This window comes from Bubalus bubalis, chromosome 24, assembly GCF_019923935.1.
Source record: "Bubalus bubalis isolate 160015118507 breed Murrah chromosome 24, NDDB_SH_1, whole genome shotgun sequence".
In the NCBI taxonomy this organism is placed as follows: Eukaryota; Metazoa; Chordata; class Mammalia; order Artiodactyla; family Bovidae; genus Bubalus; species Bubalus bubalis.
Genome location: NC_059180.1, coordinates 14,979,879 through 15,047,003, shown reverse-complemented (window position 1 = coordinate 15,047,003; position 67,125 = coordinate 14,979,879). Strand labels below are relative to the sequence as shown.

Sequence of the window (67,125 nt, the reverse complement as noted above, 5' to 3'; positions counted from 1 at the left end):
GCTTCCCTGTCCTCCATTATCTCCCAGAGTTTGCTCAGATTCATGTCCATTGAGTTGGTGATACTCTCTAACCTCACTGCCTAGCCAACCTTAACTTCAAGATCTGAGGCTCCTCCCCACCCCCATTCCTTACCCAGATCTTCAGGTTCTTCTTGAGTAGGACTGAGAGCTGGAAGTCAGAGGGGTAAAGAGAGGAAAATACTGGTGACCTCCAGCTCTTGACAATGCCCAGCTCTCACCTTCCTGTTCTCTTCTTCCCCAATTCCTTGCTCTCTCAGCCGCCCTGCCAGCACCCAGGCTACCTGTCCCATCTTTTCTGCCTCTGCCGGTGATGTTCCCCCAGTCGCACTGCCTTACCTGAGTCCTGGAAGGCTCCCGGGATGGGGCTGATGGCTGGAAAGATGGAGGCAGGAAGAGGCTGGAGACCTACAGTTAGGACGATGTGCCCTCCATGGCCCCCTCCCCCAAAACTTTGCAAGTACTCCATCTCCCCATGGCACCCAGACCTCCATGCCCCTTCTTCTCATAGGCTATTCCTCTTGCCCCTCCCGATACCTCACTCTCATCTTCTTCTGGTGTCCTCCTCTGACACCCTATTCCCCAGGTGGACCCCTGGAGTCCTGCTTTCCAGCTCCCCAGAGGCTAGGACCCAGGCCATTTGCAGCCATGCCCTGTCCCCTGAGCTTACCAAGGATCACAAGTGGGAGAAGCAGGTGCTGGGACATGGTCCGTTTGAGTCAGCTGGAGGCGCGGCGATGGGTGAAGATCCACTCCCTGCCACACAGTTCTGTCTCTGCCTTGGCACCCCGTGACTCCTGAGGGTCCAGAAAGAACTCCGCCCTCCCTGGCTGGAGCCCATCTCTGGGAATCTGAGTGGATCTGGGGCTGGAAGGAGGAAGTAGGGAGCCTGAAGGCCCCACCCAGAGCCCCATGCGCATCTCACATCTCTAGAGGCCCGGGGTGGGGGTGGGAGGCAGAGGTCCTAGCTCCTGGACACCTACTGGGTAGGGGATGGAGGAGCAGAGAACCCCCAAGGGGGGAAGGGGAGGACGGCCAGAGGCTGGGAGGCCAAAGTCCTGGGTCCCTGGTGAGGCAGGGCTGCAGGTCAGCAGTGGCCCTTGGGACAGGGAAGGTGGCCCCTCAGTGGCGTGACTCACCTGAGACTTCATCTCTCTTTGGGGTGCGGCTACCCCAATGGCTTGGCCTTTTCTTCTCACACAGCTCTGGTTACTGGAGTTGCTGGCCAGGTCTGGGACAGGAGCCCTAGGGAATTCAATCCCATCCCAACAAAAGGATCACAGATTCCGGCAGCTTGGGGCAGGGCAGAGGATTCTGGGAGGGGGCTGGGCAGGCTGGTAGGGCCTGAAAAAGGCTCTACCCTTCTTTGTGTTAGCGTAAGTACTCTCTGCTGTTGTGCCACTTACTTCGTATGACCTTAGGAAAGTCACTCAACCCAGGTACAGTAGGAGTCGACTTAAGAAATACGATGCTTCAAAGAGGAATCGAGGACAGTTTAAGGAAGGAACTATTTATAGATGCGTAGGCAGGGAACTGGGCAACCATCAGGGATGGTGAAGCACCTGGGGGCTAGAAGTATTGGAGAGCCCCTTCTGAAGAGGCAGAGAGAGGGAGCAGATATTAGAGCTGGGAAAGAGAGAGCTGGGCTGTAGGAGAGGACCAGCCAATAGGAGTATTTCAGGGGAGAAACAAAAACCTTTATCAACCAGTGGCTCAGCAGGGAGGGAGCTGAGGAAGGAAAATCCCCATCTTACTCTTCTACACTTTGGTCACCTGCCGGCTCCTCCCATTACTTGAAACCTACCAGAAGTCAGAGTGCAAGACAGCCCATGATGTGGCTCAGAAAGGTCACCCTTTGGGGGGACAGATCAGGATGGAGAAGTATGGGGAGTGGAAATGGAAGGTCAAACTAACAGTATCCACACACATACATCTATTTTCTTATCAATAATATAAACTAATAACACTACTAACTATACTCCATTTGTCCAGGGACTTCCCTGGTGGTCCAGTGGCTAAGACTCTGCACTCCCAAAGTTCAACCAGGTTTGAACCCTGGTCAGGGAACTAGATCCCACATAACCCCAACTCTGAGTGTGGGTGCTGCAAATAAGAGTTCTTATGATGCAGCTAAAAGATGCTGTGTGCCGCAACTAAGACCCAGTGCAGTCAAATAAATAGATTTTTAAAAAATACTCAATTTGTCCAATTTTCCTAAAAAAACAGCAGTCTTCAGTTCAGTTCAGTATCTTAGTTGTGTCCAACTCTTTGTGACCCCATGAACCACAGCACACCAGGCCTCCCTGTCCATCACCAACTCCCAGAGGTCACCCAAACTCATGTCCATTGAGTCGGTGATGCCATCTAACCATCTCATCCTCTGTCATCCATCACCTTCTCCTCCTGCCCTCAATCTTTCCCAGCATCAGGGTCTTTTCAAATGAGTCAGCTCTTTGAATCAGGTGGCCAAAGTATTGGAGTTTCAGCTTCAATATCAGTCCTTCCAATGAACACCCAGGACTGATCTTTAGGATGGACTGGTTGGATCTCCTTGCAGTCCAAGAGACTCTCAAGAGTCTTCTCCAACACCACAGTTCAAAAGCATCAATTCTTCTGTGCTCAGCTTTCTTTATAGTCCAACTCTAACATCCATACATGACTACTGGAAAAACCATAGCCTTGACTAGACAGACCTTTGTTGGCAAAGTAATGTCTCTGCTTTTGAATATGCTATCTAGGTTGGTCATAACTTTCCTTCCAAGGAGTAAGCGTCTTTTAATTTCATGGCTGCAATTACCATCTGCAGCGGTTTTGGAGCCCAGAAAAATAAAGTCAGCCACTGTTTCCATTGTTTCCCCATCTATTTGCCATGAAGTGATGGGACTGGATGCCATGATCTTAGTTTTCTGAATGTTGAGCTTTAAGCCAACTTTTTCACTCTCCTCTTTCACTTTCATCAAGAGGCTCTTTAGTTCTTCTTCACTTTCTGCCATAAGGTGGTGTCATCTGCATATCTGAGGTTATTGATATTTCTCCTGGCAATCTTGATTCCAGCTTGTGCTTCTTCCAGCCCAGCGTTTCTCATGATGTACTCTGCATATAAGTTAAATAAACAGGGTGATAATATACAGCCTCGATGTACTCCTTTTCCTATTTGGAACCAGTCTGTTGTTCCATGTCCAGTTCTAACTGTTGCTTCCTGACCTGCATACAGATTTCTCAAGAGGCAGGTCAGGTGGTCTGGTATTCCCATCTCTTTCAGAATTTTCCACAGTTTATTGTGATCCACACAGTCAAAGGCTTTGGCATAATCAATAAAGCAGAAATAGATGTTTTTCTGGAACTCTCTTGCTTTTTCAATGATCCAGCAGATGTTGGCAATTTGATCTCTGGTTCCCTTGCCTTTTCTAAAACCAGCTTGAACATCTGGAAGTTCACGGTTCACATATTGCTGAAGCCTGGCTTGGAGAATTTTGAACATTACTTTACTGGCATGTGAGATGACTGCAATTGTGCGGTAGTTTGAGCATTCTTTGGCATTGCCTTTCTTTGGGAGGTCTAGGCAAAGCCTAAGTACTTTTCCTTTTTTGGGAGGTACAATCCCAGGGTGGCAAGAGTTAGGGAAAATGAGAAGTGATCAGGGAGAGGAAATGCAAATACAGAGACCCAACAATTGACTGGATTCAACTGATAATCTTGCTGCTGCTACTGCTGCTGCTAAGTTGCTTCATTCGTGTCTGACTCTGTGCGACCGCATAGACGGCAGCCCACCAGGCTCCCCCGTTCCTGGGATTCTCCAGGCAAGAACACTGGAGTGGGTTGCCATTTCCTTCTCCAATGCATGAAAGTGAAAAGTCAAAGTCAAGTCGCTCAATCGTGTCCGACTCTTAGTGACCCCATGGACTGCAGCCCACCAGGCACCTCCGTCCATGGGATTTTCCAGGCAAGAGTACTGGAGTGGGGTGCCATTGCCTTCTCTGGATAATCTTGCTAAATTTAGCTAATCCATGGTTGGCAATGAAGGTAAATGAGGTGGTATGAAAATTAATAAAGGGAAACCTCACTGAAATGGAGTTGGGAGGCCAGAAGGGAGAGCTCTCACGCACATACTTTGTTATTGTTTTTCAGTCACTAAGCCATGTCTAACTCTTTTGCTCTTTTGCCACCCCAAGGGCTGTAGCCTGCCAGGCTCCTCTGTCCATGGGATTTTCCAGGCAAGAATACTGGAGTGACTTGCCATTTCCTTCTCCAGGTGATCTCCCCGACCCAAGGATTGAACTCGGGTCTCCTGAATTGCAGGCAGATTCTTTATGATCTGAGCCACCAGGGAAGCCCCATGTACACACTCCTTGATGTCTGTACAGGTCACAGCCAGAAGAGACACTAGAGTATTTTGCATCTCCAGCAGAAAGTGACACTACTTTTCTACCCCCCAGCAAGAGGAAGAACGATTTTCTCCCTGCCTGGCAACAGCTCAGCCACTGAGAGCTGATTTTAATAAGAGTGTCACGCTGGGCAGTTTGTGAGATTTTAGTTGGCTGACCAGGGATGGAACCCGGCTGTCAACAGTGAGAGTGCAGACTCCTAACCACTGGACTGTGTGGAATTCCCTTTAGTGTCTCCTTTAGCTGTATTAATAGAATACAGCTGGATTTCCATATCTGCTTCTGCATCCAGTCTCTTGGGTTATCATTGTCAAGAATCCTTTGGAAACCTACACTGTATACTTAATGTCATGAAAATAGTTTTGCTCTTGGACACCCCTTGAAAGGGTCTTGGGGTCTCTCCAGGGGTTACCAAGAATACTTGAGAAAGGCTGCTTAAAGACAATAATTCTTAAAAAAAAAAAAAAAAAAAAAAAAAGACTAATTCTTGGACTTCCCTGGCAGTCCAGTGTTTAAGACTCCACACTTCCAATGCAGGGGGTGTGGGTTCGATCCCTGGGTGGGGAACTAAAATTCCCTGACACAGGATGTACCCCCTCCAAAAGACAATAATTCTTACCCTTTCCCCAACCCCAAAGGCCTGAGGAATAGAACTTACCTCTCTAAATGGGACAGGAACTGACCAAAGCAATGTATTCTGTGGGAAGTAGAAGGAACATTTTTCTCTAGGGAGACAGATTAGAATTTCCGGGAGTCCAAGTGCAGTTTGCAAAAGCTACCCTGGTGATTCTGATAGTTCCTCCACCCCGACATGCACTAGCTTGAGAACCGCTGCTCTAAGTTTCCCAATAGCCAATACAAAGAGGGAAACCCAAGCAACTAGGGCAGAATATAAATTTCTCCTGTAGGTCCTCATGGAGAGGACACTTTGGCGTAAGGAAATCTCCCTCAACAGTATCATTCTGGCAAAAGCAGCAAGAATTTTCATAAGGTTGACTTTTATAGTACAGCAGAATGTCAGTGAATAACACCGAGATCAAATATCATCAATAAAATGATTATACGGGGATGCCTCTGGTGAGAGAGGCCGCGCATGGACACACGGTTCACTGCGGACGTGTTTGGTGGGCGGGGAATGTATAGATCAGCTATTGTGTTAGTTTTCTACTACTGACGTAGCACAATACCATACATTTAGTTGCTTAAAACAACACAAATTTGCTACCTTACAGTTTTGAGGGTTAGAAGTCTGACAGGGCTCTCTCTGGGCTAAAATCACCAGGTCATCAGGACTGAGTTCCTTCCCGGAGGCTCTAAGGGAAAACCCACTTCCTTGCCTTTTCCAGCTTCCAGAGGCTGTATTCACAGCTCATGGGTCCCCTCCTCCATCTTCAGAATCAGCACTGTAGCATCTCTCTGACCCTTATTCTGTCTTCACATCTTTCTCTCTGACCAAAACCAGGAAAGGTTCTCTGAGCTTAAAGATTTATGTGATTTGGGAGGATGTAAAGAAAGGGGAACCCGAACACTTGTGCCCTGTTGGTGGGAATTCAAATTGTTGCAGCCAGTATAGAAAACAGTATGGAGATTCCTCAAAGAATTAAAAATAGAACAGCTGAGCTACCAGGGCAGCCCAGAACTGCCATATGATCCGTCAGTTCTCCTCCTGGGTATTTATCCAATAAAGTGAAAACACTAATTAGACTAGGTATATGCAGACTTCCCTGGTGGTCCAGTGGACAGGACATGGGTTCAACCTCGGGCCTGGAAAGATTCCACATGTCTCGGGGCAACAAAGCCCCTGCGCTGCAACTATTGAGTCCATGCTGTAGAGCCTGTGCTCTGCAACAAGAGAAGCCACCATAATGAGAATCCCAAATACCGCAACTAAAGAAAGCCTGAATGCAGCAGCAAAGACCCAGGGCAGTCAAAATAAATAAATAAATAAGTTAAAAAGAAAAGATATACGCACTTCTATGTTCACTGCAGCATTACTTACAATAGCCAAGGTATGCAAGCAACCCAAGTGCCCATCAGTAGATAAACAGATAAAGAAAATGTATATATATAATATATATATACACAATGGAATATTACTGAGCTATAAAAATTAATGAAAACTTGCCATTTACAACATGGATGGACCTAGAAGACACTAAGCTTAGTAAAATAAGCCATACAGAGAAAGACAAGTACCTTATGACTTCATGTAGGCTGCCTCTGAAATGTGTCAGTCACTTAAGTCATATCTGAGTCTTTGTGACCCCATGGACTGTAGCCTGCCAGGCTCCTCTGTCCATGCAATTCTCCAGGTGAGACTACTGGAGTGGGTAGTCATTCTCATCTCCAGGGGCTCTTCCTGACCCAGGGATTGAGCCCAGGTTTCCTGCATCTCAGGAAGATCCTTTATCATCTAAACCACCAGGGAAGTCCAGCTATACTGTGTACTAAGAAATAAAATAGTGTTGTAGTCAATTATACTTCAAAAACAAAGCTTTTCATAGAAGAAGAGATCATGTTTGCGGTGACCAGAGATTGGGTGGAGGTGGGGAGAGTTGGATGAAGGTAGTCAAAAGGTATAAACTTCCACTAAGAAGATAAATAAGTACAAGGGATGTAATGTACAACAAGATAAATATAATTAACACTCCCCTGTGTTACATATGAAATTTAAAAGAGTAAATCCTGAGTTCCTATCACAAGGAAAAGTATTTTTTCTATTTCTTCAATTTTGTGTCTATATGAGATGATGGGTATGTTCACTAAGCTTATTGTGAAAATCGTTTCATGTGTACATTATGCTGTACACCTTTAATTTATACAGTGCTATATGTCAATTATATCTCAATAAAACCAGAAGAAAAAAAGATTCATGTGATTACACTGGCTCCACCTGCACTATCCACTATTTCCCTGTCTCAAAGGTCATACTGTCTCTTTTTTTTGGCCGCACCATATTGCATGTGGAATTTCCCCAACCAGGAATCGAAACTGTGCCCCCAGCAGTGGAAGTGTGGAGTCTTAACCACTGAACCACAAGGGCAGTCCTCAAAGTCTCACTCTTAATCATATCTATAAAGCCTCTCTTGCCATGTAATGTAAAATATTTAGCTTCTGGGGTATTAGAATGTGAACCTCACCTCTTTGGGTTCCATTATCCTGACTACCACAACCAGAGAAGTGGTGACCACTATGTCACTTGTCTTGCCAATGTATTCTAAGATCAAATATTAGGAAGTCCCAGATATTCAATGGGGAAATTGGGATTCACATGACACCAATATTAGCCTAATTCTGCACTTCTTGATCATGCAGGCTATGAAAACATACTGACTCATTCCAGGCATTTCGGAGGTTAGGAGGATGGCTTATGAAACAGCTAATGCACACATGTGGATTAAAAAACTGTATTATCTTTTAATTTTTTTACTGCACCAGGGCTTTAGTTGTAGCACGTGAACTCTTAGTTGTAACATGTGGGATCTAGTTCCCTGATGAAGGATTGAACCTGGGCCCCTTGTCTTAGCCATTGGACCACCAGGAAGGTCCCAAGGGCATTGATTTTTATGATATGACTGTGTGTCTTATTTGCAGTGGAAAAACTCTTGTTTTAAAGAATCCTTAAGGATCATTAAGGAAAAAAACAAAACAATGCAATTTTTAAAAAGGGCAAAATATTTTCAGTTATCTGTTGCTGTGTAATAAACAATCCCCAAACCTAGTAACTTAAAACAGAACCCATTGAAAAATGATATGAATGAACTTATATACAAAACAGTAATAGACTCACAGACATAGAAAACAAACTTATGGTTACCAAAGAGGGGGAAGGATAAATTAGAGGAGTTTGGGATTAACATACACACACTGCTGCTGCTGCTGCTAAGTCGCTTCAGTCGTGTTCGACTCTGTGCGACCCCATAGACGGAAGCCCACCAGGCTTCCCTGTCCCTGGGATTCTCCAGGCAAGAACACTGGAGTGGGTTGCCATTTCCTTCTCCGATGCATGAAAGTGAAAAGTGAAAGTGAAGTCGCTCAGTCCTGTCTGACTCTTAGCGACCCCATGGACCACAGCATACCAGGCTCCTCCGTCCATGGGATTTTCTAGGCAAAAGTACTAGAGTGGGGTGCCATTGCCTTCTCTGATACACACACTACTATGTGTAAAACAGATAAACAACAAGGACACATTGTATAGCACAGGGAACTATACTCCATATATTATTATATATTATATTATTATATAATAGCACAATTATATTATATTATTAGATCAGATCAGATCAGATCAGTCACTCAGTCGTGTTCGACTCTTTTCGACCCCATGAATTACAGCACGCCAGGCCTCCCTGTCCATCACCAACTCCCGGAGTTCACTCAGACTCACGTCCATCGAGTCAGTGATGCCATCCAGCCATCTCATCCTCTGTTGTCCCCTTCTCCTCCTGCCCCCAATCCCTCCCAGCATCAGAGTCTTTTCCAATGAGTCAAATCTTCGCATGAGGTGGCCAAAGTACTGGAGTTTCAGCTTAAGCATCATTCCTTCCAAAGAAATCCCAGGGCTGATCTCCTTCAGAATGGACTGGTTGGATCTCCTTGCAGTCCAAGGGACTCTCAAGAGTCTTCTCCAACACCACAGTTCAAAAGCATCAATTCTTTGGCGCTCAGCCTTCTTCACAGTCCAACTCTCACATCCATACATGACCACAGGAAAAACCATAGCCTTGACTAGACGGACCTTTGTTGGCAAAGTAATGTCTCTGCTTTTGAATATGCTATCTAGGTTGGTCATAACTTTCCTTCCAAGGAGTAAGCGTCTTTTAATTTCATGGCTGCAGTCACCATCTGTAGTGATTTTGGAGCCCAGAAAAATAAAGTCTGACACTGTTTCCACTGTTTCCCCATCTATTTCCCATGAAGTGGTGGGACCGGATGCCATGATCTTTGTTTTCTGAAAGTTGAGCTTTAAGCCAACTTTTTCACTCTCCACTTTCACTTTCATCAAGAGGCTTTTGAGTTCCTCTTCACTTTCTGCCATAAGGGTGGTATCATCTGCATATTTGAGGTTATTGATATTTCTCCCGGCTTGTGTTTCTTCCAGTCCAGCATTTCTCATGATGTACTCTGCATATAAGTTAAATAAAGAGGGTGACAATATACAGCCTTGACGAACTCCTTTTCCTATTTGGAACCAGTCTGTTGTTCCATGTCCAGTTCTAACTGTTGCTTCCTGACCTTCATACAGGTTTCTCAAGAGGCAGGTCAGGTGGTCTGGTATTCCTATCTCTTTCAGAATTTTCCACAGTTTATTGTGATCCACACAGTCAAAGGCTTTGGCATAGTCAATAAAGCAGAAATAGATGTTTTTCTGGAACTCTCTTGCTTTTTCTATGATCCAGCGGATGTTGGCAATTTGATCTCTGGTTCCTCTGCCTTTTCTAAAACCAGCTTGAACATCAGGAAGTTCACGGTTCACATATTGCTGAAGCCTGGCTTGGAGAATTTTGAGCATTACTTTACTCGCGTGTGAGATGAGTGCAATTGTGTGGTAGTTTGAGCATTCTTTGGCATTGCCTTTCTTTGGGATTGGAATGAAAACTGACCTTTTCCAGTCCTGTGGCCACTGCTGAGTTTTCCAAATTTGCTGGCATATTGAGTGCAGCACTTTCACAGCATCATCTTTCAGGATTTGGAATAGCTCAACTGGAATTCCATCACCGCCACTAGCTTTGTTCGTAGTGATGCTTTCTAAGACCCACTTGACTTCACATTCCAGGATGTCTGGCTCTAGGTCAGTGATCACGCCATCGTGATTATCTGGGTCGTGAAGATCTTTTTTGTACAGTTCTTCTGTGTATTCTTGCCATCTCTTCTTAATATCTTCTGCTTCTGTTAGGTCCATACCATTTCTGTCCTTTATCGAGCCCATCTTTGCATGAAATGTTCCTTTGGTATCTCTGATTTTCTTGAAGAGATCCCTAGTCTTTCCCATTCTGTTGTTTTCCTCTATTTCTTTGCATTGATTGCTGAAGAAGGCTTTCTTCTCTCTTCTTGCTATTCTTTGGAACTCTGCATTCAGATGTTTATATCTTTCTTTTTCTCCTTTGCTTTTCACTTCTCTTCTTTTCACAGCTATTTGTAAGGCCTCCCCTTTATATATTATTATATATTATAATTATATAATTATATCATAATTATAATTGTATTATAATTATAATGTAATTATATTATACAATAATATATTATATATTATAGTAATTATATATATTACAATATTATATAATATATTGTTATATAATATAATAATATGTATAATCTATTTAAGTATATATTATATACATTATATAATATATTATATATTACATTATGTATACTATATATAATTATATATGATAATATATCATAATATAGTTATAATGATAATAATATAATATCTAATTATATAATTATATTATAATATAATATCTATTATATATAATATATTATGTTATATATGTTATATATATAACATATTATATATATATATTTTATATGTAACATCTATAAGTGAGTCACTTTGCTGTACACCTGGACCTAACACCACACTGTAAAGCAGATATGTGCTCTCATGCTCATGTGCTCAGTTGTGTCTGACTCTTTGGGACCCCCTGGACTGTAGCCCGCCAGGTTCCTCTGTCCATGGAATTTTCTGGGTAAGAATACTGGAGTAGGTTGCTATTTCCAACTCCAGGGGATCTTGTCCACTCAGGGATTGAACCCTGAAACAATCTTGCATCTCCTGCGTTGGCAGGCAGATTCTTTACCGCTATGCCACCCGGGAGGCAAAATACTTCAATTAAATACATAGGGACTTTCCTGGTGGTCCAGTGACTAAGACTCCACTCTCCCAATGCAGGGGGCCCTGGTTCAATCCCTGGTCAGGTAACTAGATCCCACATGCTGCAAGTAAGAGTTAGCATGCCACAGCTAAAGATCCCCCATGCCCCAAGGAAGACTGGAGATCCTATGTTCCACAGCTAAGACGGGTGCAGCCAAATAAATTGAAAAAAAGCGATGCAGACCAAATGTAATCCTCATACATTGCTGTGGGGTGGGGAGGGTGGGTAGAAAATTGTTTGGTAGTATTCAGTAAAGCTGAACGTATACCTCTATCACGACCCAATAACAATACTCTTATAATTAGATGTAAGAGATGAGTGCACCAAGAGACGAGAGCATAGCAGGGTGTCTGTAGACGCTGTATTCATAAGAGCAAAACCTGAGAACCAAAATAAACACCCAGTGACAGGAAAACTGGTAAATCAACTGTGATATTGTCATACAATGGAATGCTATGCAGCAATAAAAAGGATGAATTACTGATTCATGTGCCCATATGAATGGATCTCTCAGAAACTATGTTCAGTGAATATCGGTATCATACTGTATGAATCCAATTATATGCAATTTCAGAATAAACACAACTTATCAATGATTATAGAAGTCAGAATAGTGGTGACCTCTGGCGGAAGTATTGACCAGGAAGAGCACAAAAGTACTTGCTGGAGTGCAGGAAAGTTCTATATCCTGATCTAGGTGGTGGTTACTCAGATGTATACAAATGTAGAATTTCATCGAGATTTAAACTTAGCGCACTTTGTGCAATTTTACTGTATGGTCATTTAGCCTGAATAAACAATGACAAAACACATTTTACAATTAAGTGGATTCCAGGGTCAGTTAAGGAAAAACAACTGAGCCAGCTCCAAAAATTCTTGCCTAGACCATGGACTTTGGTAAAAGGTGGCACATTCCATCAGATACACCAGAGCTGGCATACCATGTAGTTTCTGAAAGTTTAACCAAAAGAATGAAGCCCTGTAGTGATTGGAGAAACAATAAAAGCACACTAAAACAAAGTCGTTGATATTCCATTCCTGATAAAGAAGATAGCTTCTTTTTAAAAATTTGGTAACAAGTTACTGTTTTTCTGAATCAGTGTTCTCACTAAAAAACTTGATAATCACTGACCTAGAAAAAAAAAGACATTCTTCAGATAATCTTAGTATTGTTTCTCTCAGCCAAGCTTTTGAAAGGTGCTGAGAAGAAAGCTGAGTGCCCAAGAATTGATGCTTTTGAACTGTGGTGTTGGAGAAGACTCTTGAGAGTCCTTTGGACTGCAAGGAGATCCAACCAGTCCATTCTAAAGGAAATCAGTCCTGAATATTCATTGGAAGGACTGATGCTGAAGCTGAAACTTCAATACTCTGGCCATCTGATGCGAAGAACTGGAAAAAATACTGATGCTTGGAAAGACTGAAGGCAGGAGGAGAAAGGGATGACAGAGGATGAAATGATTGGATGGCATCACCGACTCGATGGACCTGAGTTTGAGTAAGCTCTGGGAGTTGGTGATGGACAGGGAAGCCTGGCGTGCTGCAGTCCTTGGGCTCGCAGAGTTGGACCCTACTGAGCGACTAAACTGAACTGAGCAGAAGGAGCAGGAGGTTGTTTCAACAGGTTAAGGATAGGGCCACATACACTATGTGACTAAGCCACATAGTGCTACATCATCTTGTGAAAAGAGGATGTGCAAAAATTGGAAAAGAATCTGGGCTGTCTGCTCTAATGCACACCAGAAGGGTGCCATCACAAAGCAAGGCTGCAAACATTTTGTAGTTTGGAAAACTGTTAAAAGTAGATGTAACCCCTGGTGAGATTGTTAGATAAAATAGAGGATGCTCAGTTAAATGTGAATTTCAGATAATCAATGAGTAATTTCTTGTATAACTATGTCCCATAAAAATTGGGAAATTCTTATTTGTGTTTACCTGAAATTCAGGTTTAATTAGGCATCCTGCATTTTTATTTGCTAAATTTGGCAACCCTATTCCCTTGGCTATAACATTGTCTTGCTAAGTTATTGTGTTATTGCCTCTCTACTAGGGAGAATGAGACTTTCTGGAGTGTGCTCCAAAATAACTTGAGGTGGGTTCTAAAATGCATATACCATGTTACTGGCTGGAGTGTTCCTCTGATTGAGCGTATTTGAAAGATCATTAATCAAGTCTGACAGGTTTGACTTCCATCTGTACCAGAAGCCAAGTTAACAGTATGGTCAAGAAGTATCCTGAAGCTCCCCCTTGTGGCAGGAAAGCATAACCCCTTTGCTTTCCGTTTCACTCTACCAGACACCTCCCCCCCCCACCTCTGCCTCTATCACCTGGTCTCCGGGGACCACGCTGGCACAAAGTCACCACCACGGTCTCCCATCCTTGCCTCCAATATAGCCCCCAAGCAGCTGAGGAGTCCTGGAGACAGAAATTGTCCCAGGACTCAGCACTTTGGTCTCAAACGAGCAGTCCTAATTCAAGAGTACGCGTTTTAGTGAGATGTGCTATATGCCACATGTAGGGTGGTTTTTGAGAGAGAGGAAAGGATCTGGGTTGGGGTCTGGGAGAGAGATCCTCTGCCACTGAGGAGAGCAGCTGTGGGGCTCTCCAAACCGGATGGGTGTGGCTGAACGGGGTTTAGCCCTTGAGGATAGAAAGAAGGCCAGGAGATGATGGGGGAGGCACCGAGGGCAAGATTTTTGAGAAGCAACCATGGCAACAAGGCCTTGACTTGGAGGTCTGAGTTTGAAAGCTCACTGGACCCTTCTGTAAAGATGAGGGATGAAGCAAGGTGGGACCTTGGGTAATCATACCGGAGCAGATGTTTCTCCTGTATATTCTTTGGGTTTTCTGAATTCTAAACATACAAAATGAGAGTGTGTATGAGGGGAGAAGCTGTAGGGAACAGAAACCCATTCAGACTATATTAATAAAGAACAAGCACATTATTTCAGGTTTTAAAAAAATAAACAGAAACCTCAATTAAATAGAGTTGGGAGACCAGAGGAGTCTGCAACAGGAAAGAAGAAAGACTCCTCTTCTTTTCTGGCAAAGACTTAGTCAATGAAAAGCCATGGATTCTTTGATTACTACAGCCCTCCCAACTTCCTTTTCCCCTCTAGAAAAAGAGTTCTCCTTCTCCTGCTGTACAGGGACTTGTATGTGGCTCCCAGTGGTTGCCGACCCTGAACTGCAATTGGCCATTCAGTTCAGTTCAGTTCAGTTCAGTCGCTCAGCTGTGTCCGACTCTTTGCAACCCCATGAACTGCAGCACGCCAGGCCTCCCTGTCCATCACCAACTCCCAGAGTTCACTCAGACTCACGTCCATCGAGTCAGTGATGCCATCTAGCCATCTCATCCTCTGTCGTCCCCTTCCCCTCCTGCCCCCAATCTCTCCCAGCATTAGAGTCTTTTCCAATGAGTCAACTCTTCGCATGAGATGGCCAAAGTACTGGAGTTTCAGCTTTAGCATCATTCCTTCCAAAGAACACCCAGGGCTGATCTCCTTCAGAATGGACTGGTTGGATCTCCTTGCAGTCCAAAGGACTCTCAAGAGTCTTCTCCAACACTACAGTTCAAAAGCATCAATTCTTCGGCGCTCAGCTTTCTTCACAGTCCAACTCTCACATACATACATGACTACTGGAAAAACCATGGCCTTAACTAGATGGACCCTTGTTGGCAAAGTAATGTCTCTGCTTTTCAATATGCTATCTAGGTTGGTCATAACCTTCCTTCCAAGGAGTAAGCGTCATTAAATTGCATGGCTGCAATTACCATCTGCAGTGATTTTGGAGCCCCCAAAAATAAAGTCTGACAGTGTTTCCACTGTTTCCCCATCTATTTCCCATGAAGTGATGGGACCAGATGCCATGATCTTCGTTGTCTGAAAGTTGAGCTTTAAGCCAACTTTTTCACTCTCCAGTTTCACTTTCATCAAGAGGCTTTTTAGTTCCTCTTCACTTTCTGCCATAAGGGTGGTATCATCTGCATATTTGAGGTTATTGATATTTCTCCTGGCATTCTTGATTCCAGCTTGTGCTTCCTCCAGCCCAGCGTTTCTCATGATGTACTCTGCATATAAGTTAAATAAGCAGGGTGATAATATACAGCCTTGACGTACTCCTTTTCCTATTTGGAACCAGTCTGTTGTTCCATGTCCAGTTCTAACTGTTGCTTCCTGACCTGCATACAGGTTTCTCAAGAGGCAGGTCAGGTGGTCTGGTATTCCTATCTCTTGAAGAATTTTCCACAGTTTATTGTGATCCACACAGTGAAAGGCTTTGGCATAGTCAATAAAGCAGAAATAGATGTTTTTCTGGAACTCTGTTGCTTTTTTTCGATGATCCAGCGGATGTTGGCAATTTGATCTCTGGTTCCTCTGCCTTTTCTAAAACCAGCTGAACATCTGGAAGTTCACGGTTCACGTATTGCTGAAGCCTGGCTTTGAGAATTTTGAACATTACTTTACTAGCATGTGAGATAAGTGCAGCCATTGATCCTAAATAAACCCATCTTTGCTGGAAAAATATCGGGCAGTGGGTTTATTTTAGGTCAACATTTTGGTGGCCCATACAGAGACCAGAGAAGACCTCTGAAGGCTCTGCAGGTCTTTGTTGCAGTTGGTGTCTCTTGGTTATGGTGAGCGGGGGCTGCTCTGTAGTTTGCAGCACATGGGCTTCTCATTGTGGTGGCTTCTCTTGTTGTGGGGCATGGGTTCTAGGGTGGGTGGGCTCCAGCAGCTGTGGGCCACGGGCTTAGCTGCTCTGAGGCATGACATGTGGACTTTAGATTAAAAGCATCTGAGAGTTCTCCCTCCTTCCTCTTCTTGTCACCCAAATGTGACCTCAACAGGTTTCCAATCTGCGTACTCTCTGACAACAGATACTACACCCAGGAAAGGTCCTTCCTGGTGTTTTATGACAAAAACTGCTGAAACTAGAAAACCTGACTCTTGACCAGCAATGCATTCAGAGAAACAACTTCATCAAAAGGAGAAACTGTTAAAAAAAAAAAAAAAGCAACAGAAGCCTCAATTAAATACAGTTGGGTGACCATGCTTGTATCTCCAATTTTACATACCACGGTGGTTAGGTTTCTGGGTGATGCAATGATGTGTTTCTTCTACTGCAGAGAAGAAATACAGCTCCACTGAAAAACTGCTAAAGCCAAATTTACCCACAGAGGGACTTCCCTGGTGGTCTAGTGGTTAAGAATCCACCTTGCAATGCAGGGGGCGCTGGTTCCATCTCATCAGGGAACTAAGATCCCACATACCACGGGGCAACTAAGCTGTACAACTAGAGAGCCCATGCACCACAATGAAGACCCAGTGTAGCCAAAAAACAAAATGTAAAGTACAAAAATTTAAAAAAAAAATTTACCCATAGAAATGTCTTATTTCAGTAGGGATCAGCAGGTAAGAAAACCCTTTAGGGACTTCCCTGTGGTCCACTGGTTAAGAACCTGCCTCCCAATGCAAGGGATGCCAGCTCGATCCCTGGTCAAGGAACTAAGATCCCATGTGCTGGTGTGGGGGATGGAGGTGGGGACTGAGCCTGCACGCCACAACTACTGAGCCCAAGCGCCCCAACGAAGAGATTGCCTACTTATTGCACCTAAGACCTGATGCAGCCAAAAATAAACAGATAATGTTAAAAACTTATATGCAGAGTACATCATGAGAAACACTGGGCTGGAGGAAGCACAAGCTGGAATCAAGATTGCCGGGAGAAATATCAATAACCTCAGATATGCAGATGATACCACCCTTATGGCAGAAAGTGAAGAGGAACTAAAGAGCCTCTTGATGAAAGTGAAACTGGAGAGTGAAAAAGTTGGCTTAAAGCTCAACTTTCAGACAACGAAGATCATGGCATCTGGTCCCATCACTTCATGGGAAATAGATGGGGAAACAGTGGAAACACTGTCAGACTTTATTTTTGGGGGCTCCAAAATCACTGCAGATGGTGACTGCAGCCATGAAATTAAAAGATGCTTACTCCTTGGAAGGAAGGTTATGACCAACCTAGACAGCATATTCAAAAGCAGAGACATTACTTTGCCAACAAAGGTCCATCTAGTCAAGGCTATGGTTTTTCCAGTGGTCATGTATGTATGTGAGAGTTGGACTGTGAAGAAAGCTGAGCGCCAAAGAATTGATGCTTTTGCACTGTGGTGTTGGAGAAGACTCTTGAGAGTCCCTTGGACTGCAAGGAGATCCAGCCAGACCATTCTGAAGGACATCGGCCCTGGGTGTTCTTTGGAAGGAATGATGCTAAAGCTGAAAGTCCAGTACTTTGGCCACCTCATGTGAAGAGTTGACTCATTGGAAAAGACTCTGATGCTGGGAGGGATTGAGGGCAGGAGGAGAAGGGGACGACAGAGGATGAGATGGCTGGATGGCATCACTGACTCGATGGACGTGAGTCTGAGTGAACTCCGGGATTTGGTGATGGACAGGGAGGCCTGGCGGGCTGCAATTCATGGGGTCACAAAGAGTCGGACACGACTGAGCAACTGAACTGAACTGAATGTTAAAAACGGAAACCCCCTGAAATGAGAAGCAAATCTAATTCTATTATGCCATGTTTTTTTTCACACTTTAAAAATAGATATATATTTATTTGGCTAGGCTGGGTCTTAGTTGCGGCATGTAGGGTCTAGTTCCCTGACCAGTGATTGAATCTGGGCTTCCTGCATAGGAACAAAGAGTCTTAGCCACTGGACTACCAGGAAGTATCCACATTTTTTTTTTAAGTAAGACTTTCTTAAGTTATTTCATATGAAGCTTTCACTAAAGAAAGGAGATGCTAAGGTCTCTGGTTTCTAGACAGCTAAGAGGAGACAGTCTTAGAGTAAAATTCTTAAAAAGAATTTTAAAGAAAAGCTGTTTAGTAGGAAATAGAATTCCTCGTGGAAATTATAACAGAGGCCCTTCTAGGTGTGTGTGTGTGTGTGTCTGACGGTTTGTAATTCTTGGTAAGTGCAGTTTGCCTAGGTTCTAGTGGTAACCCACTAGGTCTGAAGACAGGATGAAAAAATAATAGTGCAGAATATCTCGCTGATTCGCCTTACTTCTTAAAATGTGGCCTAGAAAATTTAAAAGTACAGAAGCGGATCTTAAGGCTCTAGATAGTTCCTTTGCACATTCATTAGAGATATATTTTTATATGTGTAGTTTTCATTTTAGTTGCCCTACAAAGAAAGTAGGGAGAACTTTTACTTGTATTTACTTCCTGTCAAAACATGCAAATGAATCGGAAAAAAAATATATTTGGCACATCAGGGTTCAGGTCTTTGCACAAACAAGTCAAGCAAAAACCCGTTTCTTTAGAGTTTCTGCTTATTTCTCCGGAAGCCCCTGTACGGCTGCCTTTTGTTGGCCCTTCTCTTTTCTCCTTTGTCTTCAGAGGGAGAGACCCTCCTGACAGGCAATGATGCGGAAACGCCACCAGAGCCTTTCGTGTTTCATTTTCATGAACCGGGGACCAGTATCTGGGTTTGGCCGGTTTGTTCCCCAGGGACCTCTAACCCCTTTGGAAGTGGATGTGCCACTCCAATGGACAGTTGTGCCCTTTCATGCCACCATAACCACCAAACTCCTCACCCCATGCCCTTTCTGTCTCCTGGCTCTGCCTCCTCGGAGGCCTTCTGCCATTCTTGCTCATAGCCAGTGAACCATGTGGCCCTTTTCTAGCTGGTTGCAAAGAGTTGACATGACTTAGTGACTGAACAACAGCAACTGTTTACCATGACAACTTCCTATGGAGATACAAAACCAGAGTAGCCAACAGAGACACGCCCTATCCTGGGCATTGCCCAAGGAAATAATAAAGCAATTATCTCTTACTTCTTAGTTCTGGCATGTGGGATCTTTGATCTTCACGGTAGCATGTGGGATCTAGGTCCCTGACCAGGGATGGAACTCAGGTCCCCTGCATTGGAAGCCTGGAGTTTTAGCCACAGGACCACCAGGGAAGCCTTGAAGCTAGGCATCTTGAAGGACATCTGAGAGAGAAAAAGGACATTTATTCATGCATTTATGTTCTAGGCCGAGGTACAGGTGATTTGCGGGTGGAAATATCATTTGATATTGACATTAGACCTACCAGGTCGCTTTCTTTCATTCTTACCTTGAGTTATAGGAAGTAGTGGGGTCTTCTCACACCTCAGGATTTCTGCTTAGGCTGGTGAGGGTTTTGTCCCATCCTGAGTGAAGTTCAGCTCCTACTTTACTCCCTAAGTCTTGGACCCAGAATGGCCTGTACTGGCCTGGAGGAAGGGATGCCTTCTCAACTCACACAAAGATGCACTGCAGGTGAGAAGTGCCGAGGTTTGGCCCACAGCCCCACTCCATACCTATCAAAGACCCTAAGAAGATAGATGTTGCCTGCTCTTCTGCTGGGACCCTATAGTCAGGGACCCAGCCACAGTGCGCAGAAGACAGGCTCTCAGTCAAGTTGGCTCCTCCCCCTTCCTCTGTTCCTGTCATTGTTGGGCTGATAAATGCCTTGTTCATCTGATAAACTCCCAATTGAAAAGTCATCATGGAAGGCTTATCCATTCCACACCACTGCCAAACTAATCCTCCTATGAAAGTGAAGTCACTCAGTCATGTCTGACTCTTTGCAACCCCATGGACTGTAGCCTATCAGGCTCCTCCGTCCATGAGATTTTTCCAGGCAAGAGTGCTGGAGTGGATTGCCATTTCCTTCTCCAGGGGATCTTCCCGACCCAGGAATCAAACCCGGGTCTCCCGCATTGCAGGCAGACACTTTACCATCTGAGCCACCAGGGAAGCCACTACTGGTCCCACCCTACAGTCTCCTCTTACCACCTACTGTCACTGTCACTTTGTAAGAGTCAATTTGGTCAATATACATTTTCCTGATGGTCCAGCGGCTGAGACTCTGTACTCCCAAGGCAGGAGGCCTGGGTTCCATCCCTGGTCAGGGAACTAGATCCCACATGCCCTAACTAAGACTTGGTGCAGCCAAACAAATAAATAAATAAATAAAATTTTTAAAAATTAAAAGGTGAAGGAGGATCCAGGGAAAAGTGAGTTTTCTTCATACATTCAATCCCAAGTTTCATATATTCTTTTCCCAGAAATAACCACAGTTACTAGTTTGTTTTTCTTCTTCCATACATATTTTATGCATAAACAAACATGTAAATCAGTAATGCGTCCCCCTTACTTTAAAACCTAAATAACATATTACACATGTATTATTTAGTACTTGATCCTCCCTTACCATGAATAATAGAGATTAAATAGTCTTTATATCTGTGGGTTTAGATCCACCTCATTAAAAAAAAAAAAGTCTCAAGGTGTGGTGTCTGTACACTTAGATCCATCTTTCTTTCTTGTTTTTAATTTTTGGCCATACCACGACGTGAGGCATGCAGGACGTTAGTTAGTTCCCTGACTAGTGATCGAACCTGCACCCCCTGCAATGGAAGCATGGAATCTTAACCACTGGACTAGCAGAGAAGTCCCTCACCTCGTTCTCTTAATCTCATGTTATGGCTGTATCACAGTGGTTCCCAATCTAGGGAGACTTTGTATCCCGCCCTCTCCAGTCAAGAGAAGACTTTGGTTATTAGGACTGGGGTTTTTACAAACATCCAATGTGGGTAAAGGCCAGGAATGTTGCTAAATATCACACCAAACACAGGACTTCCCTGATAGTTCAGATGGTAAAGAGTCTGCCTGCAATGCAGGAGACCCCAGTTTGATCCCTGGGTTGGGAAGATCCTTTGGAGAAGGAAATGGCAACCCACTCCATATTCTTGCCTGGGAAATCCCATGGACAGAGGAGCCTGGCAGGCTAGAGTTGGACATGACTTAGGATTTAAACAACAATAAACATTACACAGTAAATAACAACAAACAATATTAAAAATTCAGAGACATTACTTTGCCCACAAAGGTTCATCTGGTCAAAGCTATGGTTTTTCCAGTAGTCATGGACGTGAGAGTTGGACTATAAAGAAAGCTGAACGCTGAAAAACTGATGCTTTTGAACTGTGGTGCTGGAGAAGATTCTTGAGAGTCCCTTGGAATGCAAGGAGATCCAACCAGTCCATCCTAAAGGAAATCAGTCCTGAACATCCATTGGAAGAACTGATGCTGAAACTGAAACTCCAATACTCTGGCCACCTGATGCAAAGAACTGACTCATTGGAAAAAACACTGATGCTGGGAAAGATTGAAGGCAGGAGGAGAAGGGGACAACAGAGGATAAGATGGTTGGATGGCATCACTGACTCAATGGATATGAGTTTGAGCAAGCTCTGGAAGTTGGTGATGGACAGAGAAGCCTGGTGTGCTGCAGTCCATGGGGTCGCAAGGAGTTGGACACGACTGAGTGACTGAACTGAACTGAACTGAAACAATATCAGGACAGTCCCCACAATAAAGAATTATCAGGCCTCAATTGCCAATAGTGCTGAGACTGAGAAATTTTGCTGTATAATAACTCAGTTAACCAGATTCTCTGTTGATAACCATTTAGGTGGTTTCTAATATTTTGATATATAGACCCTGCTGCAGTGGCAATGGTATAAATCAGAGTTCTTAGTTGCAGATGATATGATTTATTTTAGTTTAAGCAGAAAGGGATTATAATAGGGGGTGACTACATTTTTGAGAAAGTTCACAGTCAAGCTTGAGGGACTTCCCTGGTGGTCCAGTGGCTAAGACTCCTTACTCCCAATGCAGAAGGCCCCTGGTCAGGGAACTAGATCCCACTTGCCATAACTAAGATCGAAGATCCCAAGTGCTGCAACTAAGACCCTGTGCAGCCAAATAAGTAAATATTTAAAAAATTAAAAACAACATGTAGGCTACAGAGAACCAGTCTGAGGGCTGCTGCATTTCACACCACCAGACTGCATTTGGGGCTTTGAGGGAGAAGCAAAAAAAGACAGAACTCTGAAGTACTGGGGTTCACTGCTATCTGCAGGGCGAGCAGAGGAGGAGAAGGCAGGGAAGAAGCTAAATGGCCAAAGGGAAAGGTGGGAGGGAGAGCAGGGATGGCCAGTAAGGAGGCTTTGAAGGACAAGTGAGAGGCCCCTTTGTTTCAGAAGAGGTTCACTGAGAGAGATAACCCTGGAGAAAGAGTCACGTGAGGGAGCGTTTCAGAAGTCACAGTTTGAGCCTGTTACTCCCTAGCGTGCTGCTCTATGAATGCTCTTCCCCACCCATGGCTTCGACTCTGCCATCCCTTCTGCCTGTTCCAGCACTTCCTTGGCTGATTCGTGAACTCCGCCTTACCCTGGCTTCAGCGTTTCCACCTTTCTTTCCTCTTCTGTGGTTGTCTACTTGATGGATGACTCGCTCTCCTGGAAGTTTCCACAGTCCTTGATTTCAAGTTACATCAGTTACCACATTTGATCCAAGGATACTTTGGATTCAGTGGGTCTCACCCGCATCTCACCCACAGGCTATAAGGTCCTTTTTAATCCTTCCCTCTCTAGGTCTGCCCCAGGCTTGGTACATACTATGCTATGCTCAAGCGATGTTTGCTGAAGCACAGGAGTTAAGGGCAGAAATTCTGAGCCAGGTTGCCTGGGCTAGGAACCTAGCTTTTCCACTTTCTGTGTAGCCCTGGGCAGTTTTTAACCTTTCCATTCCTATTTGTTCATCTGTAAAATGTAATCCTCAGGTCAACATTTTACTGTGAAGAAGAAAATTAAACAAGCTATACTCGGCACTCAGAACAGTGCTTAACACTCAAAAAGTCTTATCAAAGTGCTATGTTATTATAAATATGTTCTCTATATAAATATTATTAGTATTTATTTATTTTTGGCTGTGTGCAGGCTTTTCTCTAGTTGTGGCGAGTGGCGGCTGCTCTCTAGTTAGGGTAAGTGGGCTTCTCACAGCAGAGGCTTCTCTTGCTGTGGAGCATGCGCTTTAGGGCGCACAGCTTCAGTAGTTACGGCTCCGGGCTCTAGAGCACAGGCTCAATAGTTGCAGCGCACAGGGTTGGCTGCTCCGATGCATGTGGAATCTTTCCAGATCAGGGATCAAATCAGCATCTTCTGCTTGGCAGGTGGATTTGGAAACCCTATAAATATTATTATTATTATTAGATGTTATCTTTGTTATTAAATGGCTTCATCTATTTTGCACCCTAAAGCATCCTTGTTACTCAGAAGGGTCCCTGGAACTCTGTAGATACTTTTTATATATTTGCAAAATCAATGAATGAATGAGTGATGGAATCCCTCTGTTTGTCCTCATTCTAGTGTTACAGTGCCCTTCCAGTAAGGGTGGGGTGGGTGACAGGGTGTTAGGCCCATTAGGGCCTAAATCAGAAATTTAGAAGTTCGTCGGCCTACTCCACAAGTATTTTTCTAGGAAAAAAGTGTCTAAAACGTGTCTACAAACAAAGTTCTGGTAACTCAGGTCAAAGATAAATTGGGAGGGAAAATCTGTATGGCACATATACCAGGAATAACCTCCTTTGTCTTGTTTTAGTAGATACTTTCAAATTTCCTTCTCTAGGAACTTTGACTAGAGTGCAAGTTGCAAGTTAATTTGAATTTCACGTTTTGTCCTCATTCTTATAGAGAGTAAAAAGACTTCAGAACACTGCAAAGTGTTCATATAACCAACAAAAGGAGTGTTTTGCAGCTGCACAGACCTGGATTCAAATCAGGATACTTGTTCTATAATCACGGGTTGTACTTGGCCCGAGTCTTATTTTTCTTATCTATAAAGTGGGGATAGCTTACTTTCTTCATAAGACTGTGTTGGGAAAGCATTTAATTGTGCATTTTGAAACCACTTCAGCTCTATACAAATATCAGTTACTACTAGATCTCCACATTGGTTTCTTGATAGAGTTTCAGGAAAATATCTGTGAAAGGGTGGGAGATACCTGATCTAATATCAACGCTCTTTATGATCCGGAGGGTTTGGGCTTTCCCGTCCAACAGCTAGTCAGGGGCCACGCCTTGAGGACGCTGGGTGAGCGATCAGTGCTTGATCAGACTAGGACCGAAGGGTCCGGGCTAAACTCCCTGCTTTATTTCTTTCATGTCAAAAGTCACAATCTACAAACCCTGATAAGGACTCAAGAGATGTAAGCCAGAAAGACGATGAGTGAAAACGAGACGCTGAGAGAGGGTCTGTGTCTGTTGTCTTGGGAGGAACATTAGAGCCAGAGAGGGAGGGTGTGCCGAAGGGAGTTCGTGTCTGAAAAAGGGGAAGGGGAACGGAACGCAGGAACTCCACGCCCCGAGTGAAAGTGAGGCCCAGTGAAAGGGGCCAGCCAGAGGAATTTCGGTTCCCGCCCTACGACTCCCGGCTTTGACTACAGTTCCGCCCGCAGAAGCCCTGGGCCCCTTGCCCCACCCCTAGGGGTTAATCGGATCATACCATTATGCCATCCTAGGGGCGGAGCTGAAACTTGTGCTAGTCTTGCAAAGCAAATAGTTCTTTGTCAGAAAAAACAGGATTATCTATATGATCTGAACCGTTCTTAGTTAATACATTTCCTTTCTGCCTGCTAAGATCCTCTATATTCCCTGAAGAGTGCCAGGAGTCCGGCCATGTTTCCCCCTTTCCTTTCCGTAGTTGGTACGTTCCCCTGGGAGACGTAGGCGGGGAGGCGTACATAAACCTCGACGCAGGAGGCGGGGCTGCTCAGTCCTCGAGGCGTCGGTGCTCTGTAGTGTTGGAACCTTGTTGCTTGTCGGCCTGTGCGCGCGTGCGCGGACATGGCCTCAAACGGTATGTAAGGGCGCGAGGCGGTGGTGGCGCGCCGGCCCCGGATCTCATTCCCTCCCAGTCCGGCTTTTGTTTTTCGGTGGGACCCGAGCGGCTGTCGAGTGCAGGATCGTTTCCTCGCACCACTGGCTGGAGAGGGGTGGAAGGGGGAGGCCGATGTCGCCATTTTGTTTTGCTTCTCTGGCGCCTCGCGTGGGGCGGGAGGTCGTCCCTTCATTGCCCCCTTCCTTGAGGTGAGGGTTGGGAGGGACGCAGCTTAGTGATTGGGAATGGGAAGCACGGATGGAAATGCTCGGTCTCCGTACCCTCTTCTCCCCCTCGTCCCCAGCCCCGCGCTGGGGCCCGCTTTGTCGCAGTGCTGCATCCGGGCACTCGGAGGAACGCGCACGCGCTCTGCTAGCCCCTCCTCCCCTTTCTGGCGGCGCGAACCGCCCCCCCCCCCTTCCCCCCGGTCTCCTGTCGGCCCTGCTTTTTGTCGCGAGACCCTCGGCTGGAGGCTCCGCGGCGCGCGTCCGGTGTGGGCCGCGCCCCCGGGGTCCTTCGGGAAGGGGCGGGACCGCCTCGTTCCCGCCTCGCTTGCCACGCGGCCGGAGGCGGAGGCTCGGGGTCTGGGCCGCGCGCCCGCTTAACGGCTGGGGGTAGGGGGCTGGGGAGTGGTCCAACGGTCTTGAGGACTGGGCCCGGGGCCTGTCCCGCCTAAATTTCCTCTTACAGAGGTGGGAACTGAAAAGAACGGCCGCCTGAGGCCACACCCTCTCTCGGTGCTTTGGCTCTTTCCTGCGGGGGAAGCGCCTCGTTTCCTGTATCGAGGAGATGAGCCGATCAGGGCCGTGCGTCTTCCATGTGGCGCTTTAAAAAGCACTTTCGCTTCTTTGGATTCGCCTAGTCTTCCCGCAGCCCCGAGTTAGGCAAGGGGGACAGGAAAACGCACTCATTTGGGAGCCACAGGGCTGGGGGCTTGAGTGCCAGCCAACGTGCTGATCAGAATGCTCTCTTCCCTTGGTTAGCTGGTTTTGCACCAAAAGCTCCCATTTCCAGGCTCCAAGATTGGGTAAAGGGTGAAGCGTGGCCTTTTGTAAGACATTCTTGTTCTTTCGATTGAGAAAGCGGAGGCTCCCTTCGGAACAATTCTGCCTCTGGCTTGAATTAAAAACCTGTCCTGCTGAAACAGCTGTGTGATTTCAGCCTAACTCTTGGCGGTGTCTTCCTCCTCGAGGGGGCGTGAGAAAGAAATGCGTGTAGATCTTTGCAGTTCCTGACGTCGATTGAAGTTGCGGACAGTTGCTGCTGTCCGTTAGCACTCTTGCTTTTTCAAGTACTTAAGGCTTCTTTTTTGGTTCTGTGGAAATGCGCTTTCTCTTTGCGTTTTCTATTGTAAGAAAACTTGACGGGTCTCACAGACTGCCCCTCTCCAGTAGAGTTTCATAAGGGAATTTATGCCTCCTTTGTTGATTTTCTTACCTGGGGACCCCGAAGCTTAAGTCTTTTAGCTCTAGTCTGTTCTGAGGAATGGCTGAAGGTAATATAATCCTGTTTTTCTTTTGCAGACTATACCCAACAAGCAACCCAAAGGTGAGTGTCGCTTCTGGGCTTCCAAGGTTTGTAGAGGGCGCAGGTGGCTAAGGTGTCTTTTCCTGAGAGCACTGTTTTTTTCTCTAGCTATGGGGCCTACCCAACTCAGCCTGGGCAGGGCTACTCCCAGCAGAGCAGTCAACCCTACGGGCAACAGAGTTACAGTGGCTACGGCCAGTCTGCGGACACTTCGGGCTATGGCCAGAGCAGCTACGGTAGTTCTTATGGACAGACCCAGAACAGTGAGTCTTAGTGGGTCACTCCACCTCTTCTGCTCTTTGTGAATGTTGCTTTTCTTAAACCTAAGCAGTGCTGAAACAGTCCCCTTAACCAGTCTTTGACCCTTAAAGCTCTTTGATGTTTTGAGTCCTTTGAAACAAAAAGACTTAATTGGTTTGTAATCCTGTTTCCTTTTATTTTCTGACTTTTTACTTTTCTATTTATGCTGCTATTTTCCCAATTTCCTCTAAGCATGAAAGTGAAATGAAGGCAGGAGGAATATTCCTAGAGGGAGAAATGCTTTAGGCTTTTAAAGAGGGAAAATGACTTGCTTGAAGATATTTGAAGTCAGGTGGCATCACATGATACACCAGGAGGTGGAATTTGCCCTGCGGTCCCTGAAGTGTAAATAATAACGCATTGTCTTTATTTGTTCTGCACGAGGTCGGCAGGTGAAAGTGCTGTTAGTGAAGAGAGATCTCTTGGGCTGTGACTAGTGGTGGTCCTGGAGGCTGGCTTTGGGGGTGTGTGGGATGAGGTTAGAATTCAGAACTTGAATAGAAGTTGAAACAGCTTTCAGGTAGAAAGGTAATGTCTTTAGCTGTGAGTTGCAAGATTGCCAAGCATCTTCTAAGAAGTTGGCTTATCAAGTACAGGAAGCATAGTGTTGTTCTCAGTGCACTCCCTGCCTGTTCTCTTTCTTCATAGCTTTTGTGACTGCTTTTCCTTTCCTTTTAGCAGGCTACAGCACACAGTCAGCTCCCCAGGGGTATGGCTCAGCTGGTGGCTATGGCAGTGGCCAGAGTTCTCAGTCGTCTTACGGGCAACAGTCCTCGTACCCTGGCTATGGCCAGCAGCCAGCTCCTAGCAGCACCTCAGGAAGGTAAGGAGTGGGTGTGGAGAGGACGGAAAAGGAGTGGGTGTGGTGAATCCGTAAGGAACGATAATGTGATCAGCAGTGGGAGTAATTATCAGGGGTAATGGGGGAGAGGTGGTCTCTGTTGGGGACAGAGAATGGGATGTACCAGAAGTGAAGTCCTGGACACATGGCATTGTGACTCTTGTCTTTTTCTTTTCCCCTAGTTACGGTAGCAGTTCTCAAAGCAGCGGCTATGGGCAGCCCCCGAGTGGAGGCTACGGCCAGCAGTCTGGCTATGGTGGGCAGCAGCAGAGCTACGGACAGCAGCAGAGCTATAACCCGCCCCAGGGCTACGGGCAGCAGAACCAGTACAACAGTAGCGGCGGCGGCGGAGGCGGCGGCGGAGGTGAGAGGCTTCCTTCTGCTCTGTCGCACCCCTGCTTTCTGCAAGAAATTGTATTCTGGGCTGTTACCCTGAAAGGGTTCTTAAAACCCTAGCTTTATCTGTATTTCTATTGACGCTTATTCCCTGGCACTCCTGAACTGTTTTGTGCCACCTCACAGTCTGTTTTGTCCTTTTTAAAGGCATGCTTTTCTTTCCTGACAGGTAGCTATGGCCAAGATCAGCCCTCCATGAGCAGTGGTGGTGGCGGCGGTGGTTATGGCAACCAGGACCAGAGTGGCGGCTACGGGGGAGGCCAGCAGGACCGTGGGGGCCGTGGCCGGGGTGGTGGCGGTGGTTACAACCGCAGCAGTGGCGGCTACGAACCCAGAGGTCGTGGAGGTGGCCGTGGAGGCAGAGGCGGCATGGGGTAGGTGTCTTGTGAGCCAGGGAGTGCCATCAGTGGAAAGGGAGGAGGGTTGCATGAGTCTCCCTTGAAGCCTAGTCCTGTAGTGCATGGTTAGTCTGATTCTGGGAATTGGTGAGGGCTTTGATTTGGGATCTTGACTGTTTCTTTTTCGTACATCCATCCCCATTTTATTTTTGTGAGAACTCGGGAGCCTGAACTTCTACCCACACTTCTGTACAGAGATTTGAGTACTGACAACTTTCATCTCTAAAGAAAAAGGAGAAATGTAGGGGTGTATGTGGATTGGAGTCATTGATAATCCTAGGCAAGAACCATGGAAGTAAAAGCTTCTTTCTCTGCAAGGGAAACCTATGATCCCACTCCTGGTGATAGGGAAACTTGTTACTTGTATTCCCGTGTGTCCTCTAAAGGAGTTGTCAATGGTTAACCTGACTTGAGCTTCCAGGAATTGGCTACTCTCTCTTCCTGTATTCTATAGTCACTTGAATCCACGAACTTGACTTGTACTAATCTGACGGACTGTAATGATTTTGTGTGTGACTTGGTTCATGGGGCTCTCTGAAGTGTGCAGACCTTTTGGACAAAGTACAGTACGCTCGACAGTGGTCTCCCACCCACTTGCTCCACTGTCCCCCTTCCTCCGGTTACTTGTCCAGCTGGACCTTCTTTCCTCCCCTTCCTGCTGAAGCTGAAGTAAAACCTTAGATTTGATGTTAGAGCATTTGTCAAGTCTGTTGGTAAATAACGATTGGAGGCACTCTTCTCTGTCTCTCTCGAGAAGGGGAGGAATGTCAATGTGTTACTCCTTTTGGGGAAAAAGTAAGTTTTTTAAAAAGAGTTTGTGTATGGTAAGTATTCAGAGGGGGGGTGGGGGCAGTGCCAAAAACCTTACAGAAATATGGAAAACTCTGTTGTGTGCGTGTGTTTATAATGCAAAACTTTAAAAAAAGAAAAGCAACTGTTATGTGACTGTTAACTTGCTCTGCATTTTATGTGCCACAGGTATGAAAGGTGACATTGCAAAATACTCCGCTCTTCTCGCAGTGTAGAAGGGGTGACCCCGGGGGTGGGGAGAGATCAAAACCAGCTCAGTAGTTAGGGAAGGGCTTAGCTAAGTTTTGTCTCGCTTTAAGGGGAAATTGCCTTTGGTTTTGACTTTTTATGGAATGGGGTTGGGTCTGCTTGCTGCTTTCAAAGCAAAAAAAAAAAAAAAAAAAATCACAAAAATGTGTTCAGGGCTACCCCAGCCTGGTGTGAAGTGTCTTCTGGGTAAACGGGGTAGGGTTTTTTAAACCAACTACTGGGTTGGCAACTGCTTGCGACAAGAGGAAAAACATCTGCTACATCGGAAGAACGGCCAAGGAAAATGGGTCTTTTTTTTTTTTTTTTTTTCCTAGAGGAAATAGATATATAACCTTTTAAGCAAAATCCTTAACAATTGTGTCTGAGAAATTGCACACGTGTGTGTGACATGCTCACAGGTCAGACAAGGGGTGGTCAGGAAGGGGAATGTATTTTAGTAGCCACTTGCATTATCATTTTCCCAAAACACCTACCTATGTTTGGGGAATGTTGAACAAAACCAAAAACCGCCCTTTTGTAGCCGTTGGAAGCTTCATGTCCTTTCTTCTAACTTGTCTTCTCCAGCGGAAGTGACCGTGGTGGCTTCAATAAATTTGGTGGTAAGTGAACAGAGTTTCCAAAATTCCCAACTCCCAGCAATGCTTTGTCTGATTGTTCATTTGCAGTTGTCTTAGCGTGTTTTAAGTGTCAAAAGTTTTGGAGTGTCCATAACCACCTCCAGAAAGGGGTGGGGTAGAATGCCACCTGCTGCCAGATGTGTGCTAACCTGGAGGCAGGCAGGGAGTAAGACTCAGCAGTCGTCTGGTACCAAATTGGTTTGACCCAGGTTAATAAGAGGTGTTTAGGAGGCCTCTTGACAGGAGTGTCGCCACACCAGCACTTAGTGACAACCGTTATGAGAAACTGGAGAGTGTGTGCCGGAACATGTGGTGCCAACTTGGCTTTAGGATCGATCCTTTGATCAGTGTGTCTGAGGCTTGTGTGTGTGTGAGTGTATGTGTAACAATCTCCAAACGTTTTAATTCTGGACGAGGGATGAAGTATTGCCCTGCCCTGAGGATGGTGAAGTTGGTATATATTTATGTATTAAATACTGAATGGTGTCAATGCAATTCTACATACATGTATTTAAACTCAACTCAGATGGGCTAAATAGCAACTAGCTCTGGGCAGGAAGGTGTGAACTGCTTCCAAGAAAGGTTGGGAGCATGTGTGGCTCGTGGGAAATAATCAGGTCTTAATAACAGCACAAACTGAATTCATGGAAAAATGGCAAATTGGAGAAGTCTCCTAGTAAGCTGGAACTTTTCTGGTCTGGTTAACTAACAAAAGGTTTCTTGATTTGTCTCAACATGTAAAGCCAAAGGCTTGGGTTCATGATTTAGGTGTCATTGAGTGTGGGTACAACATTTATATATGGTGAATTCAGATAAACTTTGGGCGAAGATGGTCTCTGGAAAAAAAAATAGAGGCTGCATTATGGAAATAAGATTTCTGGTCTGTTCCCTGGGACATGCTTAAAACATACAATAGCTATTTTGTATGATTTTTACTTTCATGTGGTTTTTGGGGAAACAACATGGTTTTAAGACTGGTTTCGAAAGATGACATTAAAAATTGTTCCACAAGGGATAAGTGTCTTTGGTGCTAAAGTTTGGAGAAACTGTATGGATGCATATCACATTGCTGGTGGTGAGCCCGTTTCTCTCTGGGGCGAGAGAAGAGGGCCAAGCTATGAGTTGGTTTGTTAACTGCAATGGGTCTCCCTCCTGGCCCTCCCAGTCTGTGCCGAGGACATTTCCCAGCCTCAGCTGGGGGAGGCAGCCTTTTCTGAAGTGTGGAGTTGTCCCTGTGGGGACTCAAGTTACATGCAGACCTTAAGAAAAGGGGCCTGTGTCTTTGCCAGACCTGCCTAGGGTTTTCTCTGGGCAGGCAACCCAGAACAGGGTTTGGAGTGAGGCTGGCTGTGAGCACTTACCTGATATTTTGCAAAAGTTTGTATTTGGTGTTAATTTTTTCCTTGTCTTTCTCAGCCTCTTAACTAACGGCTCCTCTTTCCTTGTTTTTTTTGTTTTTTGTTGTTTTTTTGTTTTTTTTTTCTATGTCACTTAAGGCCCTCGGGACCAAGGATCACGTCATGACTCTGGTAAGTCCACAGGTGGCGGGAAAGAAAGGCTAAAGTGGTAGCAGGACTTTTCTTGGATGTTGTTCAAACTTAAGGGAATCTGAAGAAGAGCGGGGCTCGAGAAGGAAACTGTGGGGAGAGAGTTTAGGAGTAGCTGTGTTTACCAGCGTATTTAACAAAAGAGACACAGGGAAGCACTTAGTCCTTTTTGTTTTGATCATGTTTGTATGCTGCATTTTAGTGTAAAGTTAGTTTCTTCGGGGTCTTCAACTGAAAGTTGATGAACACTGGTGTGGTCTTGGGCAATTAACTCCTGAGCCCTGGTTTCTTTTATGAATAGCAACATGTTTTAAGGGGTAGTTGTAAAACTAAATTTTAATTAGTGAAGCGGCTAGCATACAGGCACTCGGATAATGAAGTAGAGTTGGAGATTTGTCAGACCTACACCACCAGTACTTTATATTAATTGGTTTAGAAATTTTCTTTCTTTGAAAGCTAACAAGTATCAAAGCTCAGGTTATTAAGTGTCACTGACTTGTTGTATCTTTGGTTGTTTCTTATCCACTTTTCCTGCTGTGTTGGGCAAGCAGAACAGGATAATTCAGACAACAACACCATCTTCGTGCAAGGGCTGGGCGAGAATGTTACAATTGAGTCTGTAGCTGATTACTTCAAGCAGATTGGTATCATTAAGGTACTTATGGGAACTTCTCTGGCAGTCCAGTGGCTAAGACTCCTCGCTCTCACTGCAAGGGCACGGGTTTGATCCCTCATTGGGGAACTAAGATCCCCCAGCCCTGAAAGAAAGTGGCTGTCCCCCCCCAGCCCCGAAAGAAAGACCAAAGAAAGGTACTTCTGGAGCAGAGTGGGTGCATTCTATCAGTGCTGCAGACTTTGGGATTTCATACCTTAGTGAAAATAGAAGTCTTAATGGTTGCCTGCTTCATTTGTTGAGGAAGAAGCATTAACTGTTGGCATTCCAAAGGGAATCACATTTTAACACAAAAAGGCACAATTGATTAAAAAGGTGATTACAACTTTTGAGTTTGTAGTCTATAATCTTTATCATTTAATATTGAAGGGAGAAGCAGTTAACAGTCGATGGCTTTCTTTCAAGTTATGTGGGAAATAGGAAGGTATGGTTTTGATAGTGCTGTATTTTCTTAAGACTGATGTGATCTCATGTTGCTTTCTTCAGACAAATAAGAAAACAGGACAGCCCATGATTAATCTGTACACAGACAGGGAAACAGGCAAGCTGAAGGGAGAGGCCACGGTATCATTTGATGACCCACCTTCCGCCAAAGCAGCTATTGACTGGTTTGATGGTATGTCTGAGGAGGCTGGGGGAGAGGGCAGCTAGCTTGGGGAAACAGGCTGCATTTTGAGGGTTTCTTTGAGTCTTCCAAGACTTAATAGCACTACGCTGTTGGTGTAGTCTTACATTTGCTTATGTCTCATGAGAGTGTAAACATTTGTAAGAAGGCAGAGTCTTCTCTTGATTGTATCAGGTATACTTTTGGACCCACAGGTCATAGGTCTTAATAAGAAGTCTCTTTTATACCTCCTTTATTTCTTTAGGTAAAGAATTCTCTGGGAATCCTATCAAGGTCTCATTTGCTACGCGGCGAGCAGACTTCAATCGGGGTGGTGGCAATGGTCGTGGAGGCCGAGGGCGAGGAGGTGAGGAGCTCATTCTGCTGCTGTAAAGAAGTGATGGGGAGAGAAGAGGGAAGGAGGATGGTAAGGGCTTGTGTGGGAAAGACAGGTTAACCACACTTGGAAGGGGAGCAGACCTGTTCTTGGCTCTGTTCTAGGACCTATGGGCCGTGGAGGCTATGGAGGTGGTGGCAGCGGCGGCGGTGGCCGAGGAGGATTCCCCAGTGGCGGTGGCGGTGGAGGAGGGCAGCAGCGAGCAGGGGACTGGAAGTGTCCTAATCCGTGAGTGAAACGGCTTAATTTTTCCTCAGCCCTCTTGTATGTGTGCCCTTTGATGTTATGTGCCAAGTTGCTTCAGTTCTGTCTGACTCTGCAACCCCATGGACTGTAGGTTGCCAGGCTCCTCTGTCCATGGGGATTCTCTAGGCAAGAATGCTGGGGTGGATTGCCATTCCCTTCCCCAGGGGGTTTTCCCAACCCAGGGATCAAACCCAAGCCTCTTATGTCTCCTGTATTGGCAGGCAGGTTCTTCACCACTACGCCACCTTGATGTTATGACAGTTTGTAGTTTCTGACTAATGTCAAAGCTATGCTGACGGGGACAGGCTTGGCCGGGAGTCATCTAGACTGGGCTCAGTAACCTGCAGTCTTGGTCTCCGCTCCTGAGAAACAGGCCTCTTTGCTTTTCTGAGGCTTCATTCTCCTCACGTATCCCTAAGGTCACTGGACTCTTCATAATTCTAGGTCTTGGCCATTTCCACCCCCCACCCACACACATTAATTGTCTTATTTTCCTCAGTACTTGTGAGAACATGAACTTCTCTTGGAGGAATGAATGTAACCAGTGTAAGGCCCCTAAACCAGATGGCCCAGGAGGGGGACCAGGAGGCTCTCATATGGGTAAGGAAGAGGCAGAGCTGGTGTTGGGATCTGCAGGGAGGCTAGACAAGGGGAGGGAGGAGGGGTCTGGGGAATGTGATAGAGGGTTGAATCATGTTTCTTTTTTTCCTAGGGGGTAACTACGGAGATGATCGTCGTGGTGGCAGAGGAGGCTATGATCGGGGTGGCTACCGAGGCCGAGGAGGGGACCGTGGGGGCTTCCGAGGGGGCCGGGGTGGTGGGGACAGAGGTGGTTTCGGCCCTGGCAAGATGGACTCCAGGTAAGTAAGACTAAATTGAAAGGGAACTAGAGCAGTTGACCAGAGGTCATGGGATTGCAGGGTTTGGGGAGCGTGGTTTCATTTTGAGGGTGGGGTTGGAAAGCTGAGACTAACGCTTGGGTAGGAAACAAGGGAAGGAAACTTACCTGGGAGAGCTAGTCTGGATGCCCACATGCACTCTGTGCCCAGGGAGACGAGCTGTCTCTCGGGGTGGGTAGCAGGGCAGGTTGGATTTTGGGGGGGAGGGTGGGTAGAGAGGTTGGAACCCAGACCTCATGGATGCTTTTTCTTGCAGGGGTGAGCACAGACAGGATCGCAGGGAGAGGCCGTACTAGCCTGGCTCCTGAGGCCTTGGATCAGCTTTCTTCCTGTACCCAGTGTTACTACCCTCATTATTTTGTAACCTTCCACCTCCTGATCACCCACGGGTTTTTTGTGTCGGACTATGTAACTGTAACCATACCTCTGGTTCCCATTAAAAACCATCATTTTAGTTAAATTTTCTTCCTTTTCCCCCTCTTCACTCTCCTGGAGCGTGAATGTCCAGGTCAAGAACGTGGGGAGTTTTTCCTCTATTCAGATCAACCAACCTGCCTTGTGGGAACTGGAATAAATTTGTTTGTTCCCGCTCAGCAGGAACTAGAATAAAGTGTTTGATACTTGGTTCAGGGGAGCAAAGGTCAAGTGTATCCTTGAAAGTAGAGATTAAACTTCTCTGTTCACAGTAAAAATCGGATGAATGAAAGGGGTAAATGAAAAACATCGTGTGTTGCCCCCCATTTTTGTCCAGCCATGTGGAAATTTCTCTTCTACTGTGTTGATTGATGGATGTGCTGATTTTTGTGGGCTTATTTTTAGCAGTTTTGTTCCTTTCAAGGAGTTCTGGCAGTTTTCTAAGGGTGGGGCTCAAACAAATTAAACTTTGAGGGTGATACTCAAGTTTGATTGACCCTGATTAGGTCATGTAGTTAACCACTTGGGTTTTTTTTCCAGGAAGGGGAGAAACTAACTGAGCACCTGCCTAGTGGCAGATAGGCTGTTCACAAGTTATCATAGGAAGACGAAGTGCCTGGATTCTGTAGCTCTCACAGTCAGGAAATGGTTTGACGCCAGGATGCAGTCCTTGTCATCTCCCAACTTGATTTTCATTTCTTGGCATTTCTTTCCAAAACAAATTCCTACCCCAAACATTTATTTGCTTAGGCCTGGCTTAAGAGGATGCTGAATTTTAGGGAAAAAGACTTGGGAATGAGGTAAGATGGTAAAAGGGGAAGGTTAGCTGAGAAAGTAAGATAAGGCAGTTCTTTGATATTTCAGTGAGTGGGCTCCCTCTGCACACTAGTTTTCCTGAAGGTGGGACTCTGGGTATTGCCTGTTGAGACAGTGGTGTGATTAGGTCATGTTCCCATCTGCCAGTACTCAAAAGTCTTTGGTGTTTTGAGAAAAGGAAGGGGTTGGGCCGATGAGTTGTCACCTCAGTAGTGCCCCTTAACCTGATATACCTTTCCTGACCCCAGAAAACTACCCCCTCCTTCCAACTCAAAACTTGAATTTAGGAAACTTGCCCATTCTTGCCAAGCAGTTGAATTTTGGCTACACAGAACTTAAAATCATAACCAACAGCAAACTGTGTTCTTTGTTAGAAGCACAGCTCATAAGAGTGCCTGGGACCCCTTGTGGAAAGTGCTTTTCTTTTTCTGAAATTGTACCCTCTAAGAGTTGATTCATCCTCAAATCTCTGGTGATCTGAGACAGAGGCTGTGGCTTTGTGCAAAGGAATAACTACCCTCCCTGCCGAGTGGAGGTGTTCTGTCAAGAGGAGGTGGAGAATGGCTGAGGTTCTCCAGGCAGTGCTTTTATTTGGCTTGTGAAACTTGGTACTTAAAAGAATCCCTGAGATATAGAGCCAAGAAAATGGCAGTGGTCCTCCTCCTGCCCTCTTCTGCTTTTGATCTATCTTAAAATGATGTTTGGTTTGATGGCACGAGCACATCTGAGAGGTTTATGGGTGCTTCACCTGGTAGGGTTCTGGTGTTAGGGTTTGATTATGGTTCCTTTATCCCTGTTGTTAGAGGTGAGTTGGGTCTCACCCAAGCTCTGGGAGTAAGTGGGATTATTAGCATTTAGTTGTCCTTTAAAAGGCTTCAGTGATTGGCCTCACCCTTCAGTAAAAGAAAATAGGGTCCTGAGGCTTCTCTGGTGGTCCAGTGGTTAAGGACTGTATTCCCGGTGCAAGGGGCTTGAGTTTGATCCCTGGTCAGGAACTAAGATCCACACATGACAACGAAGGTCCTGTGTGCTACAACTAAGACCCGATGTGGTCAAATAAAAGACCCAAGTGTCTTGTGGGTAGATTAGTTTGGAGGACTTTCAGGAGGATGGGTAGAGATGGGTGAAGAGAGAAATAGCAACCGAGTGAATGTTTTGGTGGTTGATTCCAGTGCCAGTTCATCCTTTGGTGGGAAAAAAAAAAAAAAAAAAGACCCTGAGGGGTTTGAACTTTGGATCCTCTGCTCTTTGCTGTATTTCCTTGTAAGCAGCACCTGGCTGGTGATAGTCATGTTATTCTGATGAGGATTGTAGGCTGGTCTTTTGAGTTCTAAAGAATATATTATTAACTGAGTTACTGAAAATGTCCTGCAGTCTGGAAGCACTAGGCATCTGACGTTTCTGAATTGGGACAGGCTAACTTAGGAAGAAGCCAGGGGGAGAATGTTATGGGTGGGTGGGGAGAAGTGTGCTGCAGGTCTGATTGCCACTGCCTGATTTCTTAATCTTTTTCACCTTTGCCCCCCATCAGATACTGGATTTCAGTAGCTCAGACAATATAGTGCAGAGGTTAGGTCATGAGGCAATCATCCACCAGGGTTTAATAAAAAAATTTTTTTTAACTGAATTTATCTGGCCGCACTATGAGATCATGCGGGATCTTAGTTCCCTGACCTGTATTGAACATGTGCCTCCTGCAGTGGAAGCATGGAGTCTTAACCACTGGACTGCCAGGGAATTCCCTACCAGGGGTTTTCTACCAGGTCTTACTCCCAGTACTAGTCTCAGGGGCTCAGCTCGGGTCCGTTGCAGCCGTTGCTCTCCAGCCTTTCCAGAACTCAGACTACCTTTCCTGCCTTTGGGCCCTCAAAACTGACTCTTCCATCTTTAACTTTTTGTGTTGTTAATAATTTTAGACAACAGGTTTCCACAAAAATCTGTTCACCTCCCCCATGTAGTGGTCTTCGTGCCGCTGGGTGTATAAGAACTGAGGAAGTAGTGTCAGGTGGCACTTGCCATCAAGTTTGACTTCTGGGCTTGTAAAAGTTGTCTGGTTCACAGTCCTTGTGGTGTTGGCTGTTAGAGCTTTAGGAGACCATTGAATCTAAAATTGCTATTTTTATATTGAAGCATAGCTAATTACGTGTGATAATTTTGGGTGCACAACAGAGCAACCCAGTCGTACATACACATGTATCCATTCTCCCGTAAACTCCCCTCTCATCCAGGCTGGGACGTGAACCGAGTTCCCTTTACTATACATAGGTTGGTCCTTATTGGTTAAAAAATTCTTAACAGTCTTGAGGCAGGAACAGAAGTGTCAGACGAGATATGGTCTGGGAACAGTGCTCTGGATGGATTGTGCTCTCAGCTTGTTGGGTTGTGGTTTTAACCTTAAATCGGGGTAATGGTGCTAGTGAGGAGGGCTCTTTTAACAGGAAGGATGATCGAGAGCCACCAACATGGAGATTGGAGACAAAAAAGGAGCTAGAACTATGGGGTCTGATTGGAGATTGCTTGTGTAGTGGGGGACCAAGCTCAGGCGATTCTGGATAGAGAATGCCAAGGAGAGAGAAGAAACCAGGGAAGAAGAAACAAGGGAACAAGGAGCCAGGCTTTTCAGGCAGCGTCCTGCAGGCGTGCCACGGTGGCAGCGTTGCACCCGCGCTGCTTCCCAGTAGCTGTTCGCGGCAGGATCCTTGGGGCTCTGCAGTGCAGCCCGCTCAGGGTTAAGAACTTGTCTTAGATTTAGCCCGATGGCCACTTTTAAAAAATTTTTGTTGAAGGATTATTAACATATTGTAATGGTTTTTGCCATACATCAGCCATGGGTATTTTGTTATGTTTCCCAGAATTAGAAGGGGAGTGGCCCCATCCTGTGTGCTCTTTGCCTGAATGAAAGTGAAAAGTGTTGGCCCTGTCAGACTCCTTGGCCCCATGGGGTGTAACCCACCAGGCTCCTCTGTCCATGGAATTCTCCAGGCAAGAATGCTGGAGTGGGTAGCTGTTCTGTGCTCCAGGGGATCTTCCCAACCCAGGAATTGAACGAGGGTCTCCTGCAATGCAGGTGGATTCTTTATCAGCTGAACTACCAGGGAAGCCCACTGGAGTGGGTAGCCATTCTCTTCTGTAGGGGATCTTCCCGACCCAGGTATCAAACCCAGGTCTCCCGCATTGCAGGCAGATTCTTTGCTGTCTGAGTCACCAGCAAGCCAAATCCCTGAAAAAAGTGGCAGTGTAGTTGCTCAGTAGTTTCTGACTCTGCAGCCCCACGGACTGTAGCCTGGTAGGCTCCTCTGTCCATTGGGATTCTCCAGGCAAGAACTGTGGAGTGGGTTGCTGTTCCCTTCTCCAGGGAATCGTCTGACCGAGGGATCAAACCCAGGCCTCCAGTGTTGCAGACAGATTCTTTACCATTGGAGCCACGAGGAGGGCTTGCTTCTGCAAACCTTGGCAGTCTGACCAAGGTGGCAAAGCAAAGTCCTCTCTGGGAATGTGTGTCTTAAGTTGGATATGCACCTGAACCACTTGGCTGTGGGTTCTAATTTAGCTTGTAGGTCCCCGTGGGGTTCAAGTTCTCTAGCAATGTTGATGGTGCTGTTTGAGCAGCACACTCTTAGAGCCAGACTCTGAAGTTCCACAGGGACTCGTCTGCTCACCACCCCCCACCCCCTCACTGCCCCCTCCGTGAAGGGGAACTTGATTTTGTATAAAACTTTTTCTGTAGACAGTTTGAGCCAGGAGCTAAGAAAAAGGTCACTCAGGGAAGGCTGGGCCCTGCATATGGGTTTTTCTGGTTTTTCTAGTGTTTTTCTAGCACAGGCCCAGCTAACAGACGATTTGTTCAATTTGCTCTTATTTCAGTCTTGTGATGCTTAGAGGTTTGGGCAGAACATGTCCATTGTTTCCGGTGCTTTTCGGAGCCATTGAACTACGAACAAAAGTATCCTGGAGATCACTGTTGGCACTAATGGGCAGTTGCTGCTAGGTGATGAGTTATGTCCGGTTATCCTTACTTTATAGCTGGAGATGCTGAGGTACAAACTGACCTTATGTTTCATAACTGGTCAGTGAGGTCGACCAGAGATTTGAATATTGTTTGGCTGTAGAAGTTGTGTCCTTAACTAGTATGCTGTGGCTGGTAGAACTGAGCCTCGCCCTACTCTCCCTCCCTCCCCACCCCAATAAAAAGGAAAGAGAAAGCCCCCAAGAAGTCTTTGAACTTAGGGGAGCTGTTTCTTAGACCCTTGTCTTGCCTCAGGCCTGCACTGGATTTTGTAGCTGCTCTGTTTGAGCATCTGCTGTGCAGGGAAGTGTTAGTTATGGCTCCATCTCCAAAACATTAAGTTTCTATGAAGTCTTTAAAAGAAAAAATTACCTATTAGACACTAGACATACACAGTACCTGCTATTTCTTATTTTTTAAATTCAAAGCATGACACAGGTTGAAAAGATGTCTTTTGGGGGGAGTTTAATGGGGGAGTGCAGTGTAGAGCTGACGGTGTGGTTCGCTCTACCACAGGGACAGTGGGTGGGAGTGCTGCTGGAGCCCAGAGGAAGGCCACCTGTGGGCATGCGAGGGCCGGGGCGGGGTTTCAAGGTGTCCAGGTCTAAGGGCCCAGGCTGTGCTAGGTAGGGTATGGGGTGTGAGGAAGCAGTGTTGGGATCCGGGGCTATGTGACGAGAAAGGCAGGAGAGGTTGGATGGGGCCACTCAGGGTCAGGCTGGAAGGTGGGCTCAGGTGTCCTAGTGTTAGGAGGGAGTCCATATCCATCATCAGTTTTGATCACTCAGGCCCTTGATGGTGTTTGACCAGAAGCAGGGCGGTCAGAGGTAAGACATGAAGGAATAAACCAGATGGGGGCAGTGAAGTTGAAAAGGAAGGTGTTTGGATGTGAGCTGGAAGAATGACTCCATCTGGGCCTTAAGGAACATGCTAGGGTTTCTTGTTTTCTGGTTAGGCTGCGGCTGTTGTCATATGTCAGGGTACAAGCATAGTAAAAGGAAGACAACTTCTGGTTTGGAGAGTGGTAAGGTCGTTGTAGAACATAAGTGAACAGATGTCTCAGGTTGAATAAGCCTTGGTTTATTTAAGACTTGGCAGAAAAGGGCTGAGATGGAATGGGGAGCACCTGCATTCATTTTCTTGGGTGGCTAGCGACAAGAGGAGTCCACAGTGTCCTGAGTGTTGGGACTGAGGGGGACACTGGGGGAAGCTCAGCTTTCCTCTTGGAGTCCTAAATACCATTAGAAGCAATCTCACGTGACTGCGTAGCCTTGACAGTGGCCATTAGCTTAGCTTCTTGGTAGCTTCCTCCTACAGCAAACCACTTGTTTTCTCCCATTGCTCTAGTGATTCAGTAATCAGAGTAGGGAAACATTTTACAGACTGTGTGTGTGTGGTGGGGGGGTGGGGTGGGCGTGGAGAATAAACACTGCATTTGCTGGTTCTTGTGTCTAGGGAAGGTATTCCAAGTGAAGCCTTCATATGGCTTTGTTCATTCTGCATTGGTGTGTCATTGTGAATGGCACACCCTGGACTGTCATACCTGGATCCCCAAGTCTGATGATCTGACTCCTGTGTATGGAGTATCTGACCTCCTTGGTGTCTGCCTGTTGCTTTGCATCCACTCCTCCAAGCCAGAAAGAATTGGGGTGCAAAGCATACCCAGGATGTGGTCTTAGGATGCTGGTTCCGTAACAGCCTCTGGAAAGACTCCTTAAGGTGCTGTTTTCTAGAAATAAATACTATTTTCTTTTGTTGACACAATTCCATCAAGAGAAGAAACAGCTGCTGAAAGTCATTTCCTGAAGTTTTGCTTTTGTGTTTGGCATGTTTTCTGGGCAAAGTGTAACCTATAATCCCTTTTTCAGGGAGTGGGAGAGAGCAGCCAAGCCCACTGGTGTCAGTGGCTGAAGGAACCCTAGGAATACTTGCTTTGTGTTCTCCTGTTGGTGGCTCAGACAGTGAAGTGTCTGCTTACAATGCGGGAGACCCGGGTTCAATTCCTGGGTCGGGAAGGTCTCCTGGAGAAGGGAATAGCAACCCACTCCAGTATTCTTATGTTTTTAGGCTTCCCTGGTGGCTCAGATTAAAGTGTCTGCCTCCAATGCGAGAGACCCGGGTTCAATCCCTGGGTCGGGAAGATCCCCTGGAGAAGGAAATGACAACCCACTCCAGTATTCTTGCCTGGAGAATCCCATGGACGGAGGAACCTGGTGGGCTGCAGTCCACGGGTCACAAAGAGACAGACATGACTGAGCGACTTCACTTTCACTTTTCACTTTCATCATTTCTCCTGAAAATGGCTCTAATTTTGCAGTTTTTTCCCTATGAAAAACGAAAGGGAAACTTTGTAGACTAGTCTGTTTCTAAATGCATCTGTCAGATCTTGTTCAGTCCCTAGTCGTGTCTGACTCTTGGTGACCCCATGGACTGCGGCATGCCAGGCTTCCTTGTCAAATCCGGCCCCCACAATTCCAGGCCCTTTGATCGTATTCCTATTTTAATTTTTAGACCTTGGCCACAAGGTTAACTCATGGTTCACAGATCTCAAGGGCAGACCCTGTAGGGTGGCATCGAAGGAGCCACCAAATGGTGAATGAGGGACTATTCCGTGTGACTTGAGGCAGGAAGGGTGAAGTGTTTGGGGAGCCTGCTGCCCTGCACGTGGATATGTAGCTCAGGTCCACATGTGCTTCCAGGCTGCAAGTAGGAAAACACACCAAGTACAAGTGGGATTTTCATGTATTGTGTATGAGAAAATCAGAGATTCCAAATAAGTTGGCTGGAACAGCCAGGGTTGGTATGTGGGAGCCATTGCTGGAGAAGGCGCCTCAGCTCTGCTCCAGGTCGTCCACCAGGTAGGGCTGGGTGTCCCTCAGCGCCTGGAGGAGCAGATCCTTGCAGGTCATGTTCCAGGCTGGAGCAAAGCTGAAGAGCTTCCTCATCTTGTCTGAACTAGTGCGTTCCGCCCGCACTGCCTGGTACTGCTCCTCTGTCAGGACCTTCCCATACAGGGCATCCAGCACCCCATCCACGACTGTGACCCGTGCGATGAGGGCCGCCCGATGCTGGTCCACAAAGTGCAGTCCTGGGGCGAGAGGGAGGAGGGGGGCGGAGCTGGCACCCAGGGTGGGCACTGGAGCCTGTCTGTCCCTCTTGAACACTTTTCCTTCAAGTTGCCCTGAATGCAAACCCAAGGGGCAGGGCTCAACAGGACCTACAGAGAGTGGGATGCGCTTAACCTTACCTCTTTTTCAGCCAGACTTGGCCCCAGGAGTGTGAGTAGGTGAGTGGGACGAGTTGGCCTAACTTTGCACGCCCTGAATGCTCTTGGCCTTGACAACAGATTTAGGCTGTGCAGGGGTGTGGTGGGGCGGGGCTGGTGAGGTGCCCAGGTAGGTGAGGTCAGAGATTGAAGGCCTTACCTGGCTTGGCTGTCTTCTGGAGAGGGGCCCTGACCTCGGCTAGCACGTTTCTAGGGCCTGTAAGGAAAATGTTCAATGGTGTCTCAATTCTTTCTGAAGTCTCGGTCAGGAAGCCAAGGTCAGTACCCAGTGCAGGAAGCCTCCCCAGCAGGAGAAGCCTTTATGAAGGGGTAGGAGGAACAGGAAGTGAAAGTGCCCCGAGAGGCAAACAGGGCTGGGAGGAGGGTGCAGATGAAGGGAGACTGGCCTGGACCCCGGAGGAGTGTGGCGGGGGTGTGCTCACCCTTGCTCATGGTCTCCTGCAGCTGCTCCGCCACTTCCTGCATGCCCATGTCGCGAAGCACAAGCGCCGTGAGCTCGGCACCGTACGCCTCCAGATAGTAGCTGACGAGCTTGTCGGTGAGGTCCACGGCGTCCAGTGGCAGCAGGGTCCCCCGGGGGATGCGTCCATAGCCTTCCCGCAGCGGCACTGAAAGCAGCTTCATCTTGAACTTTTTGAACTCGTCCGCTGTCAGGTTCTCTAGCGCATCCAGGATGGCATCGCGTGTGCACCCCATGTCTCCGGGGTCCTTCCGCTCCACTTCCGCTCACTCCGGGTGTCTGCCCTTTGGAAAGCCTTCTCTGGGGCGGGACCAGAAACTCCCCGCCTTCTCTGCCCCAGAACGTTGCCCTCGGGTGTAAGACTTCCTACTATCCCGCACCTTCCCATCCTCTCCTGGCCATCGGGGGGCGCCCAGATCTCATCCTTTGGCTGATCTCTGAGTGGGGCGCCCAGATTGCATCCTTTGGCTGATCTCTGAGGAGTGACCCAGGAGACCAGTGGAAAAGGGCTCATGGGTGGTGCCTGCTTCTCTAGGCTTGGACTAGCTAGCCAAATCAGGAACCTGGTTTACTGGAGAATCAGGGCTTTGACTTATGGAATTTTAGAGCCCTGAAATCTCCATGTTTCCCTAAATCTTAGCATCCCCTCTCACATGTCATAGAATCAGAACCCTAACAGCCAGAACCAGGTAGCTTCCCAAATTCCACAAACTGGGGAGAAATGAGGTGTCAAAAAGAGGGTAGAGATAACTATGTGTGTTTTCTCTCTTTGAGCCTCAGTTTCCTGATCTACAAAATGGGGATGATAACACGCCTTTGTCCACTTTGTAAATATTCCAACATAACATGGATTACCTGATGGTGCCTGAAAAAAGTGTGTTAGTTGCTCATTTGTGTCTGACATTTTGTGACCCCATGGACTGTAGTCCACCTGGTAGCCATTCACTTCTCCAGGGGATCTTCCTGACCCAGGGAGTGAATTCAGGTCTCCTGCATTGCAGGGATATTCTTTACCATCTGAGCCACCAGGGAAACCTGATGGTGCCCGAAACCTTGCCAAATACTTCCTGGGAGAGCCAGGATTTGGTCCCCCAGGAACTGAATTTCTTGGAAATTGATGACAAGAGACACTTGTAATGGTTGACAAAATTCTTTGCTGAGGGGAAAGTCATGGGTAGAGAGTCATTCTGGGCTCAAGGGGCTTGACCCAGAAGAGTACATGCAAGGTGGCGCGGGTTGGTGTTGGAGGCCAAGCCGAGGCTGGAACCCTTCACTTGCCTTTCACGTGGCTGGGAGGGCCCTGCTGCTCTGCCCCTGTGGACCACACCAGCCTTATCTTGCACCACATCCTGCCCCCATTCTGTCTCTGAGTTCCAGCTACATTGTTCTTTCAGTTCCGCAAATGTGCCAGGGTCCTTTGCTTCTCCAAGCCTTGGCACATGCTATTCCCTTCACTTGGAACTCTCTTCCCTCACACTTTGTCTAACAAACTCTCAAGATTTTAGGTCTTAAGGTAAATGTTACTTTCTCTGGAGACCAAGTTCAGACTCTCTCCAATTCAAAACACCTGCTACTTATTTGTAGCTCTCATAACAATTGTGACTATAAATTTCAAGTAGCTCTGTGTATTTGTTTAGCAGTAGTCTTCCCTGATAGGCTGTAAATATGCTTGTCCAGTTTATTGTTATAATCTGAAGCATCCAGAACAGTGCTGGGCCTATAGGAGCTCAATAAATCTTTTGTGGGATCAATAATGAGTGAATAGGCCTCATGGCTCAAGGGAGATACCAGTAACTAAAGGTGGACCTTCCACATAGTGAAAGTGAAAGTCGCTCAGTCGTGTCCGACTCTTTGTGACCCCCATGGACTATACAGTCCATGGAATTCTCCAGGCCAGAATACTGGAGTGAGGAGCTGTTCCCTTCTCCAGGGGATCTTCCCAACCCAGGGATCGAACCCAGGTCTTCTGCATTGCAGGCGGATTCTTTACTAGCTGAGCCACAAGGGAAGCCCTACCTTCCACATAAACTCTTCAGAAAGAGGCAGTTTTGGGAATTCCCTGCCAGTCCAGTGGTTAGGACTCGATGCTTTCACTGCTGTGGGCTTGAAGCCATACAGTCTTCAATTTTAATCCTGGCTCTTTCCTAGGTGGGTACAGGGATCCTACATTTCCCCCTGTCAGCTGGGTTGTAACGATTGCCATTCCTTCTAGTGCTGTGATCTTGACATTATTAGACATTTATTCGCTTAGTGGGTACCCATCTCCCCACCAAAATGTGAGTTCTAGGAGGGCAGGGACCTTGCCTGGTTCACTGATGAATCTCCAGCATCAAGAGAGTGCCTGGGAGGACTTCCTGGTGGTCCCGTGCTGAATCCACTTGCCAGTTCAGGGGACACAGTTCCATCCCTGGTCTGGGAAGATTCCACATGCTGCAGGGCAGCTAGCCCATGTGCTCTTGAGCCCATGCTCTGCAACAAGAGAAGCCACCGCAAGGAGAAGCCTATGCACAGCAAGTAGAGACTAGCCTCTGCTTGCCACAACTAGAGAAAGCCCACAAGCAGCAACAAACACCCAGCACAGCCAAATACAAGTTAAAAATAAAATAGAGTTCGATTTAAAAAAAGAGTGCCTGAGAGAGCAGATGCTCAGTGAAGATTTGCTGAATGAAGAAATGACTGAGGCTGTATTTATGTGCAACACGTATTCAAGAGCTTCCGGCAGAGTAGCAGGGCCTGCTCCCCATCCATGTGCATGCTGCCCTCCATGGGCTGGGCTGGGAAGTACTGTGTACCAATATCCTCAACATGGGTGGCACTTATGGTCCAGCAGCCAGTGTTCCCTGAGCCTCTTCATTGATTTTTGTGCACTGTGGCCAGAAGGCTACATCTTCCTAGTCCACATATTGATCCTGTCCCTCCTCTGCTTCTAAACCTCCTATGATCTCAGTGCCCCCAGAATCAAGTCCAAGCTCTTTGGCAGGGCCTTTACGGCTCTTGCTAACTGCCTCAGCAGCACCGGTGGCCTCTGGACTTCTGCAAGTGTGGAAGTTGCTCTCTGCTTGGCCTCTTTCCCCTCCTGGTCTGCTTGATGTGTTCCTGCTCTCCTCCAAGATGCATCAGGAGTCACTTTGTCTAAGAAATAATAAAAAAAATGAGCCCTGTATATAGTCTGTGATTCTTCACATGCAGTATTTCTCAGCCTCCCAACAGTCCCTTTGGGATAGGGAACAGTGGCCTATTGTAAGTGAGAAGAGGCTCAGAGAGGTTGAAGGACTTGCCCAAGGTCATATAACTGAGGGATCATGCAGGTTGGCTGGCTGGCTTCTGGGCCTGGCCTCTGTCTGCTCTTCCCAGTTGGCTTTTCTGTCCTCTCTGTGCAAAATGAATTATTCCTTGGCCACACTGGCTGGATACCCCTCTGATCCCTTTCTCACTGTCATACAGTTTGTCTGGTCACTCTGCTTTCCTCACCAGACTGAGGGCTCCTTGAAGACCCTTTCAGGTCCACAGCACCCAGCACAAGACTGAACAGATTCTGCCTCAGTGAGACTTCATGAAATGACAAATGAATCCGAGAGTCTAGAATCATAGAAACCTGTTCCTCATTCAAGGGGTCGAAAGAGTCAGACATGACTGAGCACACATGCATGCACACACACACACACATGAAACTGAATCACTTTGTTGGACACCTGAAACATTGTAAATCAACTATACTTCAATAAAAAATTTAAAAATTAAGAAAAAATATTAAAGATCTACTATGTACTCAGCCTCATGGTAGGTGCTGTAGGAGACTAAGAACAGTAACAGTAGCTTCCATTTTTCAAATTTACTATATTCCAGGCATGTGCTAAGCACTTAACATGCATAATCTCACTTAATTCTCCCAACAGCCCCATGAGGTATGTGTGTCTGTCCCCCTTTACAGAGGAGGAAACTGAAGTTTTCAGAAAGCCCTCTGAAAGCCTGCCCTGTTGAAACATGAGGAAATACAGATGGAGCCACCTGACTCCTGGGCTCAAATTCCAAACTACATCCTAAAAGTATCACTTTTGTTTTCAAAAATTGACAAATTGTAATGCAACCTAAATGTACACCAACAGAGGAATGGATAAAGAAGATGTGGTACATATATACAACGGAATATTACTCAGCAATAAAAAGGAACAAAATTGCGCCATTTGCAGAGATGTGGATGGACCAAGAGATTGTCACACAGAATGGAGTAAGTCAGAAGGGGAAAAACAAATATCATATTTAACGCATATATATGGAATCTAGAAAAATGGTATAGATAAACTTATTTGCAAAGCAGAAACAGAGACCCAAGCATAAAGAACAAAAGTATGGATACTAAAGTGGAAGGGATGGTGGGGTGGATTGGGAGATTGGGACTGACATATATACACTACTATGTATAAAACAGATAACTAATGAGAACCTACTGTATAGCAGAGAGAGCTCTACTCAGTGTTCTACGGTGACCTAAAGGCAAGAAAATCCAAAAACCCAAGAGGATATTTGTATACATATGGCTGATTCACTTTGCTGCACAGCAGAAGCTAACACAATATTGTAAAGCAACTATACTCCAATAAAAAAGGAAAAAAATTGTATGTTTATGACCAAAAAAATGATAGATTGCTTAGAGAGATAATGCATCTGGGAACATAAGCCTCCTCCAGACTGTCCGGACATGCCCTTAGGAGGGCAGATGTTGCAATACTAGAAAGGATAATGTTAATATTCTCCTCTTGGCAGAATGCTCGAGAAACTTAGAGAGCACATTCAGAAGACCGTGGAATAGTGGGAAAAGCAAGTGATGAGGGGTATCAGACCCACTCATATTGGGTTCCCAAACCCTCTGCCTCTTCGCTGCATGACTCAGTGTGGTCACAGCACTTCTCTGGAGTCTGCACTCACCAGGCCACAGGTATTGGTGCTCTGAGAACAGTGGCTTCTCCAGGGAACCCCCAGGAGGTAGACCCAGAGCCGGCCGGCTCATTCTTGGAGATTGGAGGGTGGCTTTCCCTTGTGGAGGTGGGGGATAGGAGCCCTGGGCAACTCTCTGGGAAGCCATGGGAATCCCTGCTCCCTTGACCCTCCTTTTCTGGGGGAAGTACTCAGAGTTCTGAGTTTTGACTCCTGGCAGGAAAGAACCACCAGGTCTCACCTCAGGCCAAGCTTCTTGCCCCCTGCACTAAACCAGACCAGCTGGGGTTGTTAAGATGTTTCCTGGGTGTGACCTGACCCCTTTGCCCTCAACAGAAGTAATTCTTTGATTGCTAGAGCCAGATTGCACCCCTGGGGCCAGATTGCCAAGACATGGGGCAAGGCATTTAATCTTTTTGTGCCTCATGGCTTCAGTTAAGATAGGAGCAATGATGGGATTGTTATGAGGTTATAAATGGATTAAGAATTGTGTAGTGCTTGGAACAGGGCTAGTACAGACTCTGTGCTTTTGTCATTGTTACAGTTTCTTAGCCTCAGTTTCCCAATTGGTGAAGTGGGGATGGTGTTATTGACCCTACTGGAGTATAAGGAAGATGCATTGGAAAAATTAATAGTAGTAATTGTAATAATATCAATGTCAACATTTATTGAACATTTTCTATGGGCCTGACATTGTTCAAAAAGTTTTCTATGAATTGGCCTGTTGAATCTTCATAACAATCCAATAGTCTTGATAATAATCCTGATGTGATCTCTATTTTACAGATGAGAAAATCAGGTTGAATGACTTGCCCAAGGCCACACAATGAGGAAACAGCAGAGTCAAGATTTGAATGTTGTAGTGTCAGCTGTCAGGGGGCTTCCCAGGTGGCTCAGTGGTAAAGAATCTGCCTGCCAATCCAGGAGATGCAAAAGATGCGGGTTCAATCCCTGGGTCGAGCAGATCCCCTGGAGGAGGAAATGGCGACCTATTCCAGTATTCTTGCCTGGGAAATCCCATGGACAGAGGAGCCTGACGGGCTACAACCTATGGGGTCCCAAAGAGTTGGACATGACTGAACACACACACACACTCACACACACACTGGCAGTCATAGCTTCCTTAATCCCTTGTGCCAGAACACTCTGCTTAGTGTTCACTCAGTTTATTACCTATCTAGTTTACCATTTATCTAGATAATAATTTCATCCTCATAACAAACTTCCAGGAATGAGGTTATTATCCTGCTGCTGCTGCTGCTAAGTCACTTCAGTCGTGTCCAACTCTGAGGGACCCCATAGATGGCAGCCCACCAGGCTCCCCCATCCCTGGGATTCTCCAGGCAAGAACACTGGAGTGAGTTGCCATTTCCTTCTCCAATGCATGAAAGTGAAAAGTGAAAGTGAAGTTGCTCAGTCATGTCCAACCCTCAGCGACCCCATGGACTGCAGCCTACCAGGCTCCTCCATCCATGGGATTTTCCAGGCAGGAGTATTGGAGTGGGGGTTATTATCCTGTTTCTGCTGCTGCTGCTGCTTCGCTTCAGTCGTGTCCGACTCTGTGGGACCCCATAGACGGCAGCCCACCAGGCTCCCCTGTCCCTGGGATTCTCCAGGCAAGAACACTGGAGTGGGTTGCCATTTCCTTCTCCAATGCCTGAAAGTGAAAAGTGAAAGTGAAGTCCCTCAGTCGTGTCTGACTCTTAGCGACCCCATTATCCTTATATTGTAGCTGAAAGATGCTGCAGGTGGGCTCTCATCTCCAACGCGCTTCCTGTTTGGAGAAGTGGAACTTCCCTGGATTTCTCAGGGTTCTGGGAAAAAGCCCTACCTCCCCACCTCCCTATGGTTATCCACATAATCAGGAGAATTAAATCCGTAGTCATTTATATAGTTAATTTAGTTCAGTTCAGTTCATTTGCTCAGTCGTGTCTGACTCTTTGCAACCCCAGGGACTACAGCATGCCAGGCTTCCCTGCCCATCACCAACTCCCAGGGCTTGCTCAAACTCATGTCCATCAAGTCAGTGAGGCTATCCAACCATCTTATCCTCTGTCATCCCTGTCTCCTCCTGCCTTCAATCTTTTCCAGCATCAAGGGCTTTTCCAATGAGTCAGTTCTTCGCATCAGGTGGCCAAAGTATTGGAGTTTCGGCTTCAGCATTTGTCTTTCCAATGAATATTCAGGACTGATTTCCTTTAGGATGGACTGGTTGGATCTCCTTGCAGTCCAAGGGACTCTCAAGAGTCTTTTCCAACACCACAGTTCAAAACCATCAGTTCTTTGGTGCTCAGCTTTCTTTATGGTCCAGCTCTCACATCCATACATAACTACTCGACTTTTGTTGGCAGAGTAATGTCTCTGCTTTTTAATATGCTGTCTAGGTTGGTCATAGCTTTTCTTCCAAGAAGCAAGTGTCTTTTAATTTCATGGCTGCAATCACCATCTGTAGTGATTTTAAGAGCCCAAGAAAATAAAATCTGTCACAGTTTCCATTGTTTCCCCATCTATTTGCCATGAAGTGACGGGACCAGATGCCATGATTTTAGTTTTTTGAATGTTGAGTTTTAAGCCAACTTTTTCACTCTCTTCTTTCATTCATCAAGAGGCTCTTTAGTTCCTCTTCACTTTCTGCCATAAGGATGGTGCTATATAATACAACTTTTAATATAGTTAATTGCTCTGATCCAAAAGAATCATAAAACCTCACTTATCTCTTCCTGAGACGCCCAAATGATTACAGCCTGAACAAAGTTCCCAGATTAAGTCCCCAAGGTACCAGGAAGCCTGGAGCAGCTTCCTAAGCTGGCCAGCATGCAACATGCAAGAATTTAACATGCAAGTGTTTAGGGAATGAGGGACTTCCCTGGTGGTCCAGTGGTTAAGAATTTGCCTCAGAATGCAGGGGGCATGGGTTTGATTCCTAGTCAGGGAGTTAAAATCCCATATGTGTGTGTATTCAGTCACTCAGTTGTGTCCAACTCTTAGTGACCCCATGGACTGTATCCGCCCCTGCCCTGCCTGCCCCCCACCATCAGGCTCCTCTGTCCATGGGATTTTCCTGGCACTATAATAAAGTGGGTTGCCATTTCCTCCTCCAGGAGAAAGATCTCACATGCTGCAGAGCAACTAAGTCCAAGCACCACATCTAGAGTGTGCCATAATGAAAGATTCCAAATGATGCAATGAAGATTCTGGCATGCAGCAGCCAAGACCCGATGCAGCCAAATTAATTAACTAAAAATAAAGATGGAATGAGCTGCAGAACTCAGAGGCGAGCCACAAAAGAAAAGTTGTGCTAGGAGCTCTCTGGCTTCTGGGGAGATTTATTTACTTGCCAAAAAGTTGGAGTGTGATGACCTTGAAGAAGGGGAGGGGGGGACAGCTGCCTCCTCCTTTATAATCAGGGGAAATAATTCCACCTTGTTTCTCACCTGTGGTGGGGGTGTCTGGTTACTCTCATGGGACAATTGATCTGACTCTTAATGGAAACTCAGACTAAGAGAAACAGAGTGGTCGAGGGGGAAATAAATCCAGGAAAATGCTGAGAGGTCAGAAGAGAAGGACAGAGGGAGTCCTTGTGATTTTTCATTCATTGAGTGTTTACTGAGCAACTGCTGTGTGCCCCAGACTTTGTTGGAAGTTAGAGAAGAGCAGTGAACAAAATTTATGTTCTGGTAGGAAAAGACAGACAAGAAACTAACAAGTGAAATATGTATGTGTTGGATTGTGATAAATGTTATGGAGAAAAATAAATTGAGGAAGGAAGATGTGAGATTTAAAATCAGGGAGTTAGGAAAAGCCCCACTGAAAATGGTGACATTGGGGAAGATCTGAGGGAGGGAGGGAAGTGGTCATGCCAAAACTGTGTTTTATTTATATTTTAATTGGATATAATTGCTTTACAATGTTGTGTTAGTTTCTGCTGTACAACAAAGTTTATCAGCTCTAAGTATACATACATCCCTGCTCTCTTGAGCTGCCCTCCCATCCCCTCATCCTACCCTTCCAGGTCATCACAAAACATCAGACTAAGCTCCCTGTGCTATGCAGCAGCTTCCAATAATAGGGTTTTCAAGAATGTTCCAGGCAGAGGGGTTAGAAGTGCAAAGGGCAAGGCTGGAGTGAGCAGGGGGAGAGGTAAGTGATGAACAGGGTAAGGGGACTTTGGTTTTTATGCTGAATGCAATTTACACTGAGATTTGAAGGATAAGCCTTGAGGCTCCCAGAGCAGGATGGAGTTTCAACCTCCGGCTCTGGATATAGTTCATTCATTAATTCAACTGTCCCTCTGTCGTTCCTTTCCTGAGCACTCAGGGAGGCCCACGTGGCTCTAGCACTTGTGCTGAGCACTGGAAACTCCAGCTGGGGAAAGACCCTCCCCTCAGTCCTGCAAGAAGGAAAGCTTTCGGGGTTGGAGGAGATTCTGTCCCGTGTGACTTTGTGCCTTAAGTTTGGGGAATAAGTGGGTGATAAGCTAGGGAGGGGGCCACAGGGAGGGAACAGGGGAGGCTGGAAATGGTGAAGTTGGGGAGAAAGTGGAGACTCCTTCCAATCATGTTTCTGTGTTTTCTGTGGTTTCAGAGGCCCTGTCTCTCTGCTAGCTCTGAGTTCTGGCTCCAGGCTGGGCAGGGGACAGCAGAGTGTGATGGGCCAGGACAGGTGGCTTTGCCATGTGACGCTTGTCCGCTGACCGCTCAGTCCTCACTTTTAGAGCAGTTTCCAGAAGTGATGTGAGGGGATGGGCCGGGCAAGCTATATATAGTCCTGGGGCCAGGGCTCAGCCTTGGAGGGTCTGTCTGCTCTTCACCGGGCGCCAATCACCCGTGGTGCCCACGTCCTTGCTCTGAGCTTGGTGCTTGCTTCTCTTCAGACACAGCTCGGAGCCACCTACATTTAGGCTTGACCTTGACTGGGCCTCTTGGGAGTCTCTTTTTAGCCAAGATCTCCAGCCAGACCTGTGAGTCCTGGGGTCGTGGTGGGGGATGGTGGCTGGGGATAAGGGGAAGGGGAGGGACACGGGGACAGGGGCTTGCTTCGAGTCCTGGAGAGGTGAGAGAAGAGGAGAGGGCAGGGACACTGGAGAATTTGGGGTTGGGGCTGAGGCCAGGGGCCAAGTCAGGGGAAGGACACTTGGGGGTAGGACGGGGTTTGAAAGCCAGCCTCAAGTTTAGGAACAGGGGTTGAGCCAGGTCCCTGACAGGGGCTATTTGGGTGGGGTGGAGGGGTGGGCTGGGGATGAGAACTGCAGTTGAGGCTGCCTTTGGGCCTGAAAGGGAGTCTCCCTTTCTCCCTTGGCCTGAGCCAGAGTCCCTTTCTGTGTGGGTTGAGAGGACTCTAGAGGTTGGGCCCGGGTCTCGCGTCCCTGACGGTCCCCTCCTCCACGCAGGCCCGCCATGTCGGCTGCGCCCGGCCTCCTGCACCAGGAGCTGTCCTGCCCGCTGTGCCTGCAGCTGTTCGACGCGCCCGTGACTGCCGAGTGCGGCCACAGCTTCTGTCGCGCCTGCCTGAGCCGCGTGGCCGGGGAGCCGGCGGCGGATGGCACGGTGCTCTGCCCGAGCTGTCAGGCCCCCACGCGGCCGCAGGCTCTCAGCACCAACCTGCAGCTGGCGCGTCTGGTGGAGGGGCTGGCGCAGGTGCCGCAGGGCCACTGCGAGGAGCACCTGGACCCTCTGAGCATCTACTGCGAGCAGGACCGCGCGCTCGTGTGCGGCGTGTGCGCCTCACTTGGCTCCCACCGCGGCCACCGCCTGCTGCCGGCCGCCGAAGCCCACGCGCGCCTCAAGGTGCGGGACCCTCCGGCGGGGTTCGGGGTCGGATGAGATGGTTGGACGGGTTGGGGTCGGGCCATTCCGGCCTCAACTTCAGGGCCCGGGGCCCCTGGAGGTGCCAGGGACGCGGGCGGGTCGGGGCGGCTAGGGAAGATGAGCTGAAGGCGGAGCCTGGCGGAGACCAGAGCCTGGAAGAAGTGCTCGGAGACCGGCCTCGGCGAGACGAGTGCGGTCGCTGGAGCACACGCGGGGATGCGAGGAGCGCAGCGGCAGAGCGGAGTCTGCCTCGCTGGGGCCCTAGCAGAGGACAGGGTCGGTGCCTGCGGCCCACGCGAACAGGCTCGGCTGCTGGGCATAGACCTGGATAAGAGGAGCCTCGCTGTCCAGGACCGCCCAGCTCCCGCGCCCCTGGAGCTGCCAAACTTGTAATGACCTGACAGTTATGAGATGGAGCCTCACCTGGGAGGCCAAGGCACGCCTGCGCGCGCAACTCTGTGCACAGCCCCGGGTTGGTACCGAGACCCAAGTGCAGGCTGTTTTTGTGGTTGGAGCTGGAAGTTCTGTACGCCTCCAGACTCCACACACAGTGTGCGTGCCCCGAGGTTTGCCATCTCCGCGGATGCCCAGACACTGGCAAATGGAGACGCAGGCACACGCTAGCTCGCCTGGCGTACGTGTGGCAGATCACACGCGTGTTGAGCTACAGTAGTGTAGCACAGGACAGGCCCGGGGAGATATGTCATGAAGCCATTTATAGGGTTGTTGGAAGATTAAACGACAGGTGCAAGGCCTGGCGGAGGCGGGGTCCAGAGGCTCGGAGCAGTCCACAGTCTCTGCGATGGAGAAGCTGCCACTCTCTGCTCCAGGCGGTTGTTGAGAGTGGGGGGCGGGTAATCTTTGCCCATAAGCTTCAGCGTTGCAAGACACATCTCCTTAGTCTCCAGACTTCTAGATGGGGTAGACCCCGCCCTTAAGCCCCCCCAATCCTCCAGGGGCCCAGCCTCACCGTCCCTCCTGCTCCAGCCTTGCCAGTCCCTCGGGGTGCTGGCTGGTAGTCTCCTAGCCCACTGCAGGAGGCTTCTCCTCCCAGGAGCCCACCCAACCCAGGCTCCCCTCTGCTGGTGACCCCAGAATGCCTATCCTCATCCATCTTTATCTGCAAAAAGAGAAGAGAGTCCATGAAGTGGAATAGGGCACCAGGGAGCCCAGAAGCCTCAAAGGGGCAGGCGGGTTAGGATACAGTCTTTCAGAGTCTGCATCAGTCCACCCTTAGCCCCAGGGAGGGGGTAGCTAGAGGTCTGAAGTAGAGATACCTGAAAGGAGGGGGAAAAGTGAAAGTGTGTCTGACTCTGTGACCCCATGGACTGTAGCCTGCCAGGCTCCTCTGTCCATGGAAGTTTCCAGGCAAGAATAATGGAGTGGGTTGCCATTTCCTTCTCCAGGGAATCTTCCCAACCTAGGGATCGAACCCACGACTTCCACGTTGCAGGCAGATTCTTTATCATCGGAGCCACATGAGGGACAAGAAACCTGGGGTAGGGCAGAACACCTGGGTCCTTGGGAAGGAAGAGGGGTTGGTCCAGAGACCATGTGCCAAGACTCAAGAGTGGTTGAATGGGATCTGCTGGGCAACGGGGGACTCACAACCCCCAAAGTAATGTGGCCTCCTGCTTGCCTTGGAGTAGAAGGACACCAGCCTGTCGGTGAGACCCATCGTGCACTGTGTTGAGCACTGCTCCCCACACCTCCTCACCACGGGATGTTCCAAGAGGCTTCTCTGTTCAGCCCCCAGCCTCTAGGGTGCCGTCGTGCTTGGTCTCCATGGCTCAGCTCTGTCACCCATGAACCTCAAACAGCTGAGAGCCTCCAGGGCCACCCTGCCCAGCAGCAGACAGGGCTGTGGCCCTGGAAGATGTCTGGGGAAGGAGACTAACCTGGCAGCTGGCCGCAGTAGCCCATGGTCCAATTTCGGTGGGGATTTATAGCAAACAGTGCCTAGAGGGTCTCCTAGTTTCCTTTAGGGGAGGTGGGGAGGAGGCTGCCAATTTGTCCCAAAAATCACAGGTAAGGTAGGTGGGGGATAACCGTTCCCATTCTGCAAAAGAGGAAAATTGAGGTTGGAAGTCAGGGCGGCAGGACTGGAACAGTCTGATTCCAGGGCCGTGCACCTCCCAGCAAACTGGCTTTGGCTGGAGGTATTAGGAACTCCCCTATGCCTGCATTTCAGGATCCCAAACTGACAGACCTAGAGTAAGAGCTGGCCCACAGGTTTGTTTGGTTTGTCCATGCAGAAGACATTCTTTTTAAGCTTTTGGCCATGCTGCACTGCCTGTGGGATCTTAGTTCCTCAACCAGGGATAGAACCTACACCCCCTGCATTGGCAGCTGAGAGTCTTAACCATTGGGCCACCAGGGAAGTCCCAGAAGACATTTTTATTCAATTGCCGACCCTCAGAACCAGGGAAACTCTGTTTGGTGGCTCAAACAGTAAAGAATCCGCCTGCAATGCAGGAGACCTGGGTTCGATCCCTGGGTCAGGAAGAACTCCTGGAGAAGAGAATGGCTCCAGTATTCTTGCCTGGAGAATCCCATGGACAGAGGAGCCTGGTGGGTCCATGGGGTTGCAAAGAGTTGGACACGACTGAGCAACTCACATTACACTACCACCCTTAGAGCCTACAAGTGTCCAGGGAGGCTGGTTAGAGGGTTTTGCTAAGATTCTGCTTTTAGGTATAGGGTGAAGGGCAGGAATAGGAGGCTGCCTGTCTGCTGTACACATCCTCCACTACCCCCATGAAACCCGCTATATGCCAAGCCCTTACCTCTCTGGGGGAGGAGACCCAACTACATCTGTGATAATCGTCTTCCCAAAGATCTATGCTGAAGGGCTGCCTGCTGGGGGGATGCAATCCGGAAAGACAAGGCTGGGGAGGACTTAATGGAGATAGACAATGGGAGGGGAGGACATTCCAGACCTCAGAACCGGTACTGGCAAGTGCTTGAGACCAGCAAGTGTGTTTGGGGGATGATAAGTTGCCAGCATGGCTGGAAGAGGAGCTGGCATTGAGGCTGAGCCAGAGGGGGCAGGTTAAGGTGGGGAGGTATGGGTTTGGTGGGGGAGGTGGGCGGTAGCATCACTTCTTTATATCTGCCCTCCCCCCACCAGACCCAGCTCCCACAGCAGAAGATGCAGCTGCAGGAGGCTTGTATGCGGAAGGAGAAGAGTGTGGCCCTGCTGGAGCATCAGCTGCTGGAAGTGGAGGTGAGGGACTCGTCCCAGCAAAGCCCGGGGACTGGGGGTCCAGGCTGGGGGTCCCCAGGCAAATGCTCTTTCCTGTCTGCCCCCCCAGGAGACGGTGCGTCAGTTCAGGGGGGCAGTGGGGGAACAACTGGGCAAGATGCGTTTGTTCCTGGCTGCCCTGGAAGGCTCCTTGGATCGTGAAGCCGAGCGAGTGCGGGGTGAGGCGGGAGTCGCCTTGCGACGGGAGCTGGGGAGCCTGAACTCTTACCTGGAGCAGCTGCGGCAGATGGAGAAGGTGCTGGAGGAGGTGGCAGACAAGCCTCAGACAGAGTTCCTCATGGTGAGCATTGGATGGCTTCCCTCTGCCCCTCAGCCAGGGTTTAGGCTTTGGAGACCTCATTCCGTTGTCACATAGGGACCCCAAGGTACAGAGACAGGCAGGGATGAGCCAGGGTCACACACCTAGGAGGGGTGCGCCCCAGGATGGCCCTTCTGGTTGTTTAGGTGGGGCACTGCCCAAGGACGCTGTATCTAAGAGGGCATCATTTGTATCATAGACCTTGTAGGTCTGCATTTTTATTAGGACACTTTATCAGGTGGAATTAGTTTCTTTAGGAAGGGTGTATTTTTTCTAATTCACGCAGCAGTAAAGGGCTAGGGGTGGCCTTGAATTCTGGGTTTCTTTTGTCTTTTCTGATTCTTCCTGACCCCGCACCCAGCATTTTTGTGTTCTGCCCCAGCCTCAGAAGCCCCCCAGTGTCCCCCTTGCCTGCTCATCTCCATTCTCTTTTTCTCTCTTTCCAGAAATACTGCCTGGTGACCAGCAGGTGAGATCAGCCTGGCCCTGCCCCTGTTCCCATCCTGCCCTTGTCTGCCAGGGACACTGGCTGGTTCACCTTCTCCTCCCATTCAGTCCACTGGGATTCCCCTGCACTTTGTGTGGACATGAACTTGACCTGTCTTTCTCCTCAGGGACCTCCCAGACCACTGCTGGAGACAGATGTGGCCAGGGACACAGGCATCACTCAGTGCTGCTGTTGGGGGGTGGGGGTGGGGGGTGGTGGCGGGGCCAGGCTTTCCAAAGGTGTGCATATTAGAGCTGGATGCTGAAGGAGTGAACAGGCTTCCCAGGTGGCGCTGGTGGTAAAGAACCCGCCTGCCAATGCAGGAGACGCGGATTGGATCCCTGGGTTGGAAAGATCCCCTGGAGGAGGGCATGGCAACCCACTCCAATATTCTTGCCTAGAAAATCCCATGGACAGAGGAGGCTGGTGGGCTACTGTCCATAGGGTTGCAAAGAGTCAGACATGACTGAAGCGACATAGCATGCAAGTAAAGAGTTGGTAGAAGAGCATTGGAGGCAGAGGGAACAGCAAGTGCAGACTGCTAAGAGGAAGCGAAGATGAAGCTGGTGTGGCTGGAGGGGGCCAAACTGTGAAGGGGGGAGGAGCTGGACCTTATCCCAAGAGAAGGCTTTGAAAAAATACTGGTAAAATATACATGGGCTTCCCTGGTGGCTTAGTGGTAAAGAATCTGCTTGCCAATGCAGGAGACATGGATTCAATCCCTGGGTCAGGAAGATCCCCTGGAGGAGGAAATGGCAACCCACTCCAGTATTCTTGCCTGGAAAATCCCATGGACTAACCCTAACCCAGTTCAATTCAGTTGCTCAGTTGTGTCCATCTTTGTGACCCCAGGGACTGTAGCACGCCAGGTTTTCCTGTCTATCACCAACCCCTGGAGCTTGTTCAAACTCATGTCCATCGAGTCAGTGATGCCATCCAACCATCTCATCCTCTGTCATCCCGTTCTCCTGCCTTCAATCTTTCCCAGCATCAGTGTTTTTTTCCAATAAGTCAGTTCTTTGCCTCAGGTAGCCAAAGTATTGGAGTTTCAGCTTCAGCATCAGTCCTTCCAATGAATATTCAGGACTGATTTCCTTTAGAATTGGCTGGTTTGATCTCCTACAATCCATGGGCTTGCAAAAGAGTTGGACATGACTTAGAGACTAAACCACAAAAATAACAAAATATACATAACATAAAATTTACCATTTTAACCAAGTTTTTTTCTTTTTCTCTTTGCCTCACTGCGTGGCTTGCAGGATCTTAGTTTCCTGACCAGGGATCGGCAGTGAAAGGGAAGAGTCCTAACCACTGGGCTGCCAGGAAATTCCCCATTTTAACCTTTTTTTTTTAGGGTACATTTTAAGTGCAGTGGCATTAAGTACATTCACATTGTTGTGTATCTATCACCACCATCCTCTCCACACCTTTTTCATCTTTCCAAACAAATGAAAACAGAAGGGCTTTCAACCAGGGTATGATGAGGGGGGGCACATCCTGGAACTTGACCACAGCTCCTTCCTCCTGTCTTCTGGGTACTGCCCCTTGGCCTCCCCCTACTCTGTGCCTCTTCCAGGGAGTCCCTTCACTGACCCTTCCTCCCCTCTCCCCACCCCCAGGCTGCAGAAGATCCTGGCAGAGTCACCACCACCTGCCCGTCTGGACATCCAGCTGCCCATCATCTCAGATGACTTCAAATTCCAGGTGTGGAGGAAGATGTTCCGGGCTCTGATGCCAGGTACTGGGAGGGGCCCACCCTGGGTTTGTGCTTGTGATGGTGTGGTTGATGGGAGGCCCCAGCCGCAAACAGAGAGGCCTCTCAATCCCAACTGGGGAGGTCACCCTAGAAGGTGCCCACTGCCCCTTTCCCTTGGGGTTAGCACCCTTGTAACCTGTGCTCAGAGAAGGACTTTAAAGGGCATGGGGTTTTCAGGTGGGTGATTGACATGGAGAGGGCACTGCTTTTTTTTTTGGCTGTGCCACTGGATCTTAGCTGGGGCATGAGGGCTCTTCCATCTTCACTGTGGCACATGGAATCTTTAGTTCCTGGCTATAGGATTTAGTTCTCCAACCAGGATCAAACCTCAGGCACCCTGCATTGGGAGTGCAGAGTCTTAGCCACTGGACCACAAGGGAAGTCCTGCTTACTGAAAGGATGCTGCTGCCGGCAGCAGGGGAAGCTGGGGCCTGGGTTTGAGCCCTGCAAGACCCATGGACCGTACCTGCCCCTGCTGTGCCCCACCAGTGGGGACGATATGCCCTGCTCACTGGGAGCTGAGGACCTGCGGAGCTGGAACCGTGGGGTCAGACACTGACTCTGGCCTGTGGCCCGGGAGACCCAAGGGCTTCTTCTCCGCAAGAGATAGAGCCCACTGGGGAGTTAGAGCTCCAGGCAATGTATACCTGGCCTCACTGGGGGGAATGAAGGGACCTCTGCTTTAGCCAAGAGAAGACTAAGGCCCAGAGACTGGTCAAACCTGACTTGGTCACACAGCCGGGTGAGGTTGAGACTAGCTTAGGACCAGGCTTCCTGACTATCTCCTGCTCTAAGGCCTTAGATGGTGAGTGCCATGGCCTTGTATCCACTTAGTCCTCCCCACAACCCTGGAAGGAGGGAATTATGGCCTCATTTTACAGCTGAACAAATTGAAGCCCTGAGAGGTGTGGCCTTTGGCCCGAGTCAGTAAGCGGAGGCGGGCTCACTGCCCAGAGATGCTGGGAGGATGAGAGGAGCTGCACCCCCAGCAGGCGGGTTGGGAGAAGGCTCGAAGGGAAGCCCACGCTCAGGGTCTGATCCGCTTCCTTTCGGTGGCAGCGCTGCAGGAGCTGACCTTTGACCCGAGCACGGCCCACCCGAGCCTGGTGCTGTCCAATTCGGGCCGCTGCGTGGAGTGCTCGGAGCAGAAGGCGCCGCCGGCCGGAGAGGACCCCCGCCAGTTCGACAAGGCGGTGGCGGTGGTGACGCACCAGCTGCTCTCAGAGGGCGAGCACTACTGGGAGGTGGAGGTGGGCGACAAGCCGCGCTGGGCGCTGGGCGTGATCGGCGCCCAGGCCGGTCGCCGCGGCCGGCTGCACGCGGTGCCCTCGCAGGGGCTCTGGCTGCTCGGGCTGCGCGACGGCAAGATCCTGGAGGCTCACGTCGAAGCCAAGGAGCCGCGCGCGCTGCGCACCCCGGAGAGGCGGCCCACGCGCATCGGGATCTACTTGAGCTTCGGCGACGGCATCCTCTCCTTCTACGACGCCAGCGACCCCGACGCGCTGGAGCTGCTCTTCGCCTTCCATGAGCGCCTGCCGGGGCCCGTGTACCCCTTCTTCGATGTGTGCTGGCACGACAAGGGCAAAAATGCGCAGCCGCTGCTGCTCGTGGGGCCCGAAGTCAGCGGCGGCTCCGGCTCGGAGGCTTGAGCTGCCCGTTGGGTTCGGGGAGGGGTGAGGGGCCCTGCCGGCCTGGTCGGGGTCGCCGGGGTTGAAGGCAGGGTGGAGGGGGTTGGGGACGGGACTCCAAACATTCTGAGAAGTTGGGGGTTGGCATGTGCTGGAGACAGCCAGCCAGGGGTTGGGGTGGTAATGGGAAGGGGAGACCTGAAGTCAGGTCAATGGAGAAACTCTAGCTGGCGAACTGGGAAGTCCCAGCGATCGGGGAAGAAGTTGAGATTGAGGAAGGGTCAGGGGGCTTGGGGAGGAGAGAGGGGAGCAGCTGGAGAACTCTGTGGGAGTCAGGAGGCCCGGAAGCCTCCCGCTCCTTTCCGCCTTGGGGGGCCTCCGAGGTCTGGTCTGGTCTCACCACCGCAAGAGGCCTTCCACTGGGGTGATTCTCCAACTGGAGCATTTGTACCAAAATCACCTTTTCAAAGCACCTCGGAATGCCTTGGCTAAAGCCCAGATGACAGAATTTCTGGTTCAGTAGGTCAGGAATGGGTCAAAAGTGGGCCTTTCTAGCAAGTCCTCAGGGACCGCTGATGCTGCCTCTCACAAGCTGGATCACATCTGAAGCCTTGCTGACTCAGCCGGCCTTCTGTTCAGTCAGCTTGCTCTTACACAGAGTTATCACAAAGCTGTCAGCCATGAGGCATAGAAAACCCAAAATACATTCTTCCAGGCTACATCCATTTAAAAACTGTCAGAGCCTGTGTGCCAAAGTGCTTCAGTTGTCTCCGACTCTCTGCGACCCTGTGGACTGTAGTCTGCCAGCTCCTCTGTCCATGGGATTCCCCAGGCAAGACTACTGGAGTGGGTTGCCATGCCCTCCTCCAGGGGATCTTGCTGACCCAGGGATGGGACCCACGTCTCCTGCATTGGCAGGCAGGCTCTTCGCCACTAGTGCCGCCTGGGAAGCCAGAGCCTTTGCTGGGTGAATAAACCAACCCCCCATTTATTGCCCTTTGCCTCTGGATTATGTTGACTGAGTGTCTCAGATGTGGAGGACACCCCCCCAGTTGCCAACCAAGAGAAAGAGCCTGAGGCTAGCCCTGCCCTGGGGCCTGTTGCTTGTAAAGGAGAGGAAGCCCCCATCTCATCACCCCCCCTCCTCGAGTTGCTTCTTTAAGTATGAATATTTTTTTAGGCCTTTGGGTCTAAAATAGCCACTGAAGCCAAGAGTGGGAGCCCCTCTTCCCTGGAGGGAGAGGCTTTGGGGGTTCAGACAGGTGGAACTGCTGCCCCTCCCATCCTAAGGAAGGATGAAGGCCTGGGGACATTTGCTATCACCAGTGGGGTTGCTGCTGCTTCTGCTGTGTGAAGTCTGGGACCCTCTGGCAACTGATGCCAGTGTGGGAATTTTCTGGGGGTGGAGGGGAGAGGAAGGTATAGGGTAAGAAAGGATCTGGCTGGGGGTGCACTCCTGGCTGTGTCTCCCAGAGGAAGGCCTGTTGCGCCCTGGCTCTGGGACACAAGAGAGAATTCATCTGAGAAGCTCTTTCTTGTTAGAAAATAAAACCGTTAAGTGAAGGGATTTGTTGATGGTCAAATCCAGCAGCGTGAATAAACGCAATTACAGTCTGACTCCTTCCTTATTAAATCTGTGTCAAGAGACGACTGATCATTTGTCTGCAGTTCTAGAGACCAGGGTTTGATAACTGGGTTGGGAAGATCCCCTGGAGAAGGGAATGGTAACCCATTCCAGTATTCTTGCCTGGAGAATCCCATGGACAGAGGAGCCTGGTGGGCTACCGTCTGCGGGGTCACAAAGAGTCGGACATCCACTGAGCGACTACACTTTCACATGGGCTTCTTCAGTGGCTCAGGGGTAAAGAATTTGCCTGCCTATGCAGGAGTTGCGAGTTTGATCCCTGGGTCAGGAAGATCCCCTGCAGAAGGAAATGGTAACCCTCTCCAATATTCTTGCTTGGGAAATCCCATGGACAGAGGAGCCTGGCAGGCTACATTCCATGGTGTCACGAAGAGTTGGACAAGACTGAGCAAGTAAACAACAATCTTCTCACTGCCTGTCCAGCCTTTAGTCTTGATGGACCCATAAAATCTTTCTAAAAATCCAAGTATGATCATGTGATTCAGTTTTTCAAAACTTCCAAGGATTCCAAGTTGCTTGCAGGAGGCTTGTGGGATCTTATTTCACCCACCCGTGATTGAACCCCAGGCCCTCAGCAGTGAAAGTCCAGAGTCCTAACCACTGGACTGCCAGGGAAGTCCCCCTCCAGCCTCATCTTATGTCTTCTGTACACATATGTCTACACTCTGGCCCTATTGAACTCTTGGGGGTCCCTGCACCCACCCCACATTATGCAACTCTCCACTAGGAATGGCTTTTCCCTTCCCTGCCCTACTCATCCTACAATACTCTCCAGAAATACCACTTTAAAAAAAAATTCGTTTATTTGGCTGCATCTGATCTTAGTTGCGGAGTGTTTAGTTGTGGCACTCGGGCTCAGTAGTTGTGGCGCGTGGGCTTAGGTGCTCGGCAGCCTGTGGGATCTTAGCTCCCCAAGGAGGGATCGAACCTGTGTCCTCTGCAGCGGGAGGCAGATTCTCAACCACCAGGAAAGTCCCAACACCACCATGCTTATTCTCTCTCGACTCCAGCACCTCTGTACAATGTGCAACCACTGGGCTGAATCCCAGTCATGGGTGTCTGCAGAGGGCGGTTGGTGCCCAAGTGGTCCTAGGCCCTTTCTAAGAAGAAGGGACTGTGAGAAGCAGAGGCCAAGACAGGATTCAATGTGCCCAGATTGTTTTGAGGGAAGATGCCTGTGAAAGAGAAAATGGGGCCATAGATCACGATCCCTGTCTGACCCAGAGTGAAGGAGAGAGGGAAGTTTGGAGGGACTGTTGTGAGGACTCCTCCAGAGAGCTGCCCCTCAGAGGAGCCCTGGGTGTCCCCGAGCCCACCTTTGTGCCCCTACCATGCTCGGTCGTTGGCTGTGCGCAGAAGGGCAGGGAAGGGTCTCACCGCTCTTCTGCTGCTGCCCTCAGCCATCTGTTCCATGAGTTGGAGTTACAGCAGGGAACTTTCTTTTCACAGTCTTCACAGGTTCTTTCTATGGAAAGTTATCCTGGCTTGGGCTGTGTGCCTTGAGGGGAATGACCCGGTGACCTTGCCCTTGGCTGACTGTGACAGATGGAGTCCCTGAGCCAAAGGCAGTCAGCATGGGGCGAGTTTATGGGAAACCCTGCCTGATCTGGGTGTTCCTTGTTGGTTGGGGGCTGCCTGGCTCAGCCAGAATCTCCGTGGGGCTAGAGGAAGGTGAAATGGGGACAGAGAGATGGATTCCTCCAGAAAAGGACCATAACCTCCTCCCTGAGTTCTTCCCCTTTGTGGAGACCCTGGGAACCCATCACAACTGGCCGCAGAGAGGTTTCCGGTGCCTCCTGACTCCTGAGTGTCCAAGAAAAATAGCGCCTGCCAGGGCCATGCTAAACTGCAAGTAAAAACATTTATTGAGAGCTTGTTATGTGTCAACAACTTTATTTTTATTTAAATTTTTTTTCTTTCTTTATTTTTGACTGTGCTGGGTCTTCGTTGCCATGTAGGCTTTTCTGTAGCTGCGATGAGCAGGGGCTACTCTCTAGTTGGGGTGTGCGGGCTGCTCACAGCGGTGGCTTCTCTTGTGGAGCACAGGCTCTAGGGCACGTGGGCGTTAGTAGCTGCAGCTCCCAGGCTCTAGAGCACAGGCTCAATAGCCATAGTGCACAGGCTTGGCTGCTCTGTGGCATATGGCATTGTCCCAGATCCAGGATTTAACCCATGTCACCTGCACTGGCAGGTGGATTCTTTAACACTGAGCCACCAGGGAAGCCCCTCAATATTTTTATATCCAGTATCTCCTTTATCTAATTTATCCTCATAACCCTAGGGCTCACAACAACTAGCATCTCGCTAGCCTGCTCATCAGAAATGATCCCTGTTGTCAGTTTGATGAGTAGTTTTCCAGGATTTTCTGTGCATTTATGTGTCCCACAGATAATATATAATATAGTGTTTTTCTTTCTATATAAATGATGTCATACTCTACATGAATATGACACATTATTCTACATATTCTACAATGTCTGTTTTTTCAGTTCAGTCAGTCAGGAGATTTGTCCACGTTCCTGTGCAGAAAGAACCTTCTCCCTTTTGATTGCTGTGTAGTATTCCACCACATGAACATGACATAACTTAGTTCATCATTCCCTGATTAACTGGTATTTTATCTCTAACCTTTGTTATTACAAACGATGCTGCTGTGAGCAGCTGTGGATGTGTCTCTGTGTGCACATGTGCAAGAGCTTCTCTAGGGTAGGTACTAAGTAGTGGAGGTCCCAAGACTTAGCATATGTGTGTGCTCAGTCGCATCTGACTCTTTGTGACCCTATGGACTGTAGCCTGCCAGGCTCCTCTGTTCTTGGGATTCTCCAGGCAAGAATACTGGAGTGGGTTTCCACGCCCTCCTCCAGGGGATCTTCCCGGCCCAGGGATCGAACCTGTGTCTCCTGAGTCTCCTGCATTAGAGGCAGATTCTTTACCCATTGAGCTACCTGGGAAGCCCCAATGCAATGTTACTCAGCTATAAAAAGGAACACATTTGAGTCAGTTCTAAGGAGGTGGATGGACCTAGAGCCTATTATACAGAGTGAAGTAAGCCAGAAAGAGAAAGACAAATATCGTGTATTAACACATATATGGGATCTAGAAAGATGGTACTGACGATCCTACATGCAGGGCAGCAAAGGAAACACAGACGTAAGGAAGAGACGTTTGGACTCAGTGGGAGAAGGAGAGAGGGGGATGATTTGAGAGAATAGTATTGAAACATATACATTATCGTATGTAAAATAGATAGCCAGTGGGAGTTTGAGGCATGATGTAGGGAACCCAAAGCCGGTGCTCTGTAACAACCTGTTGGGATGGGGTGGGGAGGGAGGTGAGAGAGGGGTTCGGGAGAGGGGGCACATGTATACCTATGGCCGATTCATGTTGATGTATGGCAAAAACCATCACAATATTGTAAAGTAATTATCCTCCAATTAAAATAAATAAAAAAAGAGTGGATGCAGCAGAAGGGCTTCTAGAGGATTCTCAGTTCCTAGATGTGGGTGAGAGAGAAAGAGGACAAGGGGACAAGTGGAACCGACGTGGGAGGGACACAGCAGCCAAGCAGGCTCCCAGGCTGTTCCTTTGGCCTGAGTCACCCCTGCTGTGAGGATTAAGTCATCCTCTTGGGCCCTGCCTGCACCTAGGGGCCTGAGAGCACCATCCAGGCCTGGAGAAGGGAATGTGGAGGTGGCTTCACACACCATCAAGCCTGGCACTGGTCTTCAGAAACTGGAGGCAGAATAAATTTCCCTAGAATGACTAAAGGCTAGA

General features: G+C 48.1%; 3 protein-coding genes across 4 annotated transcripts; 2 read left to right on the top strand and 1 right to left on the bottom strand.

The window, feature by feature from the left end:
* The first annotated feature begins 24,895 nt into the window (after nt 1–24,895).
* Nucleotides 24,896–35,008, top strand: FUS (FUS RNA binding protein). Of its 2 annotated transcripts, none has more exons than XM_006070388.4 (15): nt 24,896–25,023; nt 26,568–26,592; nt 26,680–26,834; nt 27,553–27,694; nt 27,895–28,076; nt 28,278–28,482; nt 30,130–30,164; nt 31,679–31,711; nt 32,281–32,384; nt 32,889–33,018; nt 33,272–33,373; nt 33,508–33,631; nt 34,149–34,249; nt 34,362–34,509; nt 34,805–35,008. In XM_006070388.4, exons 1-15 carry the CDS (start codon nt 25,011–25,013, stop codon nt 34,842–34,844), a joined length of 1,539 nt encoding a protein of 512 aa, XP_006070450.3. In that variant the 5' UTR covers nt 24,896–25,010; the 3' UTR covers nt 34,845–35,008. The 2 variants fall into 2 exon arrangements, with proteins under 2 accessions (XP_006070450.3, XP_006070449.3); XM_006070387.4 differs by having other exon boundaries at nt 27,550–27,694.
* Nucleotides 35,009–42,508: 7,500 nt separating this feature from the next.
* Nucleotides 42,509–43,837, bottom strand: LOC102397143 (apoptosis-associated speck-like protein containing a CARD). The gene is made up of 3 exons (XM_006070385.4): nt 43,493–43,837; nt 43,210–43,266; nt 42,509–42,872 (listed from the first exon to the last, which is right to left on the bottom strand). The coding sequence occupies exons 1-3, from the start codon at nt 43,764–43,766 to the stop codon at nt 42,616–42,618; spliced, it is 588 nt and encodes a 195-aa protein (XP_006070447.1). The 5' UTR covers nt 43,767–43,837; the 3' UTR covers nt 42,509–42,615.
* A 9,354-nt stretch (nt 43,838–53,191) lies between these two features.
* Nucleotides 53,192–63,323, top strand: TRIM72 (tripartite motif containing 72). The gene is made up of 7 exons (XM_006070384.3): nt 53,192–53,425; nt 53,855–54,251; nt 57,403–57,498; nt 57,587–57,817; nt 58,282–58,304; nt 59,942–60,060; nt 61,138–63,323. Exons 2-7 carry the CDS (start codon nt 53,862–53,864, stop codon nt 61,725–61,727), a joined length of 1,449 nt encoding a protein of 482 aa, XP_006070446.2. The 5' UTR covers nt 53,192–53,425; nt 53,855–53,861; the 3' UTR covers nt 61,728–63,323.
* The last annotated feature ends 3,802 nt before the right edge of the window (nt 63,324–67,125 follow it).

Coding starts and splice junctions, on each gene's coding strand:
- LOC102397143 (XM_006070385.4), bottom strand. CDS start 43,766: ATGGGGTGCACACGCGATGCCATCCTGGATGCGCTAGAGAACCTGACA. Junction 43,267..43,492: donor GCAGGAGACCATGAGCAAGG/GTGAGCACACCC, acceptor TTTTCCTTACAG/GCCCTAGAAACGTGCTAGCC. Junction 42,873..43,209: donor CCAGAAGACAGCCAAGCCAG/GTAAGGCCTTCA, acceptor CTCTCGCCCCAG/GACTGCACTTTGTGGACCAG.
- FUS (XM_006070387.4), top strand. Junction 30,165..31,678: donor TGGCTTCAATAAATTTGGTG/GTAAGTGAACAG, acceptor ATGTCACTTAAG/GCCCTCGGGACCAAGGATCA. Junction 34,510..34,804: donor CCTGGCAAGATGGACTCCAG/GTAAGTAAGACT, acceptor TTTTTCTTGCAG/GGGTGAGCACAGACAGGATC.
- TRIM72 (XM_006070384.3), top strand. CDS start 53,862: ATGTCGGCTGCGCCCGGCCTCCTGCACCAGGAGCTGTCCTGCCCGCTG. Junction 57,499..57,586: donor ATCAGCTGCTGGAAGTGGAG/GTGAGGGACTCG, acceptor CTGCCCCCCCAG/GAGACGGTGCGTCAGTTCAG. Junction 60,061..61,137: donor GTTCCGGGCTCTGATGCCAG/GTACTGGGAGGG, acceptor TTTCGGTGGCAG/CGCTGCAGGAGCTGACCTTT.